The following is a 59,772-nucleotide window of genomic DNA, read 5'->3' as shown; positions in this document are numbered from 1 at the left end:
ATATTTATTTATCCCTCATTGATTAATACTGAGAAGATTGCTTACTGAAAATTCAACAGATTTTTATTCAGAAGTTAGGCATCAGCAATATATATCAGTACCCTCTTTCCTGTATTAGCCAGAACTTCGCTCCCCTTCTTCCTTCTTTCACTCCTTTTCATTAAGCTCTTTGGTTTAGTTTTTGGGGTTTTTTTCTACATCTAGATCACTGAAGTTTATAGCCATATGCCCTTCTTCCTTTAATTTTTGTGCACAGGAATTCTGCAGCACTACAGAATTTTAATACCCTGTCAGAGCAGGACAATCCTATTTTTCTGATAGTATCAGCTATGAAAAGCTCAATAATTAAAGGCTAATTGATAGAGATATAGTTCAGCTTATTAGAGATAAAATTCCTTCAGATATTAAACATCCATGAAAGTCTGGGTCAGGAGACATGTATGATGTGGACAGTGAAGCCTAAATATATCTAAATTCAGGAACCCTGAATATGAAAATCAAAACCAAAATATATTTGGCTTTTTAATTCAAAGTTTACTGAAAAGAATAACTACATAATTTTTTTCATTAGCATAGAGCTGCTTTTCATGAAAATCTTGGAAGTAATTACATGAATGAATAAAACCTATTCATCCTTCACAGTGGTGCAATGTAACCCAAACAAATTCTGTTTACAATTCTGCTAGGTGTCTGATACTGTGCAAAACAAGAACATTGCTGATAACTTTTCATGTAAAGGCTGGACTGACCACGTATACTCCCTACAAAAGTATTCACAGTGAAGGAGAAGAAACATCTTTTACTCCTTCTAGTGTAGTGCACACTCCTTAGCAGATTTGTGGAGACAAAAATCCTGAAATCATGGTAAGTACAGGAGTTTATTAATTTACGTTTTACTACATGGATGCATTAGCACTGAAACTGCTGTAGATGGGCTTGTAAAACTTCAAATTTATATCTAACAGTTTTCAAATCCTTGAAACTGGTTTTCTTCTTTTGAGGGCATGAGGAATCTTTTATATTTTTTAAGTCCTTCATAATCTGAACTGGTTTCTATTTGATTTACTGATTTTGGCATTCAAAATTAAGGAAAACAACTTCTTTTAAGGCCAAACTGACAAATTACTTTGTGTATCCAGAGGAGTTCTGCAGTCAAGTGTCAAAGAGTGGACACAGAGCTCACCTACTGTCATTTCACAGGTAGCACATTCAAAATGCTGGATAAAGAGGGGAAAGCAGAAGAGAGGAAAGTCTTGGAAAAAGACAGGAGAGTAGGATAGAAGAAATGTTCTTTTTGAAAGAAGCTCTTAGTGTACCAGCAAGACTTCAGAATATGGGGTTTGGGTACTTTCTCTGTTTAAGCTGACTTTACCAAAAGAATTCTTAACAGATGGAAAACTGATCTTGGTTTTCTGCTGTGACTGCCAGAGGCAAAGGTAAATGCATTCTCACTTCAACTAACTTCTCCTTTCTTTCGTTTATGTATTTATATCAGAAGCTAACCAGATACTTTAAAGGCAGAAGGCTTTGTGACCAACCTGCTGCCACCTGCTAAAGATAAGGGATCTGGGATAGCCAAAGTGTTTTAAAAGCTTGATGGACAGGGACATAGAAAGGATGTAAGGCATTAAGCAAATATTAAGCAGAAGGACTTAGGAAATTTTTCTAGAAACATTCTTCTTAAAGATGTTTGGATTAAACTGTGTTTTCATTTTTAAAATTTATTGTCTTTGATTAAAACTGTTTCTGAAGTTACTTTGTGTTTTGAAATGTTTATGATGTGAGAGCATTCTCTTTGTTGTTTTTATTTAGGCCACACCATTGTCTTCTTTTTGTAAGCTTTCTCTTTCCACCTTCTTGCCTTAGAATATAAAAATAATTGCAATATAGCATACATGGTAACTAAAAAATTAAAATTTCATCCCAGGAGAGAAGACTCTACACGTTTTAGATGTAGTTCTAATAAATAAGACTGATTATCACAGAAGCATTGGGAAAGTATACAGAAGCAGAGTGATGAAAGGATCCTGGCAACTGAGGATGCTTTTTAGGAAATTTGAGTTTCTGTTGTGCTCTTCTGCACTAATATCAGGTTAGACTTGAGCTGACGCGTGTTTAATATATGAGAGGGAAGGAAAGGAAGTTGTTACATTTGTGTATGAAATCGTGGGGTGTCCCTGTCTCCCTCCCACAGGATTTACACAACTCCTGGTAAGGTATTTACATGGGTTCTTTGCACACCTTTTTGCCTCCCAGGCGGAGGCAGAGAGGGACATGTTGAAGAGAAAGGGAAGTCGGGAGTGTTTTGCTAAAGCTGTCGCTGTTGCTTTCCCACTTCCTCCTGGTATCAGCAGCTGGGGGGATGCTGAAGGGGAAGCTAGACCAGCTGATAACCCCCTGCTTAGCCATTCACATGAGGGTATATAGGGTGGAAACTGAAGCAACTTCTTCCTTGAGAAAGTCTCCCTTCGCCTCTGACGTCCCAGTATGTACTTCCCGCAGCGCAGGCTCCCTCCCTTCTCTCCCCGGCGCAGCTGCTGCGGTCGCCGCCTCCGCGCTCTCGGGCCTCCACCGGCGCTCTCCAGCCCCGGCTTCCTCCGGGACAGCCTGAGGCCGGACAGGGAGGCACAGAGTCGGGAAAGCGAATGGTGCGGGAAGGCAAGGCACAGGCACAGCCATTCCTGAAGGGCACGGAAGAGGAGGGACTGAGGAAGCAATACTTCACCAGGGCAAACCCTCCCCAGCTGCCAGAGGTCCTCTCCCCACACAAACAGCTCGCGCGCAGCTCCCAGTGGCCCTGCCGTGTTCCTCCATCCTCCCTCTCACGCCAGTCTCTTCTGATTTCCTCGCATACACAGCTTCTAGCAACTTCCCAGCCAGCGAGTCTCCTTACCTGCCAGTGTCTGAGTGGCTAGCTTGCCTTACCGAGATGGCCACTCCATCCCCGCCACATCCCCCTTGCCTCAGACTCGGAGTTGGTTGCTGCAAACTCAGCCATCACAGCTACACTCACATCACCTGCAATTTAGCTCATTAAATCAAAATTTAAATCCAAATAAAAACCAAGCTACCCCTGGTGATCAGTGGTGGCCCTCAGCTAGGCAGAGCTGTGGGGTTTGAGCGGCAGTGGTGCTGTGGCACTCTCTGAGCCCCCTCAGCCCCTGTTTTATGGGGCTGTGCCTGCATTCATCAGGGCTTTTCACGTCATCGTGAACTCTGTGCCTTCCAGAGGGTTTCCTTGTGGACGGTTTAGCAAAAGCCTGGTGTTCGCGTTTGGTCCGTCTGGAGTGTTTTCTGGTGCGGCACTGCTTTCAATTTCCCCTGAGCTTCTGCTGCTGAACCCAGGCAGACAGAGTACAGGAGTGTTCTGTGAGCAGATGTGAGCAGAACCCACGCAGCTTGCAGGGCAAAAAGCCTCATTCAAAAGCCACCTCATCTGAGCCCCCGTGTGGGTGAGTTCGGCAGCAAACGGGACAGGGAGGAGTCTGTGACACGGCAGTGGACACTAGGTGTCAGCACAGGGACGGGCATGGAAGGAGGTGCAGGGCAGTGCGGGTGAATCCCTTGATCGAACATGACAGCTTAAGCTCATATGCTTTGCATTGAAATAAAAATTGCTTGAGATTTGAGCACTCCTCAAGTCACAGAAAGGAGAGACTTGGCTTTTTTGCATGAAAGATTTTTTTTGTACAGCAAGTGCTTTGCATTAGCTTCAGCTGTCTCAAGGGAGGACTGTGATTTATTACAGTACATACACTCCAGCAGAAAATCTTAATACACACTTGATTGTGATGCCCTGGAGTGCAGTGGGGCTTCCTTCGTGACACAAGTGTGCCGCTCACAAGGCATAGTCAGGGCAAGGTTACTGCCAGTGCTCTTTGACTACTTTCTTGAATTTGTCAATCCGGCCTGTCTCTAGGATAAAAAAGTATAACTAGTGGAAACAGATTTCTGCACTCGCTGTTCAGGCAAGTATAAATATATTAATAATAGGAAATGGTTGTAAGATTATATATATTGAGTAACAAGAATTTAAAAGAGCCACAGCACTGAGTTGAGGATCTTCCAGGGAATCCTGCATGTCAATAGTCCCAAAACAGCATCTGGAAAGCCAAATTGTTCCCATAAACTTGACACTGCATGTAGACACAAGGAAATGCTGTTAATTTGCTCATGACCAAACTTCTGTCAGAAATACTAAAACTGCCTTCAATTGAGAAAGCAATGGAAATACAGCAGCATGTTTTTGAGGAAGTCTAGCTCTGTCTGCAGACACAAAGATAACACAGACTTACCCTACCAAAAATGTTGGTTCTCATAGAGCACTGCAGCAACTGCAAAGCAGTCCTGCCAGCATTCAGGAATATCAAGTTTATTCTGAAAATCAGGTAATTTCCAAAGTGATGCTGTAACATGATAACTGCCATGGCAAGATGGCCCTTCACCCCAGAACTCTGGCACGAGGGAGTGGCACGGCATTGTGAAGCAGGACTGCTGACTCTTTGTCTTGCCCTCTGATGAGGTTCAAGTACTCAAAATGTTTCCCCAGAAGCAGTAAAAAGCCAGGTAATTTGAAACTTTTGGTACAAGTATGTACAGAGATTATTGATAAATATGTTATTTCTGCTCCTGTGCCAAGTGTGCCCCCATGTCATTGAAAACTGTGAAATAAACTCTCAAAAAAACTCATTGGTTAAGAAAAGCAACATTTCTTTTTTAGTAATACTGGATGTTTGGGGAATTCTCCTTAAAACATACATGTTCAGTAACCTAACAGACCAGATTATATTCCTGAAACTAGTACACATTCATCACATTTCCTGAATACATGTATATATATTAATTATTTCAGTTTACTTGTTTGGATATGGTTGCAGATCTTGTGATGAAACTTTTCTCCTTGAGAGTGTCAGGTCATAATGTATTTCTCTTATCATTCTTAGCTCTGACACACAATCCTTGTTCTGAAAACTAAGATATCAGCTAGTACATATTAATCACTGATAGAAGTAAACAAGCTGGCACAAGACTTATTAATCACAGATGTAGGGAGTTAACATGAAGCCACATTAATCTCTGGCATTTGTACTAAGCACTGTATGGTACAAAACTAAGCATTAACCATGAATACAGGGACCATAGACTAATGTGGTAAAATTAAAAGAATTTTCCAACATCTTCCCTCACTACTGCATAGACTACTTTTTACAGAAATATAACCTGTTCAGTAGCAACTAGGACAAAAAAGCCCTGTGAGTGAGAGGAGAAGGCAGGAAGCAAAGTTTCGGTGAAAAATGCTGCTAACGTTGACTTTCTCTTGCTCAGTGCTCCACATATGTGCATGTGTTATATATTACAGAGCAACACTATTCTGACTTAGAAAGTACATTTTCAAACTGCTTTAAAGATATTAATGCACCTGCCCAAAGGTGTTCTTCCACATACTACCCCCCAGTCCTGTCTCCCACCATACACACATGGTTTAAAGATTAGCTGCCCCAACCAGTCATCTTTGCCTTTTTCTTCTCCCACCCTCCCCCACAATTAACTCTGCTATGCAGTCTCTCCTTATTTGGGATCATATAATACACTTACAGCTTAGCAGAATGAAGCAGGTTAAAAACAATGTCAAGAAAAATAAGAATTTTTTTTGTATCATATCTCTTCAGTTTACAGCAACTCAAACAATAGTACTGACACAGCTGTGGAGGTAACAAAATCCTAAATATGGTATTCTTTGTCACCATTAAATTGGAAAGCAAGAAGTGTTCAGATGCCTGACTTTTCAAACCATTTTGAAGCAAAGAACATCAGTAGATTAAAGAAAAATATCTTAAAAAGATGAACTAACATTTACAGCAGAGACTCACAGAATCATCAGGGCTGGAAGGGAACTCTGTAGATTCCAGTTCAACCCTCCTGATGAGGTTAAACAGGAACATGTCCAGGGTTTGGAATATCTTCAGAGAGGGAGACTCTATGACTGCCCTGGGCAGGTGTTCCTGTGATCTGCCACCCTCAACTGAAAGAAGCTCCTGCTCACATTGAGGTGGAACTTCTTGTGTTTTAGTTTATGGACATTGCTCCTTGTCCTGTCTCTGGGTACCACTGAAAAGAGCTTGACACCATCCTCTGGGCACCCACCTCTGAGCTATTTTTAAGAATTAATAAGATCCCCTCTTAGTCTTTTCTTCTCCAGACTGAACACACCCAGGTCCCACAGTCTCTCCTCATAAGTGTGATACTCCAGATCCTAAATCATCATTCTGATCTTTGCGGAACCCTCTCCAGTATATAATTTTCTTTCTTGTACTGAGTAGCCCAGAAATGGACACAGCACTCCAGATGTGGCCTCATCAGAGCCAAGTAGAGGGGGAGGATTACCTCCCTTGGCCTTGCTGTCCACAATCTTCCTGAATGGCCAAGGTTCTGATTCTTTTTCTTCCCTTTCTTTTTTCCTTAATTTTTGACAAACTTAATTCCTAAGTAGCCACTTTTTTCCAAAGTTACATGGAAACATCCAAATAAATTCTCTGATCAAAAAAATATAGTTTAAATTGCAGTCACAAATTTCCACATAGGAGCAGTAACACACCACTGTTGTGCTGGAATTTAGATGCTGTGTTTGGTCTATACAGAGAATGTAATTGCATGTGTACACATGAGAAGGCGTTATCATTATTAGCATCCTTGTCTTGCTTGAATATGAACTAGTGATTTTGTTGCTGCTGCTGCTGTTGTTTTTGAGTACAGAAGGCAAAATAGCTTTTAAAAAGGCAAAATAACTTTACAATGCTTTCAGGTCCTGTTACTTAAAATATTAATTTATTCAGATTCTTTCTTCACTTAAAAATAGCTAATTTCCCTATATCACTCACAAATAACCTTCACAGAAATAAGTGGGAAAAAAACCAGAGAGATTTCAGGAAGCTATTGCATCTGCAAATGGAAAATGAGGCACATGGTGGATATTGTAGATGGGCAAGTTTCACAGAAATTCACAGCTTAAACTTATTTTAATTGTATTTGTTGCAATTTATATTCTCATGAGCATTCTGTCAGTTAGGGATGTACTTATTTGTATGTATTGGATGAAATAGAAGACAACAGGAACTGTCTAGCATTCAGAGCTGTGAAGATAAGCTAGTTCTTTGATCATTGCATGATTTGTCTAGAGCTGATACTCTGAGCAAACCCTTGCAGTAGCATTTACCCACATAAAATGACTGTATTGCTACAGCTACCATCTTAAAACAGTCGTGAAGGCTGCTGAACACATCAGCAAGTCACAAATCCTAATCTGCTGTAGTTTTAATAATAAATGCATTATCATCTGTGATAATTGTTTCTTTTCACAAATAAATACTATTTTATAAATAAAATGCAGTGTTTAGCTGAATAAATAGAATAAAGAACAGCATTTCTCCCACTACAAAGAACCATTATGTTATATTACAAAAACATTAGTTGTCATTGGCATGCAGCAGTGTTTCTAACTCAAATAAGCTCCATCCAGCACCCTAATAAATTTCTGAAGTAGCTAAGCTACAAGTTTATGTAAAATTAAGCTAGAAATATCAAGCATTTTCAATGCTTTAACACACCAAAATATTTCAAAAATACTAAGAAGTTTATGCAGAAGGAGAGTAGTAGGCCATGAGGAAGATTCAGTTAACTTCTAATTAAACTCAAAGACACACAGCTTTTCTACTGCAATCTCTTCCCCATGCACTGCTCCAGCAAATTCACTGAGCTGTATTTTGTAGGGTGTTCCACCTTTGTGGTTTTCATTTACTTTCAGCACAAACACATGTTTAGAAATTTTTGTGAAGTTTATTTACTCAGTATTGGCTTTTCTATCCTATATCATCTTTCGAACTCGAACACACAGGAGGAAGGATAGAAGAAATGTATGATCATAGTTTTGGGTTTTTTTAAAAATATCTTTACATAACAGAAGTTTTAAAAAACTGGCCAGCAGAATGTCAAGATCCCACTGGTGAATGTGAGGCAGCAAAGGAACATGTTAGCTGATGCCTGAGAGTGGGTCATGTATGCAGGGTTCTCAGTGGTAGCAGGGCACTGGACCTGGGGCCAGTCCACCCTTTATGCTGTAATTGCCTCACACATTTGTTTAGCAGCTATTCTGTAAAGGTTCAGGCTTGTGTGCACCAAGGAAGCCTCAGAGGGCTACGCAATATGGGGTAAATGCAATAGTTCTGGATATCACATGGTACTTACTGCTGATGGAAGCAGCCAACCAGTCTGAACACACTTTAGTTCCCTTTTCCTCCAGCACTTCTTGCCTAATATCCTGTGGAGAGCAGTTACTGTTCATGATAATGAAACCCACAAGTGTATCTTATGAGAAGCAAGAACTCCTCTGTGAGAAGCAGAACTCCTCTTTAGCAAATAGACCAGGCCGTTAAGTTGATACACCCGTGGATTGAGGGAGCCAGTTTTACTGCTTGTTTCAAAATACTGGAGAGCTTTGGGATATTCAGGTAAACTGTTGTATGTGTTCATCTTAAAAATAAGCATGGAAAGTTCCAGAAGAAATAGAATCAGTACAAGTATTGAATATAGCTTAATTAACTAGTTGTAGATTTTACTTAGTTTAGGAGCTGACAAAATGGACTTTTCTCTCTCAGAGTTTTGTCGTTAGTTCTCTGAAATTTTACTAGAAGTGGTCCTAATTTAAGTGGCCTTTGCATTTTAAATAATAGCAGAAATGGTATCACTCAAAGGCCATTATTTTTTGTTATCCCCTTTGCATTATTTGTTGTTTGTTAAATTATGGGTAGGGTATAAATTAATAGACTATAGTCTGGGTTGAGATGTCAGTTTATGTGTTTTGATAGTAGTTCATTATGGAAGGTATTTTCCTTTCCAGGTATGAGTCAAAATTCTATTCAATGTCTTAAAATTGCAAAAAAATTCCTTTAAAATCATTATGGGATCCTGAAATTCTCAAAATAATTGTAGGAACTTCACAGTAACAGGAATTCAAATTTTTCTTCCTTGAGATTTGGAGCATTCACTTTAGTGGGATAACCAGACAAGTAAGATATTCATAAGACAGTCACTGTATATACTATATATACACATATATATAGGGTTCTGAGTGAAGTCTGTTTCATTTCTGGGCAGATCATGAGAAAATTTACATTCATCTGAAATAAATAATTTATAAAGGGTATTAGAAGGCACAAGAGAAAAAGTTTAAAAGAAAATTATTAAGTATCATGAAATTTTGTGTTTATATAAAACCATGTTGCAAAAATGAAATTATTTTAGAGAAATGGATATGAAGTAGTCTTTTTATATAAGATACAAATCCTTGATGGAAAAATTGAAGCCACCAGGCTTCTGTTGTTAAAGACCAAGTTGCCAGTGGTTGATAGATCTTATTTTCACTTAAACAGGTACCAAAAAAAATCCATGTAGAGAGAAACTTTGTCATGAGCCTATTAGGACATAGAATGAAGAGATGATCATGACTCTGTCAATACTTTGACTTCATGCATAGTCTTTGACAGAAGCAATTTCGGAACAAGAGGGGATGTAATTTGGCTGTTCCGATCAAGTCCTATGCCCTCACTCGTCCTGGTCTCAAACTCATCTGGAACTGGCCTTTTATTTTTCTGCAGTATGAATAGCTGGTCTTATGATTAGATAGAAGGAGAGAAAAAGTGGCAAAAGAGAGACAAGAAAGGTGTAGAGGAATGCACAATTGAAAAGATAAAGTGTGACCAGGCTGGAATATTGCCTTGTCTAATTTTGACAACCATATTGTCCTCAAGTGTGTGCTGTTTTTTTCTTGCTGATGTTAGAGGGATGTTTGAAATGATGCTCTTAGGGTAACTCAGAGGCTGTCAGCTTCTCACTGGGAAATCCCTTAGATTTCTCTCTATCCTCTCCATCCTAGAGGTCTTCCTTTTATAAAAACCCCAGACAGAAGTATAGCCTGTCTCCTCATCCTTAAGTATTATCTGATGAGGACTCATTTCTCTTTCATACTAATCACTGTATTAGCAAGTCTTTTGAGTCTATGGGCAAATTGTGTCTCTTTGTCTTATTTTCATGCTTCTGCTACACACATTTGTAGATGCAGAGCATTGAAACTTCTCAACTTTACTTTCCAAATGCTGCACTTACTCTTAGAGGGACTCTTGAACTAGTAATTACAGCTAGACTCAAGGGGAAGAAAACCAGTTTGGAAATCTCTTCTGGAAACAACATATTTGTATAATGATAATTCTGAGGGTGTCTGGAAAAGAAAATAGTCAAGCAATAATTTATCACAAATTCACAATAGTACTGCCACATAAACAAAAAGCTAGACTGCCTCAAATCTACTAACTTCAGTAGTAGTTATATCAGACATATAAAATTGCAAAATTATTTTCAGATCTGTATTTTTCTACAGTTCTCTGTGTAATTTTCCTTGCCATTTTTGTCCATTTTCTTATTCCTTATATCCTACACATAGGTTAGAGCTCAATTCCCTTAGTGGTTATCAACTTCTGTGATTATTTCACTATCAAATAATTCATAATAAGCATAGTTTTCTTCTTAAAGGGATAGTTTTCTAATCTTTATTTTATTATTCTCCAACAAACTCATCAAGATCATGAGTTTTAAAGGGTATATTTAGACCCCATCACTTGGTAATAGAAATGTAAAAATTACAGTTGAGAAAAGATGGGGGTTTTATAATTTATAAATCAGATCTGCATGTATTTTTAATGAATTCTTTGTACAGTCAAAAGTTACATATTTTTCATTTGCTTAATTAATGATTGTATGTACACACATCTGCTATTCTGTTCACTGATCCAGTGTTGCTGTTTAAAGAAAGCTTGGCCTCAAGGGGAAGTTGAACTGAAATAATCTTTTGGCTTCGCCAAGACAGGAAAGTAAATAATAAAGTTATATTTATTCCAAGGCAGAAAAAAGCAAAAAACTTTTTTTGTTCAGACTGCCAGTTGCAACTCAAATATCTATACTAAACTCAGGAAGAATACAGCTGAATTTTTAATGTACTTTTGTGTTCTCTTTACAGTGTACTTCTGTACAGAAATGTGCAGCCATATTGTAAATTATGGAGAATTACGTTCATTAACACTGAAGTGTAACTAAGGTGTAGTGAAACAATTCTGTACATGTTTAACTTGGTACTTCTGTGAGTCTGCTGAAGGCAGTGGGAGGCTCTGAAAGCTCTGTGTATAAAAATGTATCTATGGCATGAGAGCTAACATGTAGGTATTGATCCAGATTTGAGCAAACACTTCTGAATAGTGCAACCATCTTGTATTAAAAGAAATCTTACTGTGCTCCCTATGTGTTCCTTGCAGTTCAGATCAAAAGTTGAAAAGCCAAAATATTTTCCACAGAGTTTGCAACAGAGATCAAAGTTCAGAAAATAACCCAAATAGCTTTTGCATGAGCCTCCTCTCTTGCACAGACACTTTGCACTTTAGAGGGGAAGGGTAGGGGGAACTTAATCTCTCTTCAGCATCTTTTCAAGTTCCCATTTCATAATTTACAACCTACTTTATGTGTTAATGATGTAGGTAACTGCTGTCACTTCTGGGAAGGGAAGCACAGAAACTGTGGAGACTACTTTATGATCAGGGCCACAAACAAAAAAAAATATTTTTTCCCCAGTTCCCCTCTGTCTACCTGATCAGTCAGGCTCTGCATTAAAATCTACATGGCTTCTAATGTAACATAGCTTATGAAGGCAGAAGCTGGTGATGTACATTAAAGAGAAGCAGAAAGATTTCACTGAGTTTCTTACTCTGTTTTGATTCTTACTATTACCTTCACCAGGTAAATGAAAGAGGCTTTATTGTTAATTGTAAACTCTTCCACATGTGCAGGAACCTTTCCCTCTTGCTGGGCTTGTAAATATGCATGACTAGGGCAAGGTTTGTTCACAGTGTTGAGAAGAAATATATTTAAAAAAATTCACTGACACTCCTAACATGGCAGTAATGAATGATTCAGTGCAATTGAAAGCATGTATGAATGTAATTAATGTAATCCTGCAATTCCAAGTGTAGAAAACTTCTCAGAAAACATATATCATAATAATAAAATTTTCTTCAAATTCACATTCCCAGCTTCCTAAAGGTCTGCATGCTGAATGGCTCTTGCTTGTAAAAAGTATTGTCATTTGCATAGTACATTTTCTTATATTTCAAATAGAAGAAGTAGCAAAGAAATCAATTTATTGCTATGACTTTCAAAGGAAATGAATAGCTGAGCTGGCCAAGCAGCTGATCAAATCCTAACTTAGAAGGCCTGAAGACTTCAGACATAAGCTGTAATTACAGTATCTCTGGTGGTCTAGATTTTGTTACAGACCTTAGGAAAAAATTATTAATTTGTACAAAGTCAAAAGAGATCAAAGACAAAAAGCATTTTTATTCTCTCTGGCACTGAATTGTCTAAACTGGGTAAAATCAGGGCCTTGTGAGGACAAATCTTGAATGATCAGTGATACATATACATACCTCTGCAATGTAATTGTGTGTGTGTATGAGTGTGTATGCATCAAACAGAAGTATATGGCTTAACCCTGATAATCTCCTTAGTAAATATGTACTTCCTCCCTTCTTTATATGCACAAAAATACCCAGCAATGTGGTCACTGGGTATAAGTTTCATTATGTCTGTTTTGTTTTGGCTGCATTTAATGTAAGTAATTTGTAGCTCAACACAATCAGTTTGGAAAGATTGAATTGCCGAAAGACTGGGATAGTTACCTTTAAATTGCAGACATCTCTCTCTCTCTCTCTATGTATATATAATTACTCCAACTTAACAGGCTATTTATGTAATGAGATACAATCAAACAGAAGGCAAAAGGAGAAAAAGCCCAATTGAGAAGTTTTTGTTATTGAAGTAAAAAAAAAAAAAAAAACCAAAAAAAAAAAAAAAACCCAAACACTGAGCACATGCTGAACCATAGTAATTTAAGACAGTTAATTCGTAAAGATCTAATGTTATTTTTCTAACACCTATTCATTATGTTTTGTAGCAATACTCTTTTGTTTACAGGCAGATGATTCAGAGCCCTACCTAGTTTGTACCATAAGCTTTACATTTTTACTCATTCAGGAAATCCAGTTCCTACTTGTGAATTGTATGTATCAATGTATCTGCCATTGCTGCACCCCAGCTGCCACTGTAAATTGGGAAGAGGACTTCTTGCTCTAGAGGGCTCCTGAAACCCAAGGGTGGCCCTGCCCAGTGCAGTGGGACCAGCTCACTGCCTTTTGCTCCCATCCTACACTGTGATGTGTTTTATTTTTCCTGAATTCAAATGTATTGAACTCTTGGGTTCAGTTCATAATTAAGACTGGTCCTGAAACTTATTGAATTGGGGTGACTAATTAAAGCATCTATTTTTGAATGAAGCTGGATTTTATTCTCTTGGAATTACTTAACTTCCTTTCTTTTTAAGATATTTAGTAACTTTGACAATATCTGGGTGTATTGATTGTAATTTCTTTTAATTTTACTTCACATATTGTCATTTGCTACCCACACATGCACAGTTTTATTCAGATACAAAATGGAGAAGAGAAACAAGGACAAAGTGAGAGTGTGGGGAGCAGAAAGTAAGTAAAAAAATTGCTGAGAAAGGAAAGTAAAATTGGCACACACATACATCAACCAGAAGAATTTGTTTTCACAAAGGAACTTGCAGTTCTCCAAAGAGTTAGCAGGAATAACATGAATTTGGTAGATTCCCCCAGGTTTCAGTACAGGAACTTCTTATCACAGGAAAACAAAATTTTTAGGTAGGTAGCTTTTAAAGTCCTATGTAATTTCTTACATTATGTGTTCAGTTCACAATTCCAGAAGTAAGCAGAAATTATAATATGCCCAAAAGGACCTGCAGTACCTGAAAGGCAATACCTGAATGAAAAGTTTAAAATATTGTATAAACGCTGCAAGGATACAACAAAATTCTCAGCTTCTCTTTACAGGAAGATGAGCTATAGCACCTCCTCAGCCAATCAGCAGTAGTAAAGCCTCAGACCAGGAAACTCTTTAAAGCACGGTATTTGTGAACATTGCAACAGTACTTTCCCATTGCTGCCCTTTGTTTTTCTCTTCTTTATGTTTGTAGAATCAGAAGCCACGTGTGAAGTTACTCATGGAGAAATTTGAAAAATATAACAGAGACAGAGAGGATCCTTCAAACAGCCTACCCACCAAAATCCCAAGACAAGATATCCCCAAAGGATTACAGACAGGGAAAACAACACTTGAGAAACTTACAAATAAAGGATATACTGCATTTTGTCAAGGACCCAGTACCATTAACAAGCCTGTTCAGCCTAAGTCTTCTCTGGCAGCCAAGCTTTCAAGTGATGATAAAACAGAGAAAGATCCAAACTCATCACATTTGAACCCAGTGGCACAAAGGTTTGGTGTTCAGCTTCAGCCCATTAAGAGAGGAAATGATGAAAAAGATGGATGCTCTAAATTCTCTGTCAAAACCAGTGACCCAGCAAAAGAGGACCCAAAGCCTTTGAACCCGAAACCTACACGGAACAAGTTCCTTACCCTTCCCAATAAAGAAAAAAATCCTGTGGGACCAAAACCTAATTTAAGTTTTGCATCACAGGAGAATAAGGCAAAACCGGAATTTTCAAAAGTAGCTGCAGTTAAGGAAAAAATAAGGTCTGCAACACAAGGAAATGAGCCCAAGCCTCCTGTTTCTAAACCACCTCTAGCACAGAAACCTTCTCTAAACGATGAGGTATCTCAAAATGAAGACACTTCTAATAAAAGTGGTTTTTGGCAAAGACGATCCAGACCTAGAACAAATATACATGAACAGCAAGAAGCAATGGAAATGGGTGAAAATAGTAAATCTGCTGCAGAAATTCCAGGCAGTAATTTTCCTAAAATAACTCTGAAGCCTACTGACCACAGGTCCACATTATCAAAAGGAAACCCCAAAACTGTGGCAGAAAACACTGAAGAAAAGGGAATAAGTGCTGCCAAGAATATCTTGCTCAAAAAAATCACCCAGGAAGAACCAGGTTTTTCTCGTAAATTCCATAAGATGAATGTGGCGCTTGCTACAGGAAGACCATCAGGTGAATCACAAGAGAAAGAGGACAAGAGTTCTGAAATGCCCAAGCGGAAAATCTTGCCCCCAGTGTTCAAGCTGGGCCCGCCCCCACAAAAGCCCAGCAGACCCCCCACTGTACAGCTGGGAAATTTCATGAAGAGACGCAAAGAATGCAGTAAGTCCACTCTGTTCTTGCTTCCTTGGGTATTAGCTTTTTGATGCATTTAGAACGAGGTTAATTTCAGATGGGATCTCCTCTTCTATTCAGAAATAACATGACACTTGTGCATCAGAAAAGCCCTTAAAGCTGTAACTTGGGCTTCTGTCTCTTCCATACAGGAATTAAAATGATCCTATCGCTCTATATCCTTCAGCGATAAAGTTCAGGGAGAATGTTTACTCTGTTGGGTTCACCTGTTTCTTGAAACTACTCAGATGCAGCTATTACTTGTGTTAGGAAGTATTTCCTCAACAGACATTTAAGTCCTGATTTAATTAAATTGATCAAACTTCAGAGCTCTGAAGATGCTGACAGAGGAGTGGAGCTCTAAATCCACACTGTGCATGTGTGATACAACAGGTATAGTAATGTAATTTAGTTGATACATAATATGTCCTTGTACCTCCTGTGTCTAGAATACAGCATGGCTTGTGTTTCAGCAATTCTGAATGCACATAAGGATGGTCTTCCTGAGGTGAAAGAGGTTGAGAGGGGCTATGGCAGCATGAAAAAGCTCAGAGCTGATTTCTCTTAAGAGAAAAAGCCTCACTAAAAACAAAGTGTCTGCATGCAGCTATATGTTGTGTTACTATTAATTCCACCCAAAGATTAGGAGTGTATTGGTAATTTAAAAAAATGCATTCTTGTCAGCTGCTGTGTTCTGGTTTTCCTCTGTTACCTTACAGTTAGGGAAGTGTTCTTACAAATCCGAGATCAGGCCAAGATCCTCAAATGAGGCAAATTTGTGAATATCTGCAAGACAAATATGCTCATATACAATCTCAATACAGAAAGACAGCATTTTCAGCCAAATACACAAGTAAATGTTTTGGTTATATAAGAGTAAGAGCTTTGCTAGTTAAAACTTTGAGAAAACCTGACAAAGGCTGGAAATAAGAAAAAGACAATTTATTTAAAATACATTTTTTAATTTACTTTAAGTAATTAATTGAGGAATTTTTATTTGTTGTTCTGCTCATTGTTTATTTGGATTTTTTTTCTGATTCCCATTCAGTTACAGACACAAAGTATTTTTTTCATTCTCTTTTTAAAACTCAGCATAAGAAATATTTAGCCTGTGTATTTTAAATTAACACTGTGAGCAGGGCTGTAAGAATAATATCAGAATTTTTGTTAGAAGGAGGGTGTCCAGTTGTCACTAACCAGAGGTAAGAGCAGCCGCCACCCTGACAGTCATGGGAACAGGAGCTAAGGATGGAGCTGCCCAGCATGGTGGCCCAGGTGGTTTTCCAGTTATGTTGCAAAACTCACACACAAGTAAGTAGAAATTAAGGATCAGACATGGTCTTTTCTATCTCACAGTCACAGTGGCAGGTCAAGAGTGAAAGATTTAGAAACCACATCCATGAGAAGCTGTCCATAGTATCCCTGAACTTCAGCCTTCACTCAGAGAGCTGGCATGTAGATCTTGATATTCTGTTTGACTTTAATGCAGCCCATTTCATTGTGGCCAGAAGTCTACACAAAACAGTTCTGGTGGACAGACAAGTTGTTCTAGAGTGAATCCTGAACAAACTCCTTTTCAGCTCAACAGTTATTCATTGTTGATGGGTTTCTTGGAACATAAATAACAAAATCTACCTGCTTTGGAAGGGCAGTTAAACTGAACTGTGTTTTTTTTTCTTAACTGTCATTTCAAGAATCAAAGTCATGTCAGGAAGATGCCACCCTCACAGTATAAATTCTTCCTGTTCATTACTGTGTCCTGGTGAACAGAAGCTTTCCACAGTTGCTTAATTTGCTGCTGTGGTTCAGGTGCTGAAAATAAAGAAGATTAAGTAAATTAAAATAATTTTTCCATTCAACAAAGCTTTCTGAGATCTAACCTTTGGAGCTTTTGGTCTGTAATAGGGAAAAAGTTAGGTTTTGCGTTGTTCTTTGAGAGAAGAAAACCTCCACACATAGTGATTTTTACACTTGTGTTAGGGGCATGTGCCTACAGTATAGAAAACCTTGTATTGCCTGATTTGAAACAGGAGTTTGAATTCTGCTTTCTCAGAAGTATCAATTCACCCCTTTTTCTTTGGTTGTTATTCTTTCCCATGAAACCTATTTTACTGGTTTTTGAAAATAAGTATTCACTGGGCATGAAATGACATTAAATGTTAGAGGCTGGAGGACTTAGCTTTGACACAGCAGTCTTAGTTAAGTGTGGGAGAAGGATTTTAATCATTCACCATGCCTGCATGAAACTAAGGGATGTTAGTTTGATGTTGGCCTTGCTGTGGATTAGAAATTTTCACCTACTCATGAAAAACTTTCCATAAAACTTCTGTAGATACAAATGTCTTTTTCAAGTCTCACTACTGAAGTGCTACTACTTTCCAGTGAAGGCAGGCTTTAAGAAATTCCTGTCTGGGCCTGCAAATACATGGCAGAATAGTAAATTCCTGTGTTACATCCTATTGCAGCAATTCTCCATGAGGGATCATATTTACCTCAGCTAAGAATCAATGAGGTGCATGTGCCTTCTGTGTTCAGAAAACAATAACAACTATATTGTTTTTTAATAAACAACCCGAGGTCTTACAAAAAAAAAGACAAACAAAGTCATTTTGCTGACAGCTTTCCATGTGAGGCCACAACTGTAGTGTTGTTTTCCAAGGAGAACTGCACTGTGTGCAGTGGGATCATACAGGTACAGGTGGCCACACACACAAAGCCAGCCAGAGGTTGATCGTCCAGTGCTCTACACACCTCTGCACAACTCCTGAACAACAAACACCAGGGCTTCAGTTTTCCTCAGTGAACAAAAAGTGGGCACATGCTGTCAGTTTGCTTCAGTCAGGGAGAAAATTCCTCAGAATTTTTAAGAGCCTCCACAACAAACAATATTAAGGCTGTGGAGGAAACTCTACCACTCCGGACTTTTTGAAGCATTATCTTAAAAGGTCAAGGATTTGTCACATAATTCTGCTAAAATATGTGGACAAAAATGTAAATTAAACTGCCAGTATGGCTTACAACATTGAAACAGATAAATCGCTTCAATTTAAAAATTAATTCAACCATCCTGAGAAAAATATGAATGAGACAGTTATTTATCTGTGTTAGTTAGTCAGTTAGTTAATCTAAGTTAGTTTATCTAAGAAAATAGATAAAACAATATTGAGTGTTTCTTTGCAGGTGATTGCTCAGAGTGCAACTTGCTGCTGTTGTGTTTAAGGAAGGAAAAGTACACAAAACCAACTGCAAATCAGTATTTAAACTCATTGTGCTTGATTATTGCCTTAGCTACAACATTCTGCAACATTTTCCAAATTACTTAGAGTACCTTTTTATTTTTAAAGGTATAAATTTTATCCATTTAACATCAGAGGAGAGCTCTCCATTGTGAATTGTCAAAGCTTCTGCAAATGGCAAAAGATCTTCTCCTAAGTATCTCCATTTTCCTTTGTTGTGGCTTATGTTCCACACTTGTTCCTTTCATTATCTGAGTCTAGAAAATTAACAGTAAGATGTGAGTTGTTTATATCACATGATGGAGGCACAGAAATCTATTTTTCTCATGTATACACTTTTTAGTAGCCTACACATGAAATCTGGAGTTGTTTCTGCAGTTGACTGCTCTAAATCCCATTGAGGCAGCTAAAACCACTCCTGAGTGGAGGCTTCAGAAACTGAGATGCAGAATTTAGGACTCAGAAGAGAAACCATACAACCTGTTAATTTTGGTAAGAGGTTTGACATATAGTTTGAAGAGCTTCTGTTTTGAATTAAAGTATATGCATACCATATTCATTCAATAGATCTGGACCTCTGCAAAGGACTGGATGAAGCACAATGAGGTATTATGCTCTACTTGAAACAATTGCCCACCTTCCAACAGGATCAGTGCTGGCTGGATTTAATACAGTGCCTTGAGGATTACACTACATACAAGAGCAGACTTTGAGAAAAAGTGCTAAGAGGAGTAGTTACAAAGGAAAATTCATAAGGATGCAGAAAAAAGACAGCCATGAGTTTCTCATGGAATGTGACAGAAAGGAAGCTGCTGTAGAAAAAAAAAGTAAAACTGATGGAACTGAGTAATTCTTTCTGCTTAGTAAAATTCCCTTAATTAAATTTCTGAAATATTGTTATTTTGTTCACCCATTCAATTTTGTTCACCCAAACAAGAAGAAACACCTGTTTATGCACCTTCATCATGTGGTTGCATTATATGGGTCACAATACAAAAGCATCTCTGCTGTACCAACACCTCAAGTGCTCTGAAACTTGTCCAGATTCCAGAAAAGAATGTAAACACAGAGCATATCAATAAATTTAATTTACAGTTTGAAAAAATTATAAGAACTGGCTGAAATTTTCCCATTCTTTAAGTTGACACATATTTTGCTTAAAGCCTACTTTACAACTTTTTTTTTTTTTTTTTTAGCAAGAGAGTGTATCCAGCATATCATACTAATATAGACTTATAGACACACTTATAGACAGCTCTATGGTCAAGTTGGAAAATAGCTTGTTTCCCCTGATACACAGGGGATGGATGTGGTGATGGAGTTCTGAACATGTTGCTGGTACCATTACTGTAGAATACATCTTGAACCCAAAAGGTGTCTAGCTCCAAAAAAATTATAAAGCTTCGTAGCCTGTTTGCTTGTAATTACAAGAATGATTAGCATATACTTCTTGTATTTGAAGTTTGATATGTACTGAAATTTCACTCTGAGCTGAAAGATCTAATTTCTCTGTACTCTTTAAATATTTCTTTAGCAGCTCACAGAGGTAAAACATATGCAGGATGCATAATGTTTGAATTTGAAACAATCTGTGCCCTACTGGTGCAAGTATTTTCACCTTTTTATTTTCTAGACCTATTTTAGTTCACAGGGAGAAATGCTCTTAATCAATCTTCATAATTTGGTAGCATTACATGGGTAATAACACAGCACAAACTAATATATTTCATTATAGAAAATACATTAAAATCATAGTTCATATATAGAAAACTTTCAGTCATTCTTGAAAGTTTTGATATTAAATGCTAAAATAAATATTCATTATTAATAGACACAAAAAAAACCACAGGCCTTTCATACTAAAGCTGTTAGGAAGATTTTGAAATTGTATCTAACACTTTTTTTTATCCTAAAAGGTTCATTTTAATAAAGAACATTCCTGAGATCATTGGTTTCCTCTTGAAATTGAACCCTCCTCAGATATGTGCCTTTGGAACAATGGTGTTCCTTGTTTGCAAATTCTGCAGAGAAAATCTGCAAACTTCTACTATCCAAATGCAAGACTTTGTTGCATGGGAATTTTTTTATGAAAATTATTTTTTATATACCATGGTAATTATGATGTAATTATTTTTCACATTGAAAATTTTTAAAACCCCTCATCATTTTTTTAGTTTGGGAAATAGTCACATTTTAAGAAAACTTTTCCGGTACATTTTCTTTACAAAGTTGCCTTTGCATCACTGTACACATTTTCTTTTGCCTTCTCTTTCAAATACAAATGAATTGCAAAAGATTATTTTTAAAATATTACTATCTTATATGTCCTCAATCTCCGAATGTTTTCTATTTTTATTCTTTTTTCTTGCATATGAAATGATACCATGCAACATAAAATTAATCGGCTCAGGTTTATAAATATTTTTAGTAGAACCAGAAGTAGTCATTAAGGCTTTTTATCATAAAAATGAAAAGTTTCAACTGCAGTTCGATTTTGATTTAATTTTGTGTTCCTCTTTGGGTAAGTACAGTCTCCTGTGTATGATAACACATCTGCAGTTGGAAATCACTTTCCTCATGCCAGTCAGCAGTGTCCAGAAGAAGTGCTGGACCCCTAAAGAATAAGGACTATCTAACCTCATATTTTGTCATCACGAGGCTCGGTCCTGTAAACTTTTACATACTGAAGTACTTTAGGTGAAACTGTGAGCCTTCTTTTGGGAGCAAGACTATGTGCATGCTTAATATTTTTCAGCCCTCAACCTTAAATGTAAATTTAGATGCTCACTTTCATGTGCTCTATATTCTTCATCAGTTTGTCTCTACATATGTGGAAGGGGAAAAATCCCCTACCTGGTATGGGGTCTAGGACTTAATATGTCAAGTCTATGATATTTTTGAGAATATAAGGGTTAGAATAAGTGTTAAATCTTCTGTGAAACATTCTTAAGGTGGTCTGTGCATCTGGTGTGGAAAGATTTTCCAATTGAGATCAATGAGAAGTTTTGCTTTAAAAAGGACAGATTCTCCACCTGCTTTGATCATCTTTTTCATGATGATATGAGCAACCATCAGCAAAGTGATCTGGAAAAGGATGGAGACTTAGGTCTTCATTTCCCCCCTTTTCCCCTCTGTCTGAAATTCCACCCTTTTGGGACATAATTTTGTTTGCATGCAGGAGGTAAAAAAAAAAAGCTTAACCACCTAACTGGGAGGAGAAACAGGAGAGATGAGAAGAATAAAAGAAAATAAAAGAAAACTCATAAAAGATTGTACCCAGGCATTTTTAAAAGTAAGGTCTGGACTCGAGGACAGCAGCAACCAGAAACTTTCCGTGCTCTTTGTTTTGAAGGTGTGAGCAGTGTCGCAACTGAACTTTGTTGCTGCAGTATATGTAACAGCAGCATAATCAAAAGCAGTGAGCTTCAGCTCTTTTGTAAGTTTACCTGCTCACTCTGAGCAGCTACAAAGCAGCATAATAGTGAAACCTGAAACCATGGCTTGTGTCTAAACGAAAATGTGGTTAGGGAAGCAGAGCAGAGCACAGCTCTCTGCACATTGCAGATGAAATAGGAAGTGGCTGATCAGCTGCTGCCGATGTTGTTGCAGGTTCTTAGTAAACCCTATGTAAAACCCAGAAAGCTACCCAGGTCTTGCATGTAGAAAGGGTGAGGTGCTTTGCAGTAAAACTGAAAAGCATGTTGGGTTTGAAGAGTAGCTCAAAAGCATTTTGCTTTATAAAAAGGTTCTTTTAAAGACTTTCTGATGTGTAACTGCTTAAAAATCCTTAAGTCATTTTAACTATAAAAATTGAATAATAATTTTAAGATTATGAGCATTTTTCCCCACAGAATAATTAAGCTTCCTTGTAGCACCTGCTCATTGTCAGGTTTTCTTAACATTACTAAAAGCAGGAGTCAGCAACAGATCAGGAGCTCACTGCATCAGGGATCAAAGGGAATAAGGTCTCACCAAATGCCATACTCTAGGCCAAAGAAAGAAGGTGGGGATTTTCTAGAATGCAAAGTCAATAATCAGTTTCTGCCTAGCATGTTGCAAGAGACTGCATTGTTATTGAAGGGATTTTCTTACTACATATGTATATGTATTTATGCTGTCTATTTATGGTGAAGCAGATATGATGAGACCACTCAAAATGGAATGTACACAGTGCTATGCATTGCTGTTCAATTCCAGTTTTATTTAGGATGCAGTCTTGGACCAGAAATTCCTGGATTGAGGCAATGGATAGGCTGGATGTTACAGCCTGATACCTTAAATATCATTAACAGTTCAGTCTTTGTGGTTAAGTCTGGACTATTTGGAGACTGGAGGCCAGGCTAATGCATTTGCAAGACAGTCTATTGCAGATAAGATCAACACAGCTGTTCTGAGCTAACTGAGATTTCTAAAATGCTGCTGGCTTTTGGAACAGGTATACATTGCTGCTGCAGTCCCACCAAGGGTGAGAAAACTATGAATAGCTGAAGCCAGAACACCCCCTGCTAGAACGGGATATTTGCCTGCTTTAAGGGAGATTATCAAAATTACTATTTTTCATTGCTGCCAATTGAAAGCTTTGTGCCAAATAAACACATTGTATTGCAATACTGATTGGATTGAACAGATGGATGTAGATGATAGATGTAGAGCTGCGAGTATGAGTGCTAAAAATATGTGAGACTTTTTTTCCCTTTGACAGCTTCTATTCTGCTCAGGTTGATAAGTGGATGTTCACCTTCTTCTGTGTGCCAATCTCAAACATCGAGATACCCTGTTATTTAGAGAGGCAATAAATAGAGGCATGTCATTTAAGTTTTATGAATACTGGAGCCAAAATCACCCTTGCAAATTAGTCCAGTTCATTTTGCAGTTTTGAAAAACAGGGAACCATCTGTGGCCAAAGGACGGGCTCCCGCAAGATTCCCATCCCACCAAATAATGCTTGTTCCAGGTGTACTCCATTACAGACTTCAGGCAGTGCTAGGACTTCCCTTTGTTTTGCCACATATTTATGGTATGAGCATCTTACGACAGAATGATAAAGTATCTCAGGACAGCACTGAAGGTTTTAATAGGGTGAGAATGGCCTTTTCTCATTTTGCCCTGAATGCTTTTGCCCACATAGAATTCACAAGTTCCAAAAGAGCTGGACTTCTAATTTGTCTTTGAGTTCACATGGGAGAGGCATAGAAATGCTCTTTTATGCAGGTTGATTTCTCCTTTTGTTGAACACAGAATATCTGGACATGAAGGGAAGATGGGATCTTTCTCTAGATGTCACACTGGCGAACAAAGATATATCAATATCAGTGTTTCCCTTTTACAAGCCAAGAATGGCAAGGGTCAAAGTCACAAGTATTGCATCAAGACAACTTCAGTGTCCACTTCCTGATAAACAAACATTCCCAAGAATGTAAGTGAACTTTTGGCCAGTGCCCATATGAAAGCTATTTGAGAAGGCTCTCCAAGAACACAAGATAGATTTTTGCAGTGTTCTGTGCATAGTTGTACTGTAGGTGCTGAGGATCTGGGGATGATTAAAGATGTTTAATGCCCCAAGCAGCGATAAAATGGGATATTTGGGACATTCTGCGGACAGTTTTTATGGCAGGTTTCTCTTTACAGCTGCAGCGCCTTTTCTTCTGTTCTTTTGTTTCTATTTGAAGAGCTTCCGTTTCTGCCTCTCTTTATTCAGTGCAGCACAACATGTGAAAAAGCTGAGAGTCCTGAGAGGAGAGGCTATTGGGAAACCAAGTTGTTAGCTGTCAAACAGTGACCACCCTTAACACTGTTTACTGTGATGAGAGTACACGTGAAGCCAGGATGTAGTTTCAGTTTAATTTCTTGATCTGAGTGTCTGCAACTGACTACGGTTCTACTATCTCCACAGTGCTTTTCCATGTTTTTATAATACCAAGTGTCCCAGATTAAAAAAAAAAAAAAAAAAAAGGAACTGGAGTCAAAATTAAATGCTCCATTAAAACAGGAAAAAAACCCCACTATTTAAATGTTATGTTAGCTTTGGCTCAGCAGGCCTGATTATTACACCTTTTTTTTCCAAACAACTTTTCAGCATGACACTTTCCTACCTAAATCATTCCACTATTTCTAGTATTAGAATTAAAGTATTTTACACCTACATCAGTCTTGGTCATAAGTGTAACTAATTAAGCTAATTAAAACTCTAAAGGCAGAGAAGAGTCAGTTCTAATAGTTAGAGAATAAAAAAGCAGTATTTCAATTAATACGATGATCATTTAGTTAATGTTAGATTATAACAAACTATAAAAATTAAAAAGGACAGGTTGTTCTGCCTTAATTCTTAAAAATAAACTCTTAATCTAAAATGCATGTTGTGTCCTTTCCTGGCTCACTTTCCTATTGCCTGGATTTGGCTCTCAAGAGACATCAGGTGAAAGAAGTATTATGCAGAGAGACTTGGGAAGAATTTTTACCTTAGTCCTACAAAAGACTTACCACAAGTAATACAATGTGAAGACAAAAGGTTCATATGCATGTTGTGCACATACACAACATTCTGTTAGGACAACATAGATATAACCACAGAAAAACTGATATAGAATTCCCTATTAAAACACAAAAATTAATTTAAGAGTATTAATTGGTATTAATACCAATTAACATGGTTTTCAGGACAACAAAACAAAACAACGATAACAACAAAAAAAATCCCAACCAAACAAACCAAAAAATAGACTCCTTTCTGGTTGTTTTCTTTGATTAGAATCTAGAATTCATCTGGTGATACATGTCAGTGGTATTCATCTTCATAAAAAATTTTAGGGCAATGAGAAATTGTAGTCTGTAGATGAATAAAGACTGTGAAGAATTAAATGCTAAGACATAGTCTGCAAATATTCAGATACAACAAGAGCACAGTCATGTGTAACCTTGGCTCGTTTAAGCAAAGTTTGCTTTTATTCAAATGCAATTGTACATATATAATGAAGAAATGTAAACCATACCTGTGAATCAAGGTTGTGAAATGATTTGGAAGTAAAAATCAAGTTATAAGCAGCTTTACAATTAGGTAAGTACCATGATGAGATACTATGATAATTAGGATTATCAGCTTGTAACTCTAAATTTTTGGAGTTTTACCCTTAAAGAATTTTCATATAGTTACAAAGTTTCTGAATAAAAGCTTTTTGCTTATGGGGATTAGTTTAATAGTCAGGAGTCTGCACTTCCAAAACAGGAAGAGATGACAATTGCAGAAAATACTGAAACCCCCTGGATGCAATCAGTAGAGATACGGCCAGATGAAGAATGACTTGCAATTTTCATCACTACATGTGGCAGACAAGTGCATGCTCTGTAGAATTCCAGTGCCAGATTTTCTGCCGTGTTGGAAAGGTTGGAGAGATAACAGAAATAGCTATAAAATAATTGCTACATGGGGAGGAAAAAGAAAAAAAAGCACCCTTAATTGAGATTTAAAATTTTGAGTCTTTTAAAATCATTACATTATTTATGTTATAATTCCAGTTATGTTATAATTCCAGTGGTGTCAATACCTTTTGGGTATAAAACAATGGAGATAAAAAGGCTTTGACCCTGTGTGCAAAGGTAAAAATAAAAGCAATAGAACCTGAAGCCTGAGGAACTTAGAAAACAGTAAGATGCAGATTTTAATAGTAAGCAAACCTAAGCAAGTACCACTACAAAAACTTTGTAGTATTCTTTGTCTTGTCAACAGCTCTCAAACAACTGAAAGACACATTTTAGCCAAAATGTTACTTTAGTATAGCTCCAGCTCTTGATCTCAATATAGCAGCAAATATTTCAAATGTGATGTAACACACAGAACAGCAATCAAAGGATGTCAGAAGTGAATTGGAAGGTATATAAAGAAGTTGTTTGTCACTATGTCGATGTCCATCCCAATGTACAGGGTAAGAACAACTGTACTAGAACTTATTCACACCATAAATTTATCCTACTTCTTCAATGTAGACCTCAAAGCATGAAAATTCCACTTTCACTGTTAGAAAGTGCCTTCTAACAAATGTTTCTTGCCTTTAAGCATGTTAGTTATTGCCTCTTCACTATGGAAAAGAAGGGGGGAAAATATAAATTATCCCTTTTTTCACTACCAGAGACTTAGGTATTAATTTTGTTCTACCCCAATCTTAACAGATTTCCCTAAACCACCACTATTTGTTCAATATATTCAGGGATTTATGTTTTCTAGACCTCATTCTCACTATTCTCCTTTGGGTACTCTCCAGCTGGCATTGGCCCTGCTGTAGCCTTCTCAGTACTAAGAGAAAGGATTATTTCACTTGACTTTTGGGCTATATTTTTGAATAAAATGTTAAAAAGATAAGTGGTGCAAATTTAATCTTGACATATCTTAAATGGTAAGGAGCTTCTTTTGTAATATGCATGTTCCTTAATGCACAAACCACAAAAGAATTCATTTGTATAATCATCCATGTTGGGATTATCAGTATTTTGCCGTTTAAGTAATGGAGGAACTTAACAGGTTTAAAATGCACCATTGTTCATATTTATATTGACAAGTTGGTCTAAGCATCCATGGAGAAATATTTATCCATAATTTTTTGAGTTGTGTGCTAGTAAGGAGAAAAACTGTCAAGGCTTGGTAGTTTCACTTTGATTTCCATGTGAGATATGGAAGGGTCCATCCTAAAGTTACCAACTCCCCTTTTCCTGTCTATCATAAGGACAGAATTCCAGACACCCAATAAGCTAAAAAAGCTCTTTGAATAGCTTCTTGCAATTTTCAGTCTTGCCATTAAACTTTAGTAAATATTTGTCATTGTTCTGTGTTTTGAACCACTATTTTTTCAGTGTGGTTATCATTTCCTTTACTTGACAAGATCCCAATCTCTTGCAGGTGTGAACTTAAATAAATTCTACAGAAAACAAGGGGATTCTTCTCAGCTGTAATTGATTTTAACAGAACTTTGAATGTTTTTTTTCCCACTGTTCTCCTTTTCCTTGGATTTTCTTGGGTTTGTCTCCATGCAGCTGGGGATAATTCTTTTTTGGTAGATTTTAATCCACTAGTAATACTTAAAAAAAAAAAATACATCAAAAACATCATGGCATCCAAACCCTGACTTAATTTGGTTGTGTAGAATAATTTCTCTCAAAATCAACCCTCAGAGCAGTGGTTGTTATTTTTTGGTTGTGGCTTCTGCAGGAAATATGAATTCAGTGCAGCACACATGTATACCAGCTCAGTCATGTAAGTGTGGCTTCTGTGCCTGGTGCACAGCACCATCAGTTTTTGAGGCTACACCAGTCTGTTGAGGGTGTAGCTTCTGTGCAGTTTTGCAGACTGCCACTTTTCTAATCTGAGCTTGCTAGAAAAAGTCCAGACTTTTGCAACTTATATTAAAAATGTATTTTAAGATGTTCAGAGACTTGTACCTCTCTTTATAAAGGCCAAAATATATTTTTGTCTCTCATCCCTTCCCTTAAAACTCTTTCTCTGAGCAAAAAAATCTCAGCAAGACTACATCAGTGCTCATATGAAAATCTGCAGCTGGTCTTTTAAGCAAATTGTGGAATTAAATTATAATTTACTTTTAAAACACAAGTATTAATATTCTGGATGAACTGTGCTGTTTTTGTGTCTAGTTCATGTCTTGGCAAAGACATTTTCATGGTCTTGTACAGGGAGAACATCTTTAAATGCAGAGTCTCCTTCTCTCTAATGTGCTAAGATAATGCAACAAAAATATCTGAGAGTGGGTTCATCAAAATATACTTTCTCTGGGGTGTGTGCAGTACTGATATCTCACCCGAAAACTTCATCAAACACAGCAACATTCCTTCCTCAGGTGTTTGCTTGATAAATTCAATCTGTTCTTCTATATTTCAGATCCTAAAAATGAAGGATTGAAACAGATGATACCTCCATCACACACTGCTGTGCCACCTCCTCCACCAGCCTTTCACCCATCCCTGCAGGTGCCAGCAGCTCCCAGTCTGCCTTCCAGAAACATCAAGCCCAGCTCTGAAACAAGGTGGGTGAACATAAGCCACAAGATCTTTATTTTCTCACCTTTCTCTGCCTACCACTTTCCTCCTGCCACAGCAGGCGAAGGCTGCATGAATTCCAGGTTGCTAAGAGAGGGGTGTCTCACACTACTTTCCTTATCGTGCCCTGTACCTGGCCTGCTTAGAATTAGCTTTTTATATTAGTTTGTACCCTCCATCTATTCAGTTGTTTCCCTGAATTGACTTGTGTATAACAACAATTTTTTTTTCCTTTGTTGGTGAGGGTAGGGAGAAAGGAACAGACTGTTTTTTTTTATTCCAGAACAATCCAAAAACTTTAAACACTGATAGAAAATCAGTTGTCTCAATAGCTTAAGGTTTCCCCTGAATTTTTCTGGGCAAAGAGGGTGAGGAGGGTTAGGTCTATGAGCCAATACCCCAGGAAGCAGCTTTGCAAGCTGGAGGAACTGAGCTCAGCACTGGTTGTGAAACTGCACCAAGGCCACGTCATGGCCTTGTGTGATAACCCTGAGAAGTCTCTGTTGATATATGGCTCCTTTCTTTGCCCTTCTTTGAAGAGCTGCGCACAGAAGCAGACCCTCTGCTGACAGAGTTATAAGTACTTGAGTCCAGCATCAAAACTGACCAGAATCAAGCTGAGCCTGAATAATAAGCTGCTCTCTGGCCAGCAGGTACTGCAAAGAGCATCAAAACAGCAGGCAGGGAGAGCTAGGGAGGCATGTCCAGCTCAGCGCTGTGTGACAGCATCAGTCCTGCCTCACAGCCACAGTACCTGCAGCAGCCATGCTGGGTATCCTCCTCTTTATCAAGGCATAGGAGCCAAGTTTGACATCAAACACCTGTGAAATGTACCTCCAGATGCCCTGTCTGCTCTCCCATTCCCGTGTGCCCTGTAAATTCTCCTCTTTGCTGAAAATTTATGCCTGGGTGCTGACACCTTTACTTTCACCTGTCTCCCTGCTTTCCCCATCAAGCCAGTTTTAGAGCATCCCATTCTACTTTCAAGTCCTTTTTTGATTACACTTTTTTGACGATAACTGTCAGCCCTTGTTTTCTTTCTGCTGTTACAAAGCATTATAAAGTTAAAAGTCCCTGATATTATTAGTTATATTCTCAATTCCATTTCCTGTTTCTCTCATTTGTACAACATTTTAAATCTAAGAACTCTGGTGGCATTTTACCTGGTCAAACCTTTACATCATTGTTTCCCTTGTCCCTTGTTTAGACTTTAAGCTCAACAAGTCAGTCTCAGAGCTATATTTAGCATTGAGAAAAAGTCTGACATTGTACTTTTGCACTGTAAGAAGCCTGCACCTGCAAAAATTGTTAAAAAGCCCAACAGATTCTTTCCATTCAAGAAGCCCATCTGCTTATGATATTTTTCATACCATGCTCTGCGTGCCTTTGTCTCACTTTGATGTTTTTTTTTACTCTGAATCAAGGTGGCCCCACCTGAAACACTGAGTCACAGTCAGAGAGAACAATTTAGAAAATCTTTTGTGTACTTAAGTAGGATATAGGGCTCAGTAGACTGTTCAGCCTTTGTATAAAATAGATAATTAAAAGCACCAGAAAAATGGTTAATGAAAATGTAATCATAAAACCATCTTCATAGGTTTCACGTCTACTTTTTCATACTTACAGAAACCTAGAAAATGAAGAAAATTATGATGATGTTGAATTTGTTTCAAAGGGTAAGATGCAAACATTTTATACATTTTAATTAATGGCTACTGTGAGAAGCTGTAAGCATGTTGTATTTATAAGATAAACAAAAGTTTATTGTATTCAAGAGTGATTTGTGTAAGTAATTACACTGGTTCTGCCGCTTTATGGGTGAAGATTGTTGTCTCATAACATTAATGGATCTACTGTTCTGTGATTAATGAGACAGACTCTCATAAACTGCTTTCAATTTCTTTCCTCCCCCCTCCCTTGCCCTCTTTTTCTTTTTTTTTTTCTTCTTTTTTATCTTTCTTTTTGTTTTTTCTTGGTTAGAAATATGCTGGGACCATAAATCATCAGATCTTCAAACCTAAAACAAAATGAATGCTGCTCTTTCAGAGTTGGCGTTGTGTGGTCTGGTGAAGGAGGCACTGTTTTATACTTTATTAAAAAAAAAAAAAAAAAAGACTGGTTGACTGTGCTTTTACTGTCACTTTGTGGTCTGAGGCAGTGAGAGGCAGTGAGTTGTACCAGGAGCAGCAGACAAGCAGATTGCGACACAAAGAATTTCAATCTGCCTTCTGCTCCCTCCTTGGTGGCACTTGGACTGTGCCAGGCACACTGTGCATCATTTAGTGTGCTAGCCATCCACGACTCACAGAACTGCAGGCTGTGCAGCTGGAACAGAGCTTTCCTTACCTACCTGCCTGGAGAGGAAGGAGGAATCAGGAGATTCACAGAATATCTTTTCCTGCTGCCCAGGGCAGAGGCTGGCTTAGGAAAAGAGCTTTTTGCCTACTTGTTCAGCTGTTGAGCTGGTGTAAGCAATTTCTTTGAGGTCTCTTTGGATTTATTAGGTTTTTGACAATTACTTTTTCATATAAATAGTGATTTTGTAAACAAATAGCATAGGTAAATTCACTATCATTGAAGATGTTTTAAAACAAATTTTCCACTTTTAAAATACATAGTGAAATATGCTGTTTGTAGATGTTTTTAGTTTGCAATGTTTTACAAAAGCAATCTAGAAAATCTGAATTTTGCATTCATACCTTCATCAAAAAACAGGAGCCTGCATAATAAAAATTTCTAGTTAGTATCACTGATGTTGTTGGCAGTTTTAAATGGCTAATGCTAGAAGGAATTGTTTTCTGTACAAGAAAAAAAATAAATATGCTGGTTTTATTTTTTTATTCCTGTAGGTCATGGAAATACACAGAGGGTAAGTACTATCCAGCAATATAAACTTATCCATTTTAGCAAAAACTTACAAATTTAGTAACTTTTGAAACTTCTTCAACAAATTAGACAATTACTTGAAGATTTAATCCAGTGTATCCACAGTAAGTTGTAGAAGCAATTATTTGTTGTGAAGGATAGAAATAAAATCAGAGAAGCAGAGTAAACTGGAACAAATTATCAAAGCTGGCTAGACACCAAAAATTGATTTAAAAAAAGAAACTGGAAAACTACATCTTACATTACCACTGACATTTCAGTTCATTGGAATTTTCAGAAATAATAGAAATAATGGCCCTGTTCCATTCTGGTAATAGAATATTTCAGTTAATATTTCAGTTAATCACAGATTTTTATCAATATGTTTAAGCACCTGGCTATATGAGGACTAAAACAATCTCTTAGACCCTAATCTGAATCCCATTTAGATCCTTAGCATTCCAGTTTAAATAGGGCTAACCCAGACATAATGGCAGTGCAATCATGGCAGTGCAGTCATCAGCAATGACAGACTTTACAGGACACACTTTGCAATTAAAACATCCATTTTGGATTAAGCAATGTGCTTGGATGATTTTAAAAATACAAGGCTTCATAGGTATGATATATTTTTTTTATTTGTAAAAGAAATATCAGAAATAAAGAATAGTGCATTTGAATAATGCAGTGACTTGTTTTGGGAAGAATAAAGGTATTTGCATTTTGCTATAAAAGTTTTTTATGTAGTTTGTATGAAGCTTATATAGCAGACCAAGTTTCTTCATGTCTTTCCAATTGTACTTAGACCATTGAAAATGGATTATTTTTTATAGGGTCAAGAAAGTGATGGAGAGATGTATGAAGACATTAATGACATCAGGTAGTAATTCTAAGCTCTATAATTTACTGTATCTTTATTACTATCTTTTCTAATAGGTCTATTTCATCTGGCACAAAAGTGCCATTCTGCTGCAGTCCCTGCCAGGGATTAGTCTTCATTCATTTCACCTGCAGAAAGTCTGGCTGTTCACAGGTTCTTTCCCAGTTAGACCTGCCATGCCTTGGCTTTGCAAAAGTCCTGCAATTAAATAATATAGTAACTGTGACTGAAGTAACAGAATTCTGATTTCTGATCTAAGGAGTATGTCTAAACCACTGGTTGGAATTACAGCATACAAGGAAAAATAAGCTCAGCCCCAAGGTACTATGGTCCCAGGTAGATCTTTTGTTGTGGTTTTTATTTACTGCTTTTCAAATAAATGTTCTTAGAACTCCTATGAGAGGCTGGATTGACAATTTTCATTGACTGAGTCAACTAGTATAGCTACAGAGACAGAATACAAGCTCTGCTTTTTCTTCTTCCATTTAGACCTTTCCTTTGATGACTCACTCGGCCCCAGTAATGTCTAAATCTATGGGATTTATTGTATTACAATCGCCAACGAAAAACTCCAATTCCCTCTGAATAAGTAATTGATGTAGAATATTTCAGATATACAACAATTTTCAGCAAAAAAATATTGTTGAAATCCCTTTGATTTAGAGTCCAAGTGATCCTCATTTCAGACTTTTTTTTTAGCAATTTGAGCCTACCTGTTTAGCAAAAGTATTGGGGGAGAAAAAAGGGAGTTTCACTTGATCAGTTTCATAGTGTTTCTAAAAGACAGGTCTTCCAGCCAAATGGCAGAGCTGGAGATGTAGGCCTAATTCTGTCCCAATTTCCCAAACCCCAGTACCTTCCAGTACACAAGGCACAGCAGGTAATGTACCCTAGTGTGAAGAAATGAGTGCAGAAGTTTGACTAATTGAGTAGACTGCTGGAATAGGTTGCAATCAATTTTAAAAACACAATCCAGTGGCAGCTCAGGCCTCAGTTCAGCCTGCATCAACCAGTGGTGGCCTGGGTAAATATTTAACAGCTGCATCCAGTACAACACCTAGACTGCTGCCAGTTCACAAGCATGCTCCATAAAATTAGCTCAGAGACATTTGGACACACACATGTGGAGGCGGACAACCTTGTCTGGTGTGTTGTCCTCATGAGGGCAGACACTGTAACTTACAAATGTAGTAAAGGTCTGCTTAATCTATTTGTTGCAGCTGCATTATGGTATAGAATCTGTAGCTTTGATTTCACTTGGAGAAGTCTTTTTTCATCACCTGCAATTTTTTGTCAGCCTTGGGTATGGTAGCTCTAACGAAGATTTTCTTCACACATTCTATCCTGGCAATGCACTTTCAGATCATCAAGGGGAAAAGAGAAGTGGGACAAAGAAGATAAGAGAAGAATGGGCCAAATGAAGAAAGAACAAAAGGAAAAAGAAAAGAAAGAGCAAGAACTCAGGAAAAAGTTCAAAGTAAGCTTTTTATTTGGTAATGTGGACAAAGGTATGCAAGCAGCATTATTTAGCATTGTCCAGTTCAAAATACACTTTTCACCTGGCTACGAAACTATTTGTTACGGTAGGTAGTTCAAACACCTGCATAAATTCTGAAAAAAGTTTAAGCTACATTTTTTTTTGTTTGGCATATGTTTGAATGCAAGCTCTGCACTGATGGATGGTAAAGACTGTGTGTTTACAGTTTTCATTAAATTACTTTCTCACCTTCTTTCTATGTAAGAAAGCCTTAAAATCATCTGTTTTCACTTTTCTGTTTCTAATAATTTACTTCATTAGAATAGCATCAAAAGCCCTTAATAAAATTGGGAACTATATCCCATACACATAGTGTTATTTGCTTCGGTGTAGTCAGATACAAAAGTATTTAGCCCTTTAAAGATTTCAAAATTGTATTGCAACACATTGCCCTTGACTTGGTAGAAAGGGATTTACAGTAAATTCCAGGCCAAATGAGGAGGAGGAAAATAAGACTTGTATAGAAGAGCAACATTCATTCTCTGGTGCTAAATGATGAGACAGTTCTTTCTGGTTTAAATAATTTTTGCATAGCTGGTGGTCAGCATTCTGTCACAGTTTACAAGTCTGCCAGTCAGTTTTTCTTAACTAATATCTATTCACAATTCTCCATTCTGCTACTTTCAGTGTCACTGTACACAGTGGGCAGCTGTGTTTTTCTTCCTATTAAGCTCTGTACACATAAAGCCATAGTGATTCACATCATGGCCTTGGTCTGCTGTGGAGAGCCTGACATGAACTATGAAGCAAATATTAAAGGTACACATAATAATAGTGAGTTAGCTAGTGTTTATTAGGTGCCAAGTCTATTTTTTACACCAGTCACAAGAAGTGCAGGCATTAGTGCACAGAAAGCTTTTAGCTTATAGACTGTGCTCCTGCAGCCATTAAGGTATTTTATTATTCTTAAATAAATATATTTTAATGCACATTTTCTTTCCCATTTATTGGCCTCTTATACAGGATAGATATTCCTGAGTTAGAATAGGCAAGAGCAATATGCCTCTGAAATATATATCTTAAAGTCACAAACACAGAATCCTAAAATGGCTTCTTCATAACATCATGTAAAGACCTCACAAAGTGAATCCTGAACATCGGTAAACAGCATGATCATCTTTTGTGAGTACTTGCAAGATCATTTATAGAGTAGAATAATAAACACAAAGCATGATGTGACAGACCCATTAACATTAATGTTAATGAATATTTACTCATATGACTTGTGTCAGGAATACTGTGACCAGTAGGATCAGGGATTGTCTGATTGTTCCCCTGTACTTGGCACTGGTGAGGCTGCACCTCGAATCCCATGTCCAGTTTTGGGCCTGTCATTCCAAGAAAGACACTGAGAGGCTGGAGTGAATCCAGAGAAGGGCAGCAGAGCTGGGGAAGGGTCTGGAGCACAAGTGCTGTGAGGAGCAGCTGAAGGATCTGGGGCTGTTTAATCTGGAGAAAAGGTGGTTCAGGGGGGACCTTCTCACTCTCTACAACTGCCTGACAGGGAGTTTTAGCCAGGTGGGCATCAGTCTCTTCTCCCAAGTAACAATGTATAGGAAAAGAGGAAATGGCCTCAAATCGTTACAGGGAATATTTAGTTTAAATATTAGGAAAAATTTCTTCATGGGTTGAAGAAATTTCTTCATTTCTTCATGGGTTGCAAAGGATTGGAAGAGGTACCCAGTGAAGTGGTAGAATCACTCTCCATGGAGGCATTTAGAATATCTGTAGATGTGGTGCTTAGGGACATGGTTTAGTTGAACTTGGCAGTGTTTCGTTAATGGGAGAGCTCAGTGATCTGAGAGGTCTTTTCCAACCTAAAAGATTCTATGATTCTATGAGTAGTACTCCTGGAAATAAATGGAGACACCCATTGGAATGAAATGCATCTGTTCTGTGAACTCATAAAAGGTGTCATAGTCTAGTTTGTTGATTTTAATCTTAGTATTTCTGTGATTTTGCCAGTCAGTTCTTCAATTGCTCTATTGCCATGTCATTCCCCTCTCTTTTAAACTCTGATTTTTAATTTAAGCTGGATAATTGGAGCAAGAGGAAGCCTTTCTGTTTATTTGCCCACACTATTTCAAATGTCAATGAAACAAATAACCATCATTATCATTATTTTTACTCTTTTTCTGAATACCTAGGAAAGAACTCAATTTTTCCACATCTGTGATATCTTCTGTTTCTCCTTCAGTTAACAGGCCCCATTGAAGTCCTTCATCAGGCACGAGCTTGCATTGACCACAAGGGAGGAAGAAATGAACTGACTGTCAAACAGGGCGATAAGGTTGAAATCATTCGCCTCACAGACAACCCAGAAGGAAAGTGGCTGGGCAGGATAAAAGGATGCTGTGAGTTTTCTTTCTTCACTGTACTCCTGAATGTTTTCACTGCATGACAGCAAATGTGAGCATTACACCAAGGACTAGCCCTACCATATCTGAGTCACTGGCCACCAAAGTAAATAATTATCCCAAGTCACCCTTCCATCCTCAGATGGCATACGAGGCACAGTTCATAGCAGGGAGTTATTGCACAACATAACATAACACCTATAGGCACTGGAATAAGTTAGGCATAGTATGCTGGGACCTTCACTGACATATTGAGGGTTAATTCCCCATCAGCAGCCTTCAAATGGCATCAGAACTCAGCTCCCTGCAAGTAAAAAGTATCGTGTTTTTTCATCTCTTTGTATTAAACATAACAAGGGTATTCTTAAAATAGAATTAGAGAATATAAGGGTCTGTTTTAGGTGTTCTTCTTGTTCCTATTCCTATGGAAATTTTCTTACTGACTTCTAGGTTTTATTTTCTCTGAAATCCAAGATGTTTCTCCTATTAAGGTGTAAGTATCATCAGTGGATCTTTGAGTATAAAGAGGTGGATGATCTGGCTCTTGGGTTATAAAAATTTGATCCATAAATTCAAAGAGAATTATTAAAAGCATTTGCTTGATCTTTAGGGGAACTAAAATGCCAATAAAATTAGTAAGACAGTTCACACATGTAGAACAGAGCTGTACAAAACTGTAGATGATACCAGCTGAGCATCTTGTAGTGATAGATATATACAGATAGTAAAGAACTGAGTGTCTTCCATACAAAGCGAATCTGAGAGAGCTGGGCCTGCTGAAAGGAAAATTAGGGGGTATCTTATAATTGTTCATAACTACCTGCTGGGAGGATGTAAAGAAAATGGAGCCAGGCTCTTTCCAGTTACCCAGTGACATTGCAAGAGGCAACAGGCAGATACTGAAACACATGGCTTCTATTCGAACAGCAGAAAACACTTCTTTTACTGTGAGGGTGACCAAGCAAGGGAAAATGTTGCTCAAAGAGGTGGCGGAGTCTTCATCTGTGGAGATCTTCAAAACTTGACAGGACATAGTCCTAGACAACTTGATCTAATGGAGGATCATGTTTGTTTTGAGAGATTGGCCAAGATAATCTCAAGAGGCAAGTTCCAATAACAGCTTTTCCACAATACCTTGAAGTTGTGAAAATAAGTCAATTACATGAATCATTTTGTACACAGCAAATCAAACCTTGGTGAGGGCTGGGTATATTTTAGTGCATGTGCAGTCCATTCATTAATTTACTTTTCATGAATTAATTCTTGCAGCAGAAAAACTTGAAGCTGTACAAGGCTTCTCATTGAAAAGTTTCAATAATACAGATCAATTTCTTACACCAACGCTTCAGCCTTCCATGTTCACAGGTCAGGTCTGTCAAGATGAAATAAAAGAAGAAAATCAGTTCTTATCATTTAAGTAAGAGGAAAGATCAATGTCTTATATTTGAGAGGAAACACACTAAAAACTGCATTCACTCAGAAGAAAAAGAGTGGTGAATTTTCCGTTTTCAAAAAAATGCATGAGCATTTTTCACCTTGGAGAAATCCATTTCTGCACTCTTCTGTACAGGCGCTATGCCTGTCAAAAATTACCCTCAGGAGAGACAGAGATCCTCATCTCAGGTCAACTGCTCTGGTCAATGTAGCTACAGTATGTCTGCCAACCTGAAGAAAAATCAATGCGCATGATCGTCCTAATGACCTGTCAGGAACTTCATGTCATGGACTGCCCTAAAATATGCCACAAGACTGCAGTGGTGTTAGGAATGGATGTGGAATTTAGATAAGTCCTTGCCTTTTTCCCAGGCCTCTGGCAGTAGGCAGTAACTTTATTGAGGCAGCCAGCACCCCAAAACCCACTCTCTTTCGCAAGTTCTTTGAAAATGGCTCATTCGGTCTATTACAGAATGGATCATTAATTTAATAGACACAAAAGTAACAGACATAAAACTTAAAACAAACTAATACTACACAGAAATAAAGACAAAAAGAGGCTACTAGTTGGTAAATATAGTGTGAGGTTAAAGGTACCTACTATTAATGCTACAGCTAGTGAAGAAGTAATATAACTTAGGATTCAATGTATTTTACCATTGTTGGTGAAGCACACATCAAAATCCTTTCCCTCAATCCTCAGGGAAGTAACCATGTGTCCAGACTCCAGGGAGAGGTCTTCCACACTTTTAGGGTGTGTGTGTAGAAGGCTTCTGCCTCTGTGATAACTCATGTGTGTTCTATAATTTGTAAAACAGGGTTTCTTAGTCAAGAATATTTTCTTTATCTCTTCCCACATCAAATCTTCAGACTAAAATGCTCATTCTTAGCTGAGGCCTGAGCCCTTTTGGTGCCAGATGCCCCCTTGCTGAGCCTTTCAGGCCAGGTTATCTCTTTATGCACCAACTCTCTGTGGTAGACTGGGGGGGGCGGGGGTAGATATCCTGCCACAAGTGATACCAAAGCCAGCTGAGAAAAGGAGTCTGCCCCGTGATTCCTGCACAGAAAATTCTTCTGCTGTAGCTGAGAAAAAAATACAGGTGAACTAAACATCAGCTGAGGAGGGCTTAACAGGGGGATCTGAGATAGATCTGATATTTGTATTTGTGTTGATAGGTGAGGCTGCTTGGAATGAGACATTTCCTTGAAAGTTTTCAAAAATTGTACAAAACAATTCAGTCACTGATTGTGAACCTCTTGTTAAAAATCATCCCTATATCATGAGCCTTAAACTGCATGGTTTCATTTATTTAGATGGATACGTTAAAACAACCATGGTGGAGATTGATTATGATTCTTTAAAAAGAAAGCAAAAACCATCTACCAGATCTGCTGTGACACATACAGATAGTGACCAAGAAATGTATGATGACATTGGAGAGCAGGACACTACTAGCAGGTATGTATAAGGAATGCATGAAAAGAAACAAGTGATTCACCTGGGTCAGCCTAGACAGGGGAAGTTTTCCAACAACAAACCCAGCTTCTGACACAAAACAGCCATTTATATAAGAAATGTGCAAGTATTATATGTAGCTATTCACACTGAATAGCTCCTATGTGGTCAGAGGAGTTTAAATCAATTCTGGAATCCAGCATCTGTAAGCACTCATACTTAGGAGGGGCCCATACTATTGGAAGAGGACCTACTTAACTGAAATCCAAAGGAGAAAAAAGCACAAGCCATACAGGATTACAAATCATCTGAAAGAAGTCCAATTCTCTTCCCTCTCTCTCTCTGTTTACTTGCTCTGTCTTTCGGAGTCACATGCTCCCTTTTCTAAGAAGCAAGATAAAAGACTCTAAAAGCAATGGAAACACTCACTGCACCAGGGAACTCCTGATTACCCTCATTGCTCTCATGAGCCTTAGCATGAGCCTTTAAGTCTTACTACCCCTTTCATTTTAATGAGAAAACACTTCTGAAATCCTGTCTAGGGTGACACTTCAGAAAAGAGTGTAGCTTATGAATTTAACCCTGAAAACAAGGCCTCTCAAATTCCATGAGATGGGTATAAGCTGTATTTTTTTAAATTCATTGGAAGATTCTTCTCTATGGCACAGTCTCCATGCATTTGCATTGCAGTGCTACATTGCAGATTCTCAACTTCAATGTGTCATCTTTTTCATGTCAAATAGATCTGCAGCTAGAAAGTGACATATCCAGCAGCAGATCAGACTTACTGGCAGGGAAATACCCCAGAGGTCTTGTCACAAGAGTCATGGCTATCACTTAGCCTAGCATGACAGTAGTAATTATGTTGCCAGACCTCTCAGGAAATTTTGCTGCTTACATGTGATTCAACAAACCATTCTTCATTAAATGTCCTGATGTGCAGAAACAGAGCCTGTGATTCAGATAAGAGATCTGCACATGGGTGTAAAGGATTTCAATATGTAGGGCAACCATTTTGAAGCACTCAGCCATTACACCTGCTTTTACTGCTTCTCACGATGCTCCTTAGCTTAGAGGCGTGCCTGGAATAAAAGGACAGCAGCTGGCTGGCTGATAGAACATCCCTATGAGCTCCAACAGCAGCATGTGGAAAAGTTTGCCTTCAGGCTGGCATTTTTCATGCAACATCTATAGCTTTGTGTGTGATATTTTTCCAGGTTGCTCAGTATCAGTTTTCCTCCCTGCACATTGGTCTCATAGCATCGTGACCTAGCCATGAGAGTCATGTTAGTTGTTCTAGTCTCAGGTAATCTCACCATTAGTTACTTCATTACAGAGGTATCCTTGGCCAATCCTTTACAGTAGGGCGAGCACTACAATTAGTCACCTCAATGTAAAGAATTTAGAAAATGTATTGCATTCAAAGGCAAACAACTGCACTGTTTGCTTACTAAAATAACAGTGTATTCCAAGGACCTTCAAAGGATTAATGATTGGCTCAGATTCATTAAATCCTTTAAGCTGTATTTTGACATTTTTTTCTTCTCTAGTGATTAATAGCACTCTGTTCAGTTCATGAGCATGAAGGGTTGGAAGATCTGAAATATATCAGTATGTTTTGAAACCACTGGAAGAATGCCATTCAAAAAAAAAAGCTCTTAACCAAATAGTATTATCTCATTATCAGTAGTATTGCTAATATTCCAAAATTAATAAATGACTAGGGGTGTTGTATTTCAGTATTTCTTGGCACAACAGTTTAACAGGTACCTTGTTTTCATGTATAATTTTAGGTAAGGCTTTGACCTGGAAATAATCTCAGCTACTATGAACCTCTCAGGCTTTTTTGAACTACTGTTAGAATGTTGGACTAATATGGAATCCTTCCATATTGTTAGAAACGTACACTTATACCCAGTGAAAGCTAGTTGGGCAATAAATTAACTTGTTTACCATTTCATTTCAAGAATATTACCTCATAAGGAATGAATCTAAAGGGTCTGGATCTACTCTGTAGTTCTCAGTCAGACTATATTTTTATTCCCATCAGGTCTGACAACATGATCTCCTGAGATCCCCTCCAATACAAATTATCCTATGGTCCAAAGGCGTATTTTGTACTTTAATTTAAAGATGCCAACAGGAATATAAAATATTTTTGCCAAGGCCAAAAGCTTTAGAATTAATAACTGAAGAAGTGATGGGTGATCATGGTGTTTTCTTTTACTGAAGGATGACTGCTTTTCTCTAAAATGTCTTTTGTTTGCTTTTCCAGCCAAAGTGGTGACCAAGGTGTGAGTGGAAGTAAGTTCTACTTACATGTTTGGGGGGAGTTTTTTTCTGTGTATTTCTTACTCTCACATTCTGACTTCTGACAAGCTGACTTCTGAAGCTTCCACATAATGCAGTAATAACCATAAGCAAGTTAAATGTCAGCTAATAGGCAACAAACAAGGAAGGGTAGTGGCCAACTAAACTTCTCCACCACCTATGGGAACTTGAGTGAGACAGAATGTTTGTCTCCAGATACTGTGATTCACCAGCATGCCAGATGATCAAACTTTCATCATTCCACAAAACAGCACAGATGTAACTGAAGAAATAATAACATGAGCAAGAGGTTTTGTACAGGAGAAATCCAGTTCTGAAATAGCCAGCACTACTATAAATTAAAGCTTCATTTTGCTGACAGAGTTAAGGGGAACTTCAATTGCAGCAGCACACTGGAGGCCCAACTGCAGCAGCTTCACGCTGTCAAACTGACACATTCAAACCCACTTTTCCCTTTGTTAGCATGTATAGTTTTGTAGCATTCTCTGTTAATCACAAAAGCACAACTCATCTTCTCAGCTTCAAGTTTAAATACTGGTCATGGCATAAGCCTCCCCTGGCAGTACTGAATGGAGCTTCTGCCAGCCAAGTACAGATTTCAGTGCCTACTCTGACCAGTGCCTAGAATTGGACATGCAAACCAAGCTAACCCTGCATTGAAGGAGGTGGGGCACAAAGGTCAAAACCGAGACCAAAATGGGGAGATTATATTGCTCTTGTCTCTGACTTCTTTGGATGAAAACAAGATGTCAGCTGCTGAGTGTTAGTCTGACATGTTCAATCATCACTTGAGTCACACATGAAAACTTAAAAGTCATCATAAGGTCTGGGCCAAAATCAGTCATTTAGAATTTCATTGACTACAGTGTAGAAGCATTTCTTTTCAGTATCCATGCTCTTGTGATTGGCAGTGCCACATTTAAATGCTGTGGATGGCATTCTAAACTGGGATAAGTCAAAATTTCTGTTTTAATAAAGGGTCTGTGCCAGTTTACAGAAAGATTCAATTTGCAAGGATATTGCATAAATTGCACACACATCTGATACAGTAAAGAAGCCTATAATTAATACCTTATTCAGCAACATGAAATATAATTGCATTAACTCACTATTTGATCTGTTAAAGACATGTTCCCACCTCCTCCTTCTGATCAAGACATTTATGGTGGAATTGATGATGAAGACGCTATAGCTAGGTATGTTTTTATATATTTTAAATAATTTGCTTCTTTGAGAGAATGTTTTCAGTTTTTAGTGGTTTTGAATCAAGCATAACAATTTGCAGGTATTAGAATGATCAGCAAGATGGTATACATCAAAGTAGATATGTCAAGCTAGAGACAATGGTTTCTTCAGTCTTTTGAAGAAGTTTTGTTCTGTAATTTTGATATGTCAGCAAAAGCAGTTTGCAATCACGAAAATCTCCCAATTTCCAACTAGACAGAATAGGTCTGAAATTAAAATAACAGACTAAAATTCTAGGTTGCTGAGTAACAACATGAAAACAGCAAGCCACTAGATTAATATCTATACTACAAATACATATCAGTAGCTACATGTGACCTAACATACATATTTCTAGTTTAGCATGTTAGCATTTAAGTAAGCAACTTCACTTAGGGAATTAATGATAATTATGTGCATCAATGGAGAATTTTACTGGGCCTTTTAAGAAGAACATTACATTTTACATTGTGATAATCACATACATACTCCAAAGGTCTGTATCGCAGGATGAAGACAAGAATGGTATCTGGCCCTGGGGAATCTTGAAGAGACTAAAAGTCAAAGATGGCAAAAAGAAAAGTGTACGAGAAAAAACAGCCAAAGCCAATGAGGCAGAAGAAAATGAAAATTTGTTGTAAGAGTCTGCCAGGAAATCAAAGTGCACATTAACTATTTCTAATAAAGCATTGATCACATGCTACTAACATGTTCTCACAGCAGCCTAATGAATCATGCATGAAATTGCAGCTCAGGATGATATTTTTCTGCAAAAACACTGAGCTTTCTTTTCACCTGCATAATTATTCTCTTAACAAGCTGTATTTGTTGCAAAAGTCTGGTAATCAAAATATGCCAAATTCTTTTTTTGGTGAAAAGCACCAGAATAATCTATCATCTTTGTGCCACTGGTCATGTAAATTTACTGCATACTCAGTTAAAATTTACTTTACTCACCAGTATAATGTAGCTGAGAGGAACTGGTAAATCTAGGACCATTAATCAAAATTTTAGGAATAATATGCCAAATAGAAAAATGCAAAGATTGTCTTCTATCCATCTTACCTAGAGAATAAATCAGCAGGTGGTGTTCCTGCCACATTCTTCAGTTATTTGTTTCTGAACCAGTTTACTTTAATTCAGTGATAAAAATATATTTATTCCCTAAGTATTGCTGATGTTGGTGGCACTTCAAAATGTCTGGAGATTACTTGAAGCCCTTGTGTTGCAAGTTTTTAAAATTATTTAGGTTACAAAAAAGGCTATTAATGTGATATAGATACTTAATGAGCTTTTTTTCCCCCCCAGCATGTCTTCTTCAACAAAGCAGTCTGGAAAAGGTAATTAATATCCTATTGTTCAGTCTCCATATTGATTCCTGATTCTTTTTCTGTATACATTGCTCTGTATCATGCTAGTCACAAAAATACATCCAAGGAAGGAAACAGGACTTCCTATTGCTTACCCAGTTCCAGTAAACAAATTTAAAATATTGTGACTGATCCGGTTGCAGACAAGGAGCTGCATATACATTGCAAGCTCCCTGGTAAACAATTTAATGTATTAAATGTGATTTTTCTACCTGAGATTTACATTAGTCCATTTTATTTGGCATTAAATAGGAACACCTGGAAATAAGCACTCAAAAGTAAAGAGAAATTCTTTTTTCTATTTTTATCACTTGCAGTGTCTCTGTAAAAGAACATGTCAGCATCATCAAAAGTTCTTAGAATTTTTGTCTGCTTCCAGAACTGAGTTCTAAGCCTTCTATATCCTGCTGATTTTTCTAGCCATTGGTTTGATAAGTCGAACAATTGCTTTCCCTCTACAAACATGCTGAATGTGATTGAAAATGTATTCTTGGGCTAAGAATTCTCTTCTCTGCTTTGGCATTGCAAGATGGCCTAAAAACTAACATACCCACGATTCATATCCACTTCTAAGCAATGTTGCATTGACCAGGGTGCTATAGAAGCTATTGAATGTGCATTAAAATCAAACCCAAAAAATATACTTTAGTGCAATACAGTGGGAATTTGATAAATTAAACTGAAAATTAAAGGCTATCTCATGTGCTAAAACTTTCTTTAGCTTCAGAAGATTAGAATTGCAGTGAATATCTGTTATTATTAATAAAGAATCTTAATCTGAAAAGGTTGGATAGTGTTGCACAGGTTGTGCAAAACAGAACCTGGAGTTACCATAGACAGTAAATGGCTACAGTATTTGACATAATTTCTTATCGATTAAACTAAAATAACATACATTGTAACACAATGTATTCACATCTCATTTTTCACATAATAATGCTTCATTCTTTTGAACACTATTGTTTCAGATTATGGAGATAATGTTTATGATGACATAGAATCTTCAGACTTCCCTTCTCCACCACCTGATCCCAGGCAAGTGAAAATATTACTTCCCTGTTTAGAAATCTAATACACAGAGAGAAATTTTTAAAGTATATACTACAGGCAGATTGCTCCTAATATCTGCTTTATTTGGTGTTGTCAGGTGTTGTAGTTCTCAGAAACCTACTGCTGATAATGGCAGTTGAATGATCTTTCTTCCATTACAGATTAAAATAATAATTAGATTATAGAATAAGTAAGCATATCAACATATTCAGTCCCTGATGGAAAAGAGGCAGAAAATGATGCATGGCCTAAAGGATCTTAATTTTAGATTGTAGTTCTTTTTCTATCAAAATTTGGGGACTGTTAGGATAGATACTTTATCTCAGTTGCTGCCGTATTTTAAGAGAAAAAGAGGCAGAGTACATGTTTAAAGTATGCAACATATTTGGAGGTGTAAGTTCAGCTTGAAAAACTTTTACCCTGAACCAGAAAATTATGGTAATCTCTGGAGCACAGTGTTATGGGCACAGTTGCATCTGTGAGGATGACTGTGACATGTCACATCCTGTTGTCGCTTACTCCACTCGGATGGAGTGACAGTGCACTACAATAATGTAGTCTGGAGATACAAAAAGAGAGAGATCTCTTTGGACTGTGTATCCAAAGGAAAATATGTGGTCCTTCTAAGTTAAACCTAGGGTAGGTCCCACATACACACACATTCATCATCAGTGAAACTGTCATCCTGCCGCGATCAGCAAGGATCAAAAAGTAGAGTCAGATTTTACACTCCCAGGTGCATCATCAGAAAGGGCAGTTAGGGCATGAAACCCTTCCACGGTCTTCGACGAAAGTCAGTGCTATCAGGGATGTGCAAAAAACAACAGAACTTGAAATAGATCATGTAATGCAAATTCCCTGGTGTAGCAAAGTCTGCAGGCACATAAGGCTAGCACACACAAGGCTAAGATGTTCCAGCTGCCTCCACAATGTGACATGTCATTCTGCTTATTGCGTAAAGGTGCACAGTCTTCACAAAACCCGGTCCTTACTGAGAGATTCTAAAGTGTCTTAGTAGACAGATATTTAAAATTCATTTTTGATATTCACTTATGTGATAGATATACAAATAGCAGAGAGAAGTAGGAAAGACAGACCCAGCTTTTTATTTATTTTGAAGTCAAATCTGTATTGTAATCTCAATATTAGTTTTTCAGAGCAACAAAAGCATGATAAAGACACATGAAGGCAAATGCTTTTTGACCAAAATTATCAGAAAGCGTGCCAATACCTCTGATGTGCTCCTAATTTTATCTGTAACCTCTTGGTTTAGTTCATCAAAATCAGGAAGCTTTGGAAAACCTAAATCAGGTGAAAAAGATGCACAAAAGCTCAAGAAGATGGAAAAAGAAGAGAAAGAGTTCAGAAAAAAGTTCAAAGTAAGTTTTTTTCAAAGTGTTTTAATCACATAAGATATAAAAACAAAGTATCTGTATAGTGTCTTCTAATTTGTTGCCCATAACTTGCTTTTGAAAGGGAAAGGATTACTACATGTAAAAATATGATCTGAGCATCTCTAAGTCCAAATGGCAAGTATGGGCACATACGCATATTGTAGCATATACAAATATTTGTTAATTTCCAAAAATTTAGTAATAAATGGGAATATTAATGGAAAAACACTAATGGGTTTTAACCATGGTTTGGGGATTTTTTTTTCTCCTTTTCAGTTTAACGGTGAAATAAAAGTTCTTTACTCCACAACCACAGTCCAGGATTTATCACAGAAAAGATGGGGATATAAAGACTTACAAATTAAACCAGGGGAATCTCTTGACGTTATTGAAAGTACAGATGATACCAAGGTCCTCTGCAGAAATGAAGAAGGAAAATGTAAGTTTTGTAAAAAACTGTCGTACATATCAAATTGTCAGAGAATGGTTGAGTAGGATTTTAAAAAAATTTAAAAAAAAAATTCCTTCCCTGGTTTAGCAAGGTTTACGTTGCCTGGTGGTTGACAAGAGGCAGATTGTTGTTATCTTATTACTGTGTTTTAACACTGGCTTGCCTTAAAAAAATCCAAAACACTTCCAATGGACAAGATATACTAAGTATTAGGAAAAAAGGACAATTTTTTTGGTAAAGTTTTTCTTTGCAGCTAGGATCAGCAGATGTTTTTCTTGCTTCTGTCTCTCTCCCTTTGCCAAAAGGAGTGTAGCTATGATAGCCCACAGAGTCTAGTAAAAGTAAAATCCTTGCTGCACCTCTGGGTAGCACTAGCCCATTGATTGCAGCCAAGAGAAAATCAATAACAATATTCTTACTTTGGAAGAGATGCAGTTTAATCTTTTCAACAGGCTGGGGAGAACATTGCTTTGGAGTCTTCCCCCCAGCTCCCAGCTAATCCAAGGCATATGTCCTTGCTGGCATGTCTGCTTGTTCTGGGAGCTGCACAAGGCCTTTCAGTGTTTCTTTGAAATCCTTGGCCAGGGTTTGCACTGGCAGAAAATTTTGAATTTTTGGAGAAGTCCGAAACCATCTCCTGATGGTTTCAATTTCTTAATGAGCGTCTATTACAGCACTTTCCAAATCTCCTAGTGAAAATTCACTTTGTTCTGGAACAGCCTACTTTCAAAGTAGCAGCGTTCTCCTGCTCACCTTCCCTTTTTACCTCTGACCTATGCAGAATACAGTCCAATGCTATAAACCTCTGAAGAGGATCCAGCCACCTTCCTTTTATTTTTTTCCCTCCTGTACTCAACTGTCACAGTCTGGAGTATAGCCTTCTTCCTGGCAGGCCTGCAGGGGGAGGAAGAATTTCTTGCATAACACATATTTTTTCAAAATATGGATTGCACTAGTAGAGCCACTTCCGGAAAAAAAAAAAAAAAAAAAAAAAACAGCTTTCAAAGCCGCATTTTTTTGAATCAAGCTAATAACACAGTAGAAAGTAGTTCATGTTGGCTGTTTTCCTCTCAGAGTCTTCAAAGCCTTTCAAATAATGACAGGAGCTACTACTTTGCTATGCATAAAAGAGCAAAACAAATAAAAATATCTTCCCTGAAAACCTCTGAATAGATCCCAGTCAATTTATTAGTTAGTGAAGTTTGAATCCTACTTTAGTTAAGTGCATGACAGTTTTGTTTATTTGCTCTAGTTGTTCTAGTTCCTCAGATCTTAAAGTTATGATTTTACCTTCTGAAGGCCAGGTAAACTGAAAATCCACAACTAAAGATGGTTTAGTTATTTTCTTGCACATTAATTCTTTGATTTAATCATTAACTTATGAAGCACTTCCATAGTTTCAAGCCAACAATTAAACAAAACCATGATTTATATTTCAATGTTTTCTCACCTTTTCAAGCAAGGGCTGATGATCTTAGGAACATATTCTGCTATGGCTTATTTTAAATGTTATGAAATTATTTGAAATGTCAGAAGTGAAACAAGGAACTGATTTTTATCTGCCATCTCAAATTCCTTCTTGCTCTGAACTCACACATTTTGAAATACACAAAATCTTTCAATTCAGCTTTGTAGATTTTGCCTAATCAGTAGGACATAAATGGACTTCAGTGGCCCAAAGTTTAGTTTTTGACCTCTCTGAGCTTCCTTTATGTTGTCAGTGAGCAGCTGGCACTATGTCTTATAGCTTTCAGCGCTTGCTAAATAATCAACATGGAGTGTGCTGACCTGCTGGCTTCTTCCTTATTTGGAAGCACCATAAAAAAACTAATAAATTTAGAAACTGAAACTTTGAACATGTAACTTTAGGATAGTAAATCTGAAAGAGTGTTGAGACCAGCAGGGTTGTAACTCCCACATATTTAAGGGCTAGTAATCATCAGAAGAACCTAGATAATGCTTTGCAATGGTAGAAGCACTGTCACATGCATATGACTTCCAAAAACACTGTGTTTGTATGCCATGACTATGAGCAAAGAAAATTTGCTTTCATGTATTTCACTTGAGAAAATTATATGAACAAGCAGAGAAGCTTAGATTAGCCAAATTATTTTAAATTATTTCCTGGAGACTTCAAGAGTCATGGAAAATATTGGACTGCCCTAAAAAGAATTTTGAAAGGACAATGTCGTAAAAAAAAATCAAAAAATCAATTTCTGTCTCTATTCCAGAAAATAAAATCTAGGGAAAGACAACTGAACTAAGATATCCTGAATAGACACTCCCAATGATTAAAATAAGGAAATTTACGTAGTAATTTCAAATACAAGACAAGATCACAACAAAATTGTTCTTCTGAACTCTCCTAATTTTGTACCAGCTTACTAGTGTTTACCTACAAACATGTAATTACTGTTATGGCTCTCCCTTTTTTTGTATTCGCTATACCAATTGAAAAGTATTTCAGTAAATATCTTTCACCAAAGACAGGAAAGAATTTTTTTTAAAGAAATTATATACATTAAAAAAGAGGATGTGTAATTTTATCTGATTTCATTAGTAATGCACCAGAGTAACAGAATAATAGTCAGCAGCTTTTCTAAGGTATTTCCATTATTATATCCATTATTTGTCTTATTAATGTTACAGTTAAAATTTTAAACAGTTACAGGTAATGATATTTAATTGGTGTACACGTCCTGAAAAACGTTTTTGTTCTTGTATGAAACTCTAAATAATTATGTTACTTGATATTACTGCAAATATTATGATGTTATTATTATTATACTGCATTTTTTGCTATAGTTTTTGTTAACAATGGTTGTTTCACATCCCTCTCATGCAACCAAGAAACTGAAATACAAGACGAAAATCTAATCTTGCATAACCTCAATTACTATTTAAGTAGGCAAATAAGAATAAGCAAAACATTGCACATAGCAAAATCTTCGTCAACTATGTGCCCATTGCACATTGTTTTCCATCTCTTATGTCTTTCTGTCTTAAGTATATAAAAGAGAAAAACTGCATTTCATTAGTGCTAGCAACAGATGTGATAATGAGTATTTGAATTTAACTTAAATACATCTATATTTCACTTTTACAGATGGTTACGTTCTGAGAAGCAATTTAGTTCCGAAGTAAGTATAAAGTGATTGTTTTGAAAAATTTGTTGTAACACTTAAATTTGTTCTAAATTGTCTAGGAAAAAAAGACAAATATTATTATTTTAGTCTGTCATTCTAAACTTGAAAATTGAGTTATTTTTAAGGAGTTGGAGTTTGTCAAAAATTAATCACATACATCCATGCAGGAAGTTTGCCAGTTTCATTCCCCATTGCTTAACCATAAACTCTAGTAAAACCACAAAAAATCATATAAATTAAGCATTATTGGTACTAGACTCTATTACTGAACAGCAAGTTAATGTGATTAGGTCTATTGCTGCCTTTTTCAAATGTCTAACTAAAATGGATCAAATTTTCTTTAAGTTTGTTTGTACTTCATTCTTAATGGGATAGAGATTTGGCTCAATGTTGCTCCATGAAATTGCATGGAGCTTAGCATTTTGATTCTAATCCAAAAGTCTTGTCAGACAAAGCCTCTCCATCCTTCAAGAGGCTTTTCATAATAGACCCTTAAATATCAAATCAGATGTCACTTTTTGTCACATTTAAAATTTAGAAGCATTTAACACACACATATTTGAATTATATGTATAAACAGTTTTACTGCCTTCCATGGGCCTATGTATCTTAGTCACATATTTGAAAATTCCTATTCATGGAGCATGTATCTTTTATAGACATTATATAAATTCATTACATTAAAAGTAGCACCTCCAAAACTGTTATGTAATTGCTGAGTACAGAAACAAAAAGAATTTCAAGGGCATACTGATTGGGTTTTTTTAATTCAGTTTTTCTGGTGACCATTTTTAAAGAAAAATTAAGTATTTAATTTCTTTATGGAAATAACTCTGTGAGAATATCTATGTAAAAATATAATAAATAAAATAGACTTTTAATAAAGCAACCCTTTCATCTTAGAAATAAATGTATCCAAGTCTACCCTTCCCTGAAAATATTTTGACCTGACCATCTTGCTCAACATTGTTCTGTTACCACAAAGGTAGTACTTTCCTAATTAGCAAGTTAATTATTTGATAGATTGCCTGCATCATACTACTACTGTATTTTTTAATAAATTTCTGATATCTCAACTTTTAAATATACTATTTATCTTTTTTAACTTACAGTGATGGAGAGATTTATGACGATATTGGTGACGGTATGTTGGACATTTGGAACAATACTTCATTTCTATTCAATTACAATAAATAACTTTATCTTTGTGTTGAAGTACTACACAATATTAATAGTTTTGCATTTTATTTCCATTTCAGATTGCATCTATGATAATGTCTCTGATGCTGAATTACCTTGAAATAACAACTTCATTGAAGATCAAACTCTAGTTTGGACTCCCACTTGTGAAAACAAGAAGAGTCACGAATGCTGACTGCAAATTAATTGGTGTCTCTTTGAAATGTACAATTAACCTTTTTTGGGACTTCAGCCTTTTGTCCTCCAATGCTTTGCACAAATTTGTATTCCAATTTATCTCAGCATTTAAAATTGAGGGAATATAAGCAAAAGTTAGTTAATTTTTCACTTCCTTTCCACATTTCTAACAGTCCATGTAGAAATACATCTTTAATTATCTATTCCCAAAGAGGCCAGTTCACATCTATGAAGGGTCTAGAGGACAACAAACCCTGGCAACAGGTTTTCTCTGGCTTTCACGTATTAAGTGCCAAAGACAGCCACTCTGGGTAGGATAGTATTCTGGGAAAAAAAATGGTGATAACATCCTGTTATAAAAGAAGAAATCAGAAGCGGGCATCAGAGAAGACAATACATCACTGACCTGCCATTTCAACTGCAATAGACTTAGCTACACTGACATACCCAGCCATGTTCCATTACTGCAACAGTCTATTTTTCTGTGTTGTACTAATGATAGAGTATCATTCTCTAAGATTTATCTGAAGTCTTCTTTAGAGTATAGTGTTCTACTTAATACTGTAGTGTTGCTCAAAATATACTCAGAACATTTAGGTTAAGATTTAATTTCTGTTTAGTTTGAAGATAAGTTTTCACTATAGTAATATAGGTATTATACGCTATAAACTGATAATAAAATATTTGGAAATTCTTCTAGACTAAATACATAGGTATATTTATCATGCTATTTTGATAATGCCCCTTTTTTCAAAGTATTGTAGTTTACTACTAGATTTGGCTAAAGAAAGGGTACAGAAATCAAATATTTCCATGCTTATCCATTGTAGAACTAACATTTATTCCTAAAGTTCTGCCATTTTTGATGCTGTTGTCCGAAGGCCAAGTTGCAAATAAAAGCAAATTCAACACGTAACTCATAATGATAAATATCACTTTACCCTTATGTATCAGAAGTCACTGGAAATCAAAAGACATTTACAGTAAGCTCACAATAAAGAGGGTGAGCATGTGCAAAAAATGGAACATCTGTTGCTTTTGCTGTAGTGCAGAGTAAACAAAAACCTGTAATGACCAATGTGGCTGGATCAGTGGAAGCAGCTGCTTTTGATGAACGAGTATTTTACAATCCTGAAGGGAAGTCAGATACCTTGTGCAACACATTTAGTTTAGTTTATAGACATAAAAAATGTTGGCTCTGTTAAGTCAGTGACTTTTGTTCTCACCTTCAGTGAAGCTGAGATTCGATCTTATAAAAGTGTCTTTTATTGCTGCTTCAAAATACAGTAAATCTCAAAGGAGGCATAATGCAGTGGGGATATCAAACTTAAGAGAGTGTGTACTGTATGTAAAATCACTGAAAAGCTATATGCAACTTGACTTTCTATTTGCTATTTTTCTTATCTATTTTCTATTCAACCAGCATCCAGACATCAAATATCAATTTCATGAGTAACTATCAGCTGCAGCACCCAAATATAAAACATGACCATGCATATTAAGTGCAATGAATACGTGTGACTATTCAATTCTCACTGCTAATGGATTATTTATTTTTCAGTGGCATTCAAGAGACTATCTGCATTAAATTAGTGATATGCCAAAGAATTGAGAGGGCATGCAGGCAACTACACAACTACGTAGTTCTTCCACGTTCTTAGTGTTAATGTGTGTAGGCATTGCAATTCTGTATCAATAGCAGTGACTAAATCGGTCATATGATACATAAAATAATGAAAAGAAATAAATATATTCATTGCTTGTTCAATTCAAATATAATGTGATTGCTGCAGGGTGTTAAAATGAATTTTTAAGGTATTACTCATTGAAAAATTACTGGCATTATATCTTTTACCAATGTGGGATGCTTTTTCATATTTCTTCTGAATAAACATTTCTTTAACAAGAAATGTGGTTACACTGTCTTCTGTCAAAATAGAACAACAGTAGCTGAACAGTAACTTCTGAAAATTATCACTGAGAAGCTAACAGTGAAAAGCAACTTTATTATTGTTGCAAAGGCTGCACAAATGCAACGTGGCATTTGTTAGTAATTGCTACCCAGAAAGTGAAATGTAAGCAGAAAATCTTCCAGACAGGAAAATCTATACTTAGACAGTCTATATTCTAAGAGTTTCTCACCTGTAATTGATTCTAGTATCTTTTAAAAGCCATAAAGAAAGAAAAGAAAAGCTGTTCACTTTATATTTTTCCACCTCCGAATTCAGTCTATAATCCTACAGTATTTGGCTGTGCCTGCTAAAACAGTCAGCAGTGAAAACATCAAAATATTGACATAAAAATTAGGTTTCAGCATGAACATCCTAGTCAGGGTAAACAGAGCTGGTTTCCATCTGTGTTGTACCTCTGTGCTGTCCCAGTAAACAGGCAAAGCAAAACCAAAACTTGGAGGGCAAAAAAGACTTCTCTAATTCAGTAGCTTTATAACATTTCTCTGCTGTTACTGCAGGCTCTGGACTGAAGGAATGCAGCTGATCTCCTGCACATTCCTGTGTAAGAGGTTTATATTCTTGATCCACTAATTGCAGATCCCCTGGCTACTCCTCCCACAGTCATAACAAAATTTCTTCTATGTGTGATCCCTTTGCATAATCCATTCTCAGCTGGAAAGATCAGTACTTTAGTAAGAGCATGGAAATTCAGGGGGGAGATGTAGATTCTCTGTGTGAATTACAACACCCCTTACCACTACATTATTCTACAGCAGACACCATTGTAAGCACATGTGTGCATAGGAATTGTGCATCTGTTGTCTGTGAGTATACTTCATGTATATATTAAGGCAAATTCTGAGAAAACTAATGGACCCATCAAAGAGCACCTTTATGATTTCTGTATAGCCGCCCCAGACCACCCTGCACAGAAAGGCTTTTGCATGTAGTGAAAAGAACTCAAATGCTAGGAGAGTCAATAGATGTGCTTGTATTTGCACAGCCTCTGTTCTGACTCCTCGCGTGGATTCATCGTTAACTGTGTGCGCAGTCTATAATTACATGATGGCTCAGTATTTTTTTCCACAGGATCCCTGCCTCATTTAGTGTATGGGCTGGATGAGAACTAAGAGAAAGGGCAGTTGTTCAACCCTGCTCGTTCAGTTTCTGGCCACTCCTTCATTTAGTGCAAATCTTCCCAAGCTTATGCTGCACCCAGAATTATTAGTTTCTCATGGCATTCATCACAATGATATCTCACATTCCCTTAAATAGGAATGGATTTATCTTGTGAGAGAGAAAAACATTTTATCCCCATTTTGATGTATGAAAGGAAGGTACAAACAGAGAACAATTTGTGGCACATATCCATTAATCCTGGATATAAAACCAAACCACTGAAGCTAAATTAAATTTTTTGTACTTTCCTAGATTAGGACTCCCACTATTTTATCTTCCTGTTCTTTGCCTCTGCTAATGGTTAAATACAAAGATAAGAGAGACTTCAGCTTTTGTTTAAAAAGTATTAGCATGCAAAATTTATACTGTAAATAGACTACAGAATTACAGACTCTCCAAATGCTTCTTGTATTCTGGCAGACTTTATGCTGTGACCACTTCCCTGGGGAGCCTGCTCCAGTTCTCAACCAACCTCTCTGTGAAAAACCTTTTCCGAACATTTAAATCTCCCCTGACTCATCTTTGGGCCACTCCCTTAGGTTCTGTCACTGGTCTCCACAAAGAAGAGATCCATGCCTGCCCCTTTGCTTCCATTCATGAGGAAGCTGTAACTGCAGTGTGGTCTCCTCTCAGTCTCCTCTTGTTCTGGCTGAACAGACCAAGAGACCTCAGCAACTTCTCATATGGTTTCCCCTCCAGACACTTGACTACCCTCGTTGCCCTCCTTTGGACACTCTCTAATGGCTTCATGTCTTTCTTACACTGTGGCACCCAAAACTGGCCCCAGCACTCGAGGTGAGGTCGCCCCAGTGCAGAGCAGAGCAGGACAGTCCCCTCCCTTGCCAGGCTGTTGATGCTCTGCCTGATGCCCCCAGGACAGGGTTGGCCCTCCCGGCTGCCAGGGCACTGCTGACTCGTGTTCAACTCGCCATTGACCAGGAGACCTTTCTGCAGTGCTGCTTTCCAGCACCTCATTCCCTGTTTGTCCATACATTCAGGGTTGCCCCATCCCAGGTACAATCCTCTCTGCTTAAGAGGGAGCCAACAGCTCCTCCCAGTTTTGCATTATCTACAAACTTGCTTAGTATCCATCCAGTCCTGTGTCCAAGTCATTTCTGAAGATGTTGAAGAGCACAGGGCTGAGGATGGAGCCTTGTGGAACCCTGCTGGTGACAGATCACCATGTCACTAGTGACATGTCTGACCTCACCTGCCACTGTAACCCAGTCACTGTAACCCTTTGTGCCCCAGCCATGAGCCAGCTGCTCACCCATCACAGGATGTGTTTATCCAGCTGTGGGATGGAAATTTTGTCCAGAAGGGTCCTGTGAGAGTATCAAAAGCTTTGCTGAAATCCAAAACGATTATATCAACTGGCTTCTCTTGATCAACAAGGTGCGTTACCTTGTCAGAAAAGAAAATAAGAAAATCATATTTGAACTATGCTTACAGTAATAAAAAGGTGAGTAAATAGGGAATAGTAATTAAAATTTAATGTAAATAATAGGTTAGGCTATACTGAGAAACTTAATAAAAGGTGAGGATAAATAGTAGAATTTAGTGGTCCACATTATTACACTTTATATCAGTTGCTATCTTGCAGCTGCCATGTTGACAGGCATTTTGTTGGTATAGTTTTGAGTGATGTCTATGGCTCCCGCTAGAATTAAACCTTTATGTGTATATGGTCTGGTATAGCCTGGTCCTAAGGCTGAGACATCTAAATGAGTTCTGAAAGAGCTAACTTATCTATAAGAGGCAATTCACTCAGGACAGCAGCATAACCCTACAAGTCCTCCACCTTGACTGCTTAGGCTGACTAAGAAATAAGGTTGTAGTGCAGATGAAGGGCCATCTTAAGCAATTTCCAGAACCTCAGCCACTTGGGAACAATTTCAGTGCCACTCTGAATAGCCATGGTACTGCAGAACACCCCCTAACTCATGTTCCAACCTTGTGCTGAGCAGCAGTGTGGTAGTCCCCAGTCCCCTGGGTGCAGCAAAGTACAATGATCTCACAGTTTTCCTTCTCTGTGTTTCATTCTAGATAGATGACCCCTAAACATACATAGAATTTGGTAAATCATTTTTATTTGCCTCCTTTGAAAGGACTTTGAGAGAGAAGATTAAGATGTTAATAAGTGTGTAAATTTCATTGCTGGAGGCTTTTAATATTGTGGGAGGTGCTACAAAAGAATATTGGACACTATGTATGTTTTCTCTTAACCCACAGACACATAAATATTGCTTGAATTTAAAATACTCACTACTAGACAGAAAGTAAGTATGCAAAATGTCAACACAAACATGAATGAAATGCTAATTAGATGGATACCAAGGGTTTTAAGAAATATTATATGATTTGCATTACTTCAGTAATATCACAAAATCCTACTGCTCAGGAATCATGAGACAGGCAAAGAAAGGAAAAATTAGCACTGGCTTTTTTCCCTGTTTTTTGAAACTTTTTTTAATTTGGCCTGATTCCTGATTTTCAAGTTCTTAACAGAAAAAGCTGCCTGATCCTTCATTTATGTGTGGGTGTACTTCAGGTGGAAAATGTACACAAAACACAGACCCACAATACAAGGCTCTCGTCCATTTTCGCTGCTGACAGAAGGGACACACTGCCAAGCTCCCTTCCCTTCTCCTGTATCTCAGCTTCTTCCATGTTCTCCTGCCTTGGACAATGTTGTCACACACCTTCCAGCTCACAAAGGTAAGCCCAGTTTCTTCTTCTGTATTGATCCAAAGAAATTCTATATTTGGTTGTCATTACCTGCTTTCAATGCCTGACATGTTCTCTGCACTTTTTTTACTCAATTACTTCCTGTTCCCCATAATTATTCCTCTTTTCCTTGACCATCTGACCATGGCATTCTGTTCTTTGCTTTTCTGCTTCCTTGTTCCTTTCTCTCTTCATCCTTTTAAACTGTTCCCCTACTTCTGCATTCCTGCTCCTGGCACTTTCATTTTTATTCCATTTTTAAAAGCTGTTCTGTTTTAATGCTTTTTTTTTTTTTTTCTGCAAGATTCCTAACTCTGTGGGTGACACCAGCAGAGGTTTAATGACTCAACAGGCATTGAGGAGACTTATAATTCTTGTATTTTGAGTTCTAGGCTGTTTATCCCACAGCATTTAAAATCAGATTAAACATACCTTCCTCTGCCCTCAGTATTTGGGGGAGTTTTCTTTAGTACCCAAGTTCGGATGTTATATATAACTAAATCTTACAACTGCCAGTTTAAACTAAACAAAAAAATTATTTTCTAAACCATCCCTTTTTTCTGCTTCTGTATTCATATTAAGCTACTTGCTACTGGCCATGTATGAGACTGAAGCATGTTCTAATGGCAGTCACTGGCTGCTGAGAATCTCCAATATCCAAATATTTTAGTATGGATACCAAGATGTATATTAGCATTGCTGTTGAAATGTTAGCCAGTGTTTGTCAAACAGTGCCCAAAGAAAATATTAATGGGCTTCTTCAGTTTTTAAGACAAGACTATGAGTTACAAAATACAGTTTCTGCTGTCACATAGATTTTGTACCAGTAGATGATAAATTATCCTTACATTGAGTTTCAACACTATTACCAGAGTTTATTTGGACAGAAACCGCAGCTGTGTTTTGTTGAAGTTTTTTCCTCAGGTGTAATTATCATGCCAACCATACACAAACTAAACACCTGCTGCTTTTCACAGCTTCAATAGGATTATACAGTGTGGAACGCTGGGAAAAATCTCACATGAACGGGTGCCTAAGTATAAGGTTGTACTAATTAACAATCTAGTTAGCAAACTGCCCAGTTAATCAGGAAGACTTGTTGCAGCACTTGACCTTTTGTTATTTTGCCACTGATAGTTATTGCTTTAGTATGATACTTACTGCGGCTCTTGCTTAGTTTTCTGCTATGCACTGTAGGTTCATTTTTTAAATTTCTTCAATTATGGGGTACTGAAGAAATATTAACACTACAAACAACTGCAATCAATTCTGATTTTTGTTAATAACTTTTATTTCTTTCTTTATTTAAGAGTACTATCTTTGTGAATTAACTTAGATTATGATGGTTTCCAAAATCAGAGCAATTTCATTAAAAAAAAAAAAAAGAAATTTCCTGAGCTAAAAAATTTGTTAGGTATTGGGGGGGTTGTTAATAGCAAGCCACATTACTTTTGCCAACTATATTAATGATACTTAAAATAGTGCCTATATAACTCATTTTCCATGACCATATATGTAGAAATACACCTAGTTAATTGTATTTGAAAAAGTTAGCATAGGAGTATTTTAGGAATATAACATATAAACCAGAAGAGCACTCATATCCCAAAAAGCAAGCCCAGTAGTATCAACTTCAAATCCTCTATTTATTTTCCTCTAAGCTGTCTGGCGAACATGAGACCAAAATGATCAAATCAAAAGCATCTAATATATGGATCAAAAGTTCAGCAAAAAAAAAAAAATTCAGCATACTTAAACACACTACTTACCACTAAGGTCTTCCTTGCTTGACTTACTCTCTGCACTGTGCCAGTCTGGGCAGTTTGGCAACCCACACCTTGCCTGTAACCAGATGCAGCCCACAACTGCATCCATACTACATCCATATATCATTTAAAACTCTGCCAGGGAACATCCCTGGGCACTGGACCTTGGTGACCTTTGCTGTCACATTGCCTGACAGTTTTGGCTCAAGACCAGTGCAAGGTTTTCCAAAGATCTCCCAGCACATCTTTTCAGGATATCCATATCACTATTTCCCTCCCCGGGTGACCCCTAAGCTAGATGGATTCCCAAGAGAGCAGATGCATGTAAAATGCAATATCCCTGTTTTCACATTGCAATTCTGTTTCAAGACATCTGCCCTTCCCAATATCTCAGGTTCTGCTAGGTTTTCAACCCAGCTCTGGCCACACTGAATTTTTCTCAAATCCTCTGGTAGAACTCACAGCAAAAAGATTCTGTTCCCAGCAGTCAAATGAATTTACACACAGGAGGAAGGACCCTTCCAACTTCTGCTAGTTGCTGTTCTATGGGGACATAGAACCAAATCTCGAGAATAACACATTAAAGGACTTTGATTTATGTAGATTAAGCTGCAGCTAATGGGGTCATCTTTTCCCCCTTCTTTCCTTCCTCACATCCTCTGAAGAGGATGCCTTTTCAATCTTGCAGCACAACCCTCTCCCTAGCAAGTCCTTC

At 37.3% G+C, this 59,772-nt stretch overlaps 1 protein-coding gene across 1 annotated transcript; it reads left to right on the top strand.

Annotated features, from left to right (window-relative positions):
* The first annotated feature begins 8,133 nt into the window (after positions 1 to 8,133).
* FYB1 (FYN binding protein 1) lies at positions 8,134 to 52,764 on the top strand. The gene is made up of 19 exons (XM_068177047.1): positions 8,134 to 8,504; positions 14,147 to 15,275; positions 28,404 to 28,548; positions 30,188 to 30,237; positions 31,411 to 31,430; positions 32,260 to 32,306; positions 33,669 to 33,783; positions 36,041 to 36,197; positions 38,949 to 39,093; positions 41,366 to 41,394; positions 42,548 to 42,617; positions 43,142 to 43,282; positions 43,954 to 43,985; positions 44,984 to 45,050; positions 46,339 to 46,444; positions 46,736 to 46,898; positions 50,017 to 50,050; positions 51,169 to 51,200; positions 51,316 to 52,764. The coding sequence occupies exons 2-19, from the start codon at positions 14,174 to 14,176 to the stop codon at positions 51,354 to 51,356; spliced, it is 2,496 nt and encodes an 831-aa protein (XP_068033148.1). The 5' UTR covers positions 8,134 to 8,504; positions 14,147 to 14,173; the 3' UTR covers positions 51,357 to 52,764.
* The last annotated feature ends 7,008 nt before the right edge of the window (positions 52,765 to 59,772 follow it).

This window comes from Anomalospiza imberbis, chromosome Z, assembly GCF_031753505.1.
Source record: "Anomalospiza imberbis isolate Cuckoo-Finch-1a 21T00152 chromosome Z, ASM3175350v1, whole genome shotgun sequence".
NCBI classification, from domain to species: domain Eukaryota; kingdom Metazoa; phylum Chordata; class Aves; order Passeriformes; family Viduidae; genus Anomalospiza; species Anomalospiza imberbis.
This window is presented reverse-complemented; position numbering and strand designations above follow the sequence as displayed.

What these genes read in the sequence shown, in the direction of transcription:
- FYB1 (XM_068177047.1), top strand. Translation starts at nt 14,174, where the DNA reads ATGGAGAAATTTGAAAAATATAACAGAGACAGAGAGGATCCTTCAAAC. An exon ending in TGTTGAATTTGTTTCAAAGG is followed by an intron (nt 30,238 to 31,410) that starts GTAAGATGCAAA and finishes TTATTCCTGTAG; the next exon opens with GTCATGGAAATACACAGAGG. An exon ending in TTATGACGATATTGGTGACG is followed by an intron (nt 51,201 to 51,315) that starts GTATGTTGGACA and finishes TTTCCATTTCAG; the next exon opens with ATTGCATCTATGATAATGTC.